The 70,041-nt window shown below is 42.7% G+C and overlaps 8 protein-coding genes and 7 pseudogenes across 11 annotated transcripts in view; 7 read left to right on the top strand and 8 right to left on the bottom strand.

The window, feature by feature from the left end:
• LOC110062801 (uncharacterized) overlaps positions 1 to 9,815 on the top strand; it is a 10,266-nt gene extending 451 nt beyond the window's left edge. Inside the window, exons 2-4 of one of the 2 annotated variants that reach the window (XM_089282634.1) lie at positions 424 to 1,047; positions 1,206 to 1,751; positions 8,221 to 9,815. In XM_089282634.1, the coding sequence (XP_089138760.1) occupies positions 424 to 1,047; positions 1,206 to 1,751; positions 8,221 to 8,837 (1,787 nt within the window). In that variant the 3' untranslated portion in view covers positions 8,838 to 9,815. Of the gene's footprint in view, positions 1 to 423; positions 1,048 to 1,205; positions 1,758 to 8,220 lie in introns of both variants that reach the window. The other variant, XM_020769746.2, reaches the window with a different exon arrangement.
• A 1,027-nt stretch (positions 9,816 to 10,842) lies between these two features.
• Positions 10,843 to 12,603, bottom strand: LOC110066494 (uncharacterized; annotated as a pseudogene).
• Positions 12,604 to 20,839: 8,236 nt separating this feature from the next.
• On the top strand, positions 20,840 to 22,529 carry LOC149116946 (uncharacterized). Its single transcript, XM_089282642.1, has one exon. It carries the CDS (start codon positions 20,878 to 20,880, stop codon positions 22,345 to 22,347), a length of 1,470 nt encoding a protein of 489 aa, XP_089138768.1. The 5' UTR covers positions 20,840 to 20,877; the 3' UTR covers positions 22,348 to 22,529.
• Positions 22,530 to 24,335: 1,806 nt separating this feature from the next.
• LOC149116945 (uncharacterized) lies at positions 24,336 to 24,937 on the bottom strand. Its single transcript, XM_089282649.1, has one exon. It carries the CDS (start codon positions 24,854 to 24,856, stop codon positions 24,374 to 24,376), a length of 483 nt encoding a protein of 160 aa, XP_089138775.1. The 5' UTR covers positions 24,857 to 24,937; the 3' UTR covers positions 24,336 to 24,373.
• On the bottom strand, positions 24,916 to 25,564 carry LOC149116944 (uncharacterized). Its single transcript, XM_089282647.1, has one exon. The coding sequence runs from the start codon at positions 25,534 to 25,536 to the stop codon at positions 24,955 to 24,957; it is 582 nt and encodes a 193-aa protein (XP_089138773.1). The 5' UTR covers positions 25,537 to 25,564; the 3' UTR covers positions 24,916 to 24,954.
• A 609-nt stretch (positions 25,565 to 26,173) lies between these two features.
• LOC149116943 (uncharacterized) lies at positions 26,174 to 27,423 on the bottom strand (annotated as a pseudogene).
• Positions 27,424 to 27,651: 228 nt separating this feature from the next.
• On the top strand, positions 27,652 to 28,877 carry LOC149116942 (uncharacterized; annotated as a pseudogene).
• Positions 28,878 to 28,990: 113 nt separating this feature from the next.
• Positions 28,991 to 30,276, bottom strand: LOC149116941 (uncharacterized; annotated as a pseudogene).
• Positions 30,277 to 35,102: 4,826 nt separating this feature from the next.
• On the bottom strand, positions 35,103 to 36,580 carry LOC149116940 (uncharacterized). Its single transcript, XM_089282652.1, has 2 exons — positions 36,058 to 36,580; positions 35,103 to 35,816 (listed from the first exon to the last, which is right to left on the bottom strand). Exons 1-2 carry the CDS (start codon positions 36,578 to 36,580, stop codon positions 35,560 to 35,562), a joined length of 780 nt encoding a protein of 259 aa, XP_089138778.1. The 3' UTR covers positions 35,103 to 35,559.
• A 13,031-nt stretch (positions 36,581 to 49,611) lies between these two features.
• LOC110059627 (uncharacterized) lies at positions 49,612 to 51,115 on the top strand (annotated as a pseudogene). The gene is made up of 2 exons (XR_016205513.1): positions 49,612 to 49,727; positions 50,412 to 51,115. The product of XR_016205513.1 is annotated as an uncharacterized LOC110059627 (transcript).
• On the top strand, positions 51,090 to 53,809 carry LOC149116939 (fibrinogen-like protein A pseudogene; annotated as a pseudogene). Its single transcript, XR_016204401.1, has 3 exons — positions 51,090 to 51,130; positions 51,178 to 51,760; positions 53,068 to 53,809. The product of XR_016204401.1 is annotated as a fibrinogen-like protein A pseudogene (transcript).
• A 3,013-nt stretch (positions 53,810 to 56,822) lies between these two features.
• Positions 56,823 to 57,566, bottom strand: LOC149116938 (uncharacterized). The gene is made up of 2 exons (XM_089280564.1): positions 57,554 to 57,566; positions 56,823 to 57,241 (listed from the first exon to the last, which is right to left on the bottom strand). The coding sequence occupies exons 1-2, from the start codon at positions 57,564 to 57,566 to the stop codon at positions 56,823 to 56,825; spliced, it is 432 nt and encodes a 143-aa protein (XP_089136690.1).
• Positions 57,567 to 61,707: 4,141 nt separating this feature from the next.
• LOC110059658 (uncharacterized) overlaps positions 61,708 to 70,041 on the top strand; it is a 17,062-nt gene continuing 8,728 nt past the window's right edge. Inside the window, exons 1-2 of the mRNA XM_020766385.2 lie at positions 61,708 to 62,037; positions 62,629 to 63,285. Coding sequence (XP_020622044.2) covers positions 61,722 to 62,037; positions 62,629 to 63,285 — 973 coding nt within the window. The 5' untranslated portion in view covers positions 61,708 to 61,721. The remainder of the gene's footprint in view (positions 62,038 to 62,628; positions 63,286 to 70,041) is intronic.
• LOC149116937 (uncharacterized) lies at positions 63,924 to 66,404 on the top strand. The gene has a single exon (XM_089282644.1). The coding sequence runs from the start codon at positions 63,945 to 63,947 to the stop codon at positions 64,623 to 64,625; it is 681 nt and encodes a 226-aa protein (XP_089138770.1). The 5' UTR covers positions 63,924 to 63,944; the 3' UTR covers positions 64,626 to 66,404.
• Positions 66,903 to 67,679, bottom strand: LOC149116936 (uncharacterized; annotated as a pseudogene).

Here is a 70,041-nt window from a genome sequence, read left to right as displayed (position 1 = left end):
AATCCGGAGGTTAGCAGGTCAAGTTCTCTCAAATCAAATGCAGACAATTTCAGGAGAATAGTAATCATTCGCACAAAATTTGCTTTAGTCATTTCAAATACGACCTTGTTGTGTCGGTTGTGACAGATTTCTGCATTAGGATTCATTGCATTACACTCATGTAAGCTTAATTTGTCTCTAACATCAGTTTTCGCAGTCGTCTGAGTAGTATAAATTAAACAGGATTATTTATCAGCTTTGCCAGAAGTTAACAAAAACGCATCCAAGAGGTTTTTGTTTCACTTCTAACGAAGAGCAAGTGGTTCTTTATTTAATAGCTTTTAATGATCAGTTAAGCTTTTCGAAGGAATAGTTTGCTCCCACGCCTTGGTGACTATAAAATGTAGATTTTAATTCATTTACTGAAGTTGTATTTGTTGGTAGAAATTCAAATCCTCCATAGAGACAGACGTCAAGTTTCATCAAGTAAGAACACCACAGAAGCGAAAGACACTGCAGAAACCACCATCAAAATCAACGAGCGTCTTTTATCAGAATGGAGAGCACATCTGTGTCAATCAAAGAGTGTCACGTGCTCATCATGTCCCCCAGGCCCTCCCGGTCCCCCTGGAACAAAAGGAGCCCGGGGACGAAGAGGACAGAAAGGAAGAAATGGAAAAAAAGGAGATCAAGGCATTATCGGACCTGAAGGATTAAAGGGAGAGCCTGGAACCAAAGGCGACAAAGGAGAAATAGGGTCTGCAGGCATGCCGGGAATGAAAGGCGAGCCCGGCGAATCGGTTTCATCTCCTACTGTTGCTGTTTTTCCTGTGACGTTGACAGTGAACGAAGGTGGAACAGCCTTGTTTCAGTGTACAGCCAGCGGTAATCCTGCGCCTGCACTAGCGTGGAGTAAACTGAAAAGTCAGTCAGAAGTCAGTCAATCAGCGGTTTCAGGAGGAAAGTTGCAGTTAAAGCACGTAACCGGAAGTGAGGCAGGCTTGTATCAGTGTTCAGCTACAAACATCCTCGGGAATTCACAGAAAGTGGTGCGATTGACAGTAAATGGTAAGCTTCTGGTGATGATAATGTCACAAAATGAATTATTTTCTGTCAAAGGGAGTGCCATGCCTTCCACATGAGAGTGGTTGACATTTCGTTTTTAAAAAAGTTCAGTTGGTGTTTAAGTCAAAAAATGAGGCTAAATGTTTTTCATTTGACTGCAGTGCATCCTCGTGTTACTCTACATCCCGGACCTTATCACGTCATTGAAGGAAGTAACGTCACTTTACCCACCTGTCACGTGGCCGGTTACCCGGCTCCTGTGGTCACCTGGAGGAAGTTATCTGGTCAGTTGCCCCAGGGCAGGGTGCAGTATAACAACACCGCTTTACAAATCTCAGATGCCCGTAAAGTTGATTCTGACGCCTACTTCTGCTCAGCAGTCAACTTTTTAGGAAATGTTGAAAGGAAAACTCTACTAGTTGTGGTTTCCCCTCCTGTGTTCACCGTTAAACCGCCTGGAAAGGTCTCTGCTGCAAATGGCACCACTGTAACTTTGAACTGCAGCGCCATCGGTGATCCACGACCAGTAATTAGCTGGAAAAGACAGGGAGCAGCACTTCCCGTGGGGAGGAGTCACAGGGCAAACGATGCCCTTGTCTTGAGAGATTTAAAAAAAGAGGATTCAGGGAACTACATTTGTGTGGCTACAAGCGCAGGAGTGTTTGATATCGAGGCCATATATTATGTTGAAGTTCTTCTAGCAAGAGGTAAAGGTAAGTTATAAATTTTTTGGTTCTCTTTGTCACATTGCGCTAAGTCCTCTCGTCTGCCCGGTGGTTTTGAAGGACCGATTTGATTTGTCGTCTTTTGAAAGTTGCGTATTAATGGATGTCAGGAGGTCGGACTCGAAATACGAAGATATCTAATTGAAATCCCCAGATCAAACCACTGGCAGAGACAACATCTCCAGCATGATGATGTAAGCAGGCAAACGGTCGGCCTTCAACTAGATGAGATTGTTAAGAATGGCTGACTGTTAGGATCGAGAAACGCCGGTCAACGTCCTATTTGACAAATCGCTCATATTTTGCCCAAAGATACCCTTAGGTGACCTAATTCGAAAAATCATATTTAAAGGTTCCAGCGAATTTTTATTTTTCAGAAATTCGCGAAAATTTGAAAGCGCGGTCAAAGTGCGGTTTTTCGTGGAATAAAATGACCGAAATAAGCGAGGACGAAGCGCTGCTTAAGCCTTAAAATAAACTCAATTGACTTCAAACTTCACACAAATGTGGAACAACCACTCTAATTTATTCCTCGCTTTAAACTAATCTCAGATATGTTGATATAGTGGTTTTCCGAACCATTTTAAAAGCAATTATGAAGCGTGTGAAAAATAACGGCAAAATATAGGCCATGTTTAACAGCATAAAAATACATCTGGTACCTCACTTTCCGATTATTTTACTTTACAGCCTTAAAATATCATTACTAAAGATATACCATGCCAAGTTTCATGCTCGAACTCGCAGTATTTCCCTTTGTGAAAAATGAAAATCTATGTCAATGTGTTGGGCGCAAATAACACAATAATTATGCACGAACCAGAGACAAATCAATTTCAATGACGAAAGTAAAAGGCTATCATTAATTAGAATCCCGTCAATTCACTGCTATCAGTAGAAAAATAATGTCCACTGCATAAAAACTGTTGTTAGACGTTTTCGAACCATTGCGCGTTAACTTTGTTTAATTTTGTGTCCGCCGCCATGTCTAGTTTGTCATCGCGTGTATTTCCTTAATGTAAACAACACGTGAATGGTTGTCATAACAAACGCTAGAGATTTCCTGGAATCTTAATGTTTTCGATTCACCAAAACGCTGTAAGTTCGTTAAGACACAATAATGAGTCAACTTGGAATGCTGTTTAGCATCACGGACGTTAAAGGACTGTAAATTAATCGAGTTGAAATATCTTGAAGCAAATCAAAATCGCGCCCTTATTCTAATTTGGTAAACAGCCAATCTCCGTTCAAGTTCAAGAAGTCGAGAGGTTAATCCGGCAATGTATTACCGGTACAACAACAAAATAAAACCGAGATCATCAAAAGTGTCAGTTTAAAAGTGTAGTGGCAAGTTCCAAATAAATTTCGCCTATATAAATTGGAAACAAGATGTGAAACGGTCTGACCCGAAACAAATAAACAAAATATTAATACGACTAATTTAACCCGAAAACGTTACAGAAAACATACCTAAAAGCGGTCGATTCCCCTCAATAACACTCCGCATTGCCTTAAAGAGCCCAAGCTTTCTGCTGTAAGAATCAGGCGCCTCATGAATCTGTATTTAGTATATCGGCAACCATGCTGCGTGGCTGATATTCGAGACTCAGTAAAAGTTGTCACACAACTGTACGAGCAGCCCAGTCACGCTTTCACTGCTCTTGCGCAAATTTCCAACATTTGGCAATTTACATGAACCGACTACAAGTTTAAAGTAGTGACAGTAGATTAAAATGCGCTTTTTAAAGCTGTCCTATCGAGGAACAATTATTTCTTGTTTCTGAATGGCTCCTAGTTATAGCTACAGTTGGGGAGGGGGGCAGAGGGTATTCCCGGAAATTTCGGATATCTGTATGCCGTGGAAGATTAAGTGGTCTCCAGCTCTTAACGCCAACACTGAAACACTAGATGATTCTCGAAGTATCACATGGATCACTAAGCTAAATAATTTTGAGTGTAGCTCCGCTGAGTCAATTACCTGTTGGCGCGCATATTGCATTGACCGTGGACAGGTGGAAAAACAGTTAAACCGGAAAAGCCTATTGCACATTGTAATTTAGCGTTGTCCAACACGCAGTCGGTCTGGTTGTAATGTTAATCGTATTTGAGAGAATCTCAAGTTTTCTTTCGACACATACTGGGGTGACATACTACTAGCTGGGCGTGGCCGGGAGCCACGAGTCAAGTCAGTCAATTTGCCATGCTTAACCGTGAAGAGTGATAGTGAGCCACTAGTGGAAGGACTGCAGATTGTCCCTACGCTTTACCCTAATAGGCCTCTGTGTTATTCTAATGAACTGATGCTGAGCTCGCTCCAGGGGGCGCTGAGATGAGAGACCCTGGGAACAAGGTTGAGACGATTCGGCCGTTAGTTTTCCTCTAAACTGTCTTTCTCCTCTACTCCCTCTCCTTCTCTACAAAAATTTAACGATCCTTCCCCTTCCCCTCCCCCCCCCCTCCCCCGCAGGAGGTGTTTGCTAAATACCGAAGAGGCCAAACACCGACAGTTCCTAAGAATACTTCCGCCAAGTGCAGTTGTTAGTAAAATACTTCAGAAGCGCCGAGTATTGAGCTTTTCCGCGCACGAGTGGGAGAGGTATATCTAGTCCCATGTCTTGGCACCCGCACGGTAGCATAGACAGTTTCAGGTTCTTTAGGTCACCCTCCATCGCCAAGGCACAGGAGTCTTGCTGGTCGTGTACCAAAGGATGCTGGAGCTGGAGTATTTCTACAACTTCCTTTGCCTGACTAAAATTTCTCTCCTCTTCAGATGCCTGAACATGCATCTCATCAGGATCACTTTAGCAGATTGCGGCACTTAGGTAAGAGAAAAACTAGCACCTGAAAAAGCACGAATATTATAAGGATCCCGGGCACTGCGCATTCCCGCGCCACCATTTCGGTGTCAAGCTTTCGGCCTGTTGTTTGACCAATGCGGAATTTTGCCATAAGATACGATTGCTGCTTGTCACTGACTGCCCTGAGAGCCCAAACCTTTTTTAAAGCAACAAGGGCTTCCTGGTGACCTATTGTGGCTTTGAGTTAAGCGCCAACGCCTGCTCCAAGCAGGGTTTGTAGCACATTTTGGCTAAGTCCATAAGGGAATAGCTCTCCAGGGACTGAGTACATTTCTCCAGCGACAAGTGCCTCTCTAAAGTAGACAGCCTATAAAAGACACGAATGCAGCGGCCTTGAAGACACTAACACACCCCTACCGTGCATGGTTACTATCCATGGAAACCTTAGCAGACGCTTCCTCGGTCACACCCGTTGATAATGGCACTGATGTTAAGGTCGCAGTCACTCTTCTCGGTTAAGCATGGCGAGTTCACTGACTTGACTCGTGGCTCCCGGCCACGCCCAGCTAGTAGTATGTCACCCCAGTATGTGTCGAAAGAAAACTTGAGATTCTCTCAAATACGATTAACATTACAACCAGACCGACTGCGTGTTGGACAACGCTAAATTACAATGTGCAATAGGCTTTTCCGGTTTAACTGTTTTTCCACCTGTCCACGGTCAATGCAATATGCGCGCCAACAGGTAATTGACTCAACGGAGCTACACTCAAAATTATTTAGCTTAGTGATCCATGTGATACTTCGAGAATCATCTAGTGTTTCAATGTTGGCATTAAGAGCTGGAGACCACTTAATCTTCCACGGCATACAGATATCCGAAATTTCCGGGAATACCCTCTGCCCCCCTCCCCAACTGTAGCTATAACTAGGAGCCATTCAGAAACAAGAAATAATTGTTCCTCGATAGGACAGCTTTAAAAAGCGCATTTTAATCTACTGTCACTACTTTAAACTTGTAGTCGGTTCATGTAAATTGCCAAATGTTGGAAATTTGCGCAAGAGCAGTGAAAGCGTGACTGGGCTGCTCGTACAGTTGTGTGACAACTTTTACTGAGTCTCGAATATCAGCCACGCAGCATGGTTGCCGATATAATAAATACAGATTCATGAGGCGCCTGATTCTTACAGCAGAAAGCTTGGGCTCTTTAAGGTATTGCGGAGTGGTATTGAGGGGAATCGACGGCTTTTAGGTATGTTTTCTGCAACATTATCGGGTTAAATAAGTCGTATTAATATTTTGTTTATTTGTTTCGGGTCAGACCGTTTCACATCTTGTTTCCAATTTATATAGGCGAAATTTATTTGGAACTTGCCACTACACTTTTAAACTTACAATTTTGATGATCTCGGTTTGATTTTGTCGTTGTACCGGTAATACATTGCCGGATTAACCTCTCGACTTCTTGAACTCGAACGGAGATCGGCTGTTTACCAAATTAGAATAAGGGCGCGATTTTGATTTGCTTCAAGATATTTCAACTCGATTAATTTACAGTCCTTTAACGTCCTTGATGCTAAACAGCATTCCAAGTTGACCCATTATTGTGTCTTAACGAACTTACAGCGTTTTGGTGAATCGAAAACATTAAGATTCCAGGAAATCTCTAGCGTTTGTTATGACAACCATTCACGTGTTGTTTACATTAAGGAAATACACGCGATGACAAACTAGACATGGCGGCGGACACAAAATTAAACAAAGTTAACGCGCAATGGTTCGAAAACGTTTCACAACAGTTTTTATGCAGTGGACATTATTTTTCTACTGATAGCAGTGAATTGACGGGATTCTAATTAATGATAGCCTTTTACTTTCGTCATTGAAATTGATTTGTCTCTGGTTCGTGTATAATTATTGTGTTATTTGCGCCCAACGCATTGACATAGATTTTCATTTTTCACAAAGGGAAATACTGCGAGTTCGAGCATGAAACTTGGCATGGTATATCTTTAGTAATGATATTTTAAGGCTGTAAAGTAAAATAATCGGAAAGTGAGGTACCAGATGTATTTTTATGCTGTTAAACATGGCCTATATTTTGCCGTTATTTTTCAAACGCTTCATAGCTGTTTTTAAAATGGTTCGAAAAACCACTATATCAACATATCTGAGATTAGTTTAAAGCGAGGAATAAATTAGAGTGGTTGTTCCACATTTGTGTGAAGTTTAAAGTCAATTGAGTTTATTTTAAGACTTAAGCAGCGCTTCGTCCTCGCACTTTATTTCGGTCATTTTATTCCACGAAAAACCGCACTTTGACCGCGCTTTCAAATTTTCGCGAATTTCTGAAAAATAAAAATTCGTTGGAACCTTTAAATATGATTTTTCGAATTAGGTCACCTAAGGGTATCTTTGGGCAAAATATGAGCGATTTGTCAAATAGGACGTTGACCGGCGTTTCTCGATCGTAACAGTCAGCCAGTCTTAACAAGTTTACTTTATTGCGTTCGCATTCTCGTCCCCAGAGGCCGCGCTCCTTTGGGTCAGCACCAAGAATCGCGACCTCTAGGAAGGTCCAACACCGGAAGTCCGTGATTCACAGACTTCCCGTCACTCTGCGCACGCTCAGAGTCAAGTCTGCAAATCTGATTGGGTGAGAATACAAAACGATTACTCTGCGCATGCTCAGAAAATTGGACCTTCCCAGAGGTCTCGATTCTCGGTAAATAAACAGAATTGAATTGAAATTGAATTGGTGCTGACCAAAAGGAGCGCGGCCTCTGGGGACGAGAATGTTGCGTTCGCAGAACGCAGTTCATAATTTTGGGTGTCCTGTGGTTTCAGGGGTGACTTTTTTGTCAAACATCGGCATTTCGAATGACGTCATATGTCATATGTCATATGTCATACGTCATCTGCGCAAAGACTGTCTACTTTTATTCATCATTCGAATCAGTCGCAGAGAGTTTGTTTACGATAAAGAAGCACGCGATTGCAAATGTTTGCTTATATTTGTGCTTCCAGCTTAGGATAATGTACAAAAACAAATATACTTATACAAATTACCTTTTCGCTTATACATTACCAGTTAATGGGAAAATATTTAGCACGCAATAATGTAAACATTTTCGTGAGTCTACGGGAACTGGCGCCGTCACGCAACGTATCAACCAATCGTGGTTTATATAGGGGACCTTTTCATTGGCATGGACTTTAACACTATGATATATTTGTCTGTAAAACCTCGGTTGTTGATGAAAAATGTTGATTTTAACAATGGACAAAGGTTGAAAGTCAGCTAGTGAAATCATTTAAGGTATATGTTTTAAAATGACGGGGAAGAAAGCAATCATAATCTTTGATTACCACTAGTATTTCCAATGTTAGTACGTTTACACAAGGCAGGGCTTACTCCTGTGGGGGAATTAAATCCCTGTATGGCGCTGCAGAGGAACCTCGTTGTACCTGTTAATGGTTGAAAACACAATTTTAGAGTGGCTTAGGGTTTTTCATTTAAAATTTCACATTTGTTTCAAATTGTAGTACCTATTAGGTTTCGTTTTCATAGTGAGCCACATAAACTAGTTATGTGATTTTAAAAAGAACTAAAAATTAAACTGAAGTCGCTGCGTTTATTGTATTTTGTCAGATTGTTCAGATCTGTTAAAATCAGGCTATACTCAGAGTGGAGTGTACTCTATCAACCCAGACGGTACAGGACACTTCAGTGTCTACTGTGACATGCGCACTGACGGTGGAGGCTGGACCGTGTTTCAACGAAGACAGGATGGCTCGGTAGACTTCTATCGGGGATGGGGCGGCTACAAAGCAGGCTTTGGTCAGCTGACTGCTGAGTTCTGGTTAGGAAACGACAAGATCCACAGGCTGACGGCCACTAGACCCAGTTCTCTACGAGTGGAGCTAGAGGACTGGAACGGAGGTAAAGCGTATGCCAAATATGGCAAGTTCAAGATTGGTGATGAGCAGGCGCAGTATCGACTTGATGTGGGTTCATATTCAGGGACAGCGGGAGATTCGTTAGCATGGCATAATAAAATGGCGTTTAGTACAAAAGATAGAGATAATGACAGAGGTAGCAGGAACTGTGCTATGCAGCGTACAGGCGCCTGGTGGTACAACAATTGCCACATGTCCAATCTAAACGGAAAATACCTGGGCGATAAAAATGATAAGAAAGGTGTCGCATGGTGGGACTTTAGAAGAAAATATGTCTCACTCAAATACACTGAGATGAAACTGAGGTAATATCAATTGCACCTAAGTTTTTAGAATCAATTTTGGTCTGAAATTGTAACTTAATCCAAGGTAAACTCTTTCGGCTCTTTTACCCCAAATCCCTCGGACCCTTCCTACACCCAACACTCACACGATTTTGATCATTCTGGCTACAAGACTAAAGGAAATGAAATTGCAATGAACAGTCGGCACAGCCAAGTAACCACTGGGAATTTTCTGATCTTTCCCTTTCGCAGAACATAGACTTCCGGTATTAGAACTCGTTTACCAACTATACATTGTTTAATACTAGCTGGCTACAGGGAACCTAATGATTGGGGTCACCTAAAGCTATAATGTATTCACATATATGGAATGATAATTTTCCCAGGGAACCAGCGATGAAGACTAAATTCTTGGTCAGAAATAATTTTGCTTTGTCTTTTGTCGTTTCTTTTTCTCGTTTTCAAGCCCGTGAATCGTTTGTATCTACGGTATTTCTTTGTCAAGACAGGACCTAGCGGTGAAGCTAAACTGGAGTGACACGTCACGTCACAAGTGTCTGTAAGTAAGTTTAGATTATGCACTATGGAACATTTCAAACTAAAAGGCTTCCAAAAGCCTATAAAAAAAATTCTTGGAGAAGATCACGAAAATGGACCAAAGACAGCAATAAATTGCGTTACTGTCTCGCAAAAAAATCAACCAAGGAAAACCAGTGGAGATTCAAGTCGGTTTTCTTTTCTTCGATTCTTTTAATAAATTCGTGAGAAAAATAAAATCTAGTTAACATCTTTATGTCTAAAGGTAAACAATACACCATGTGGAAGAATATTATGAATAATCTTGTATTGAAATATGCTTAATTTTGTTTCTTTAGTTGTTTTAAATGGAAGCATATGAATTGCACTAGGCTTGGAACTCTCTACTCCTTGTCTACAAAGTCTATTGTTAGCTAGCGGTTCTACATATTTCCTTTGAATAATTATATTGCGAGCCTTTTTACTAGTAGTTGTGCTAATTACTATGGTTGTATTTTGTTCCATATCTTGATTGTCCATGATAAATCCCGGTCTCAAAGCGCAATTCCATCTGTAAGGTATAGCTGATATTAAACCATATAAGTAAGTAAGTAAGAACTTAATATAACTTAGTAAAAGGAGCCTTGAGACCAGTTTTCAAAAGAAATTTATCAAGTGTAAGAAATCTGTTGTTTTCATCTAGTAAGTCTTTGATTCTTAGTACGCCAGCTTCGTGCCATTCTTTCCAATATATTGATATTTTGTCTCCACTCCACAACAAATAACAATACAGCATCGCTGAACCAAACAAGTTTATTTTGGGAGGGCCTGGCGAGAACAAACCCGAATACGATATAACACAAACAATTTGCAATTTACATGACAAATCCTTGAAAAGCAACCAAGGATAAAGCTATCTCCACACGTACAAGTCATTTGCTAGAGCCAGTAGGGCTGGTGGGATACAGCACTTTAATTAATACACAAAATATATGGCCTACCTCTCCGAGTAAGCAATCAGTCTTGGTACCAGTTAGGCTGGGGGACATCAGCTCCGTCATTACATTTGACTATAAGATAAATAGGCCATCTTGGCCTACTTCCCCAAATAAGCTCTCATTACAAGCTTTGCGCCAGTTAGGCTGCCAGTTAGGCTGGGGAACATCAACTGCGACATTACGTTAAACTATAATATAAACAGGCCATCTTGGCCTACATCCCCTTATAAGCTCTCAAGCTTTGTGCCAGTCAGGCTGCCAGTTAGGCTGGGGATCATCAACTCCGACGTACAATATAAATAAAACACAATATAAACCTAAAGTGCAAAAATACAAGAAGAAAACGAACAAAAGTCTTAAAAAAACTAGTAGAGCTGAGCAACCGCTAACAAAGCAAATGCGGTTTGAACGGAGGCCAGAAAAAACCTGCCAGAAGAAACCCCTGTGGGGAAAAAAATGTGCAGGAAAACTGGGTAGGAGCCAAGGCTCAAACTCCAAGCGATTAGAAGCCCATCCTAGGAAGGCTTTACAAAAATGAAATTAGAACAGCCCAACCTACCAGACTGGATGCATGGTACCTAGAAAAGAAAGAACTAAACAGAAAAAATTAAACGAAACGGACACTTCGTCCTTGGTAACCGACATTACGCACGGCAAAGGGAAAAATTAAACGAAACGAAAGAACGCGGTTGGTTCTGAAGCCTAGATGACAACCACCGTGTTATACCCGGTCTTATATACCCCTACATCCCTACCCATGATGCCCCAGCCTGCAACCCAAGCCCTTGTTGTATCTCGTGCCGACAAAATAGTTATTTCAGCCTTATTCGCTAGCTCACTCGTCCGAAATAACATATTTTGTCTCCACTCCACAACAAATAACAACACAGCATCGCTGAACCAAATAAGTTTATTTTGGGAAGGCCTGGCGAGAACCACCCCTAGAGTGACAAAGAATTGGGCAAAGGCGTGATAAATAGACACTAATAGCTTAAGAAGGTCATTAACAGCTTCAGACACAAAAGCACTGTTGTTACGTGCAGAGGCATTGTTAGCTTTAGAGAAAGGTGTGGATGAAAAAACGGGATCTTGTAACTCTGGATAATGACATTCAGGATGAACTGAGAAACTTCTAACAAACGCCAAAAATCAATGCATTTTCGAAGTCTTCCACGAACTGAGGGGCTGAGCGGGAGTATCAATATTAGCAAAACATTGTTGATCTTTAAACGAGCTTAAAACTAGCGGGAAAACATTGCAAGAAGTCGGGTCAGAACTGGAATCAGGCCGACTATCGCTCAAAGCTTCCAAAATAAAATCATTACGATCAAAACAAGACAGGACTACACCTGATAAATCCTGCTCATCTAGTCACTTTGAAGTTGGAGAGCCGGACTGCTTTGTCATCGCGGGGCAGTAGGCACGCCAATGCCCGGCCTTTCCACAAGCGAACCATGTGCCAATGTTAGGACGACGAGGCAGGAAACCAGAATTGGCAGTGGCTGGCTGGAAGGACCGAATTTGGCATTGGGAACTTGAAGACAAAACCGACACGCGGAGCGGAGAAGATTTTTTGGTCGCAGCCATTGCTGAAGACTACTTCTTCTTTCGAGAAGACATAACTGCACGGGCACGTCTCTCAGCACTGTAGATGCGTTTTTCGTCCTCCGAATCATCTGCTAGATCGTGATGTTTGTATTCTTCGACCGTACTCCAACCGTATTCGGACTTGTCAGCAAGGAGAATGTGCTTTTGCCGTTCCACGAGCAATTTCTCACCTTCTTCGAGGTCGGACTTCACTTTCTCAAGGTTGGACTTCTCGGCGGCGGACTTGGCGCTGTCGAAGGTCTCCGCAAGATTAAGATTGAAGTTGTACTGGTCTTCATTGCCTTTTCTTTTAAACTTGTGCGGTTCTTGAAATTTCAATTTCTTGATCTCTTTCATTTGCTGTTCTGTCGAAGTTTCGTTAGCGCGGTTAATCTGACCTGCAGTGTCCTTGAACAGCTCCTTAAAGGAGGCCACTAACTGATCGTTGTTGGCTTTAATTAGGTCGGACACTTCGTCCTTGGTAACCGACATTACGCACGGCAAAGGGAACAATTAAACGAAACGAAAGAACGCGGTTGGTTCTGAAGCCTAGATGACAACCACGTGTTATACCCGGTCTTATATACCCCTACATCCCTACCCATGATGCCCCGGCCTGGAACCCAGGCCCTTGTTGTATCTCGTGCCGACAAAATAGTTACTTCAGCCTTATTCGCTAGCTCACTCGTCCGAAATAACATTTACCGTCTATTAAAATATGCTTGTTATTCCCTAGGATTACATTTCTAATGCGGATTTCATTGTCCGAAATTTGCTCTCGGACTTCCGCTCAGTCGTTAAGAACATCAGTGTAAAATGCTAGTATGTTGTTTAGACCCGGAAATTTTACATCATAATCAATTATTATATCAAAAATAAATGGCCATCCAACACTTTTCAAATAAAATAAAGGAATTGTCATCCACTGATCTTCTACACCTTTCTTCATTCTTTGAACCAAGCAGTCTGTAGTGACTTAGATATAGTCTCAAATTCTGGTGAATCCAATCTTTCTCTTTCTTTTGAAACAATAAGCGTATCCCTTTTTTGGTTTCTTACCATTCTATAAATCGGTGATTAATTAATTATTTATATCTATATAAAGAGGCCGTGTGTGTATACACGCGCTTACAAAGATGAGTTTCGATAGTCCTAGAGTTTTGGCCATTGTTATCTTACTATACAGTGAGAGGTCTCTTTTGGACCACATATTAAAGAGCTTTTATAATTTTACATATCTCTTGTGAAAAATGTTCCTGTCCACAAAGTTTAAGATTGTAAGAGGATGATACCCCTAAAGCAGACATGGGCCTCTGTGGCTACTGCTCCATATAGTGTATTAGTCTTATTTGCATTTTTTTCCAAGCCACATTGCTTCAAATTTGCTTTTGTTAAGTTTTAATGCGTTGCAGACTTTAAATAAGTCTAATAACTCTAACAGCTTCTCAATCGACTCTTTATCTTTGCAAAAGGAGGTGGTGTCATGAGCATATTGAGATAATTTTATTTCTTTGTTTAAGACTCGAATTCCTTTCACATGATCACTAGCTCGTATTGAGCAAGACAGTAATTCTGCAGCTAAAATGAACAGTAAGCCCGAAAAGGGACAACCTTGTCTTACTCCTCTTTGTAGGGTAAATGGATCAGAAGCGAAGCCGTTATTTATTATACATCTAGAAATATTTGTGTGTAGGGTTTTGATCCAGGTCTTAAAATCGGATCCAAAATGGAAGGTATCTAAAGCTTTAAATAGGTACTCCCATTCTAAACTGTCAATTGCTTTTTTCAAAATCAATAAATAAAGCAATTCCTCTTATATCTTTTTTTCACTTAAATTGCTTTTATTAACGTTTTTTCAGCCAACTAACACTAACACTACCTGCAACACTTACAGTAATAACGATACTAACAAGGCTAACATTACTTACAGACGTGTGCCGAGTGCCAACCATAGTTGTAATGAATACTTTTAAACAATACTCAAGTTTAACAGTAATAGGCGATTTGCATGAATGCGTCATTTGACTAAAACTACCAGAATCCTTCACTTTTTCTGTTTATTATGCTTATCAGCGCAATTGTTATTGCAACCGCACTGGGAATTCAAAATTTAACTAATAAAGAAAAAAAGGAAGGATTTCTGGTAGTTGTTGTCAAATGACGACAACGTGCAAATCTGCTATTACAATACGACTTTTTTCATTAGCATGTCCATACAAAACAGCCTCGCTCCCAGGGTCTCTCATCTTACCGCCCCCTGGAGCGAGCGAGGAGAGACCTTGGTTGGGTCTGGTCACGTGCCACTTTGACAATTGAGAACATCAGGGAGGGGTCCTCTGTAATCAGCAATTTGTCGCGTTGAGCTTTTGTCGAATTCAAAGTATCGCGCTGCGACTGCCATTACCCGCGGTGTTTATCAATACTTAGCTTTCAGGCTGAAATTTCGAATAATACCTATTCCAACGTTTACCTAAAGGTTAAGCAAGTCTTTCTCGAGGCAATTTAGTGGTTGCGATTTTCAGTGTTGCCGTCCTACCCACTGGATTTATGGAAAGTCATAGTCATATTTTAACTGGAAACGTCAAGCAGCGCAATTTCATCCCGTAGTAATTGTCGTTTCTTCTTTGAATGCACTAGATCAAATTGATGCAAAAAAAAAAAAAAAACATAAGAATGTCTCTAGGAAAACGTATAGCTTTCTCAAAGTAAAGCTACGGCAGTCTCTGAAGAAAAGCTGGACGAAGATAAACATGATATTCGTGCAGTACACTGTGCTTGAAAACAGTTCTAATCAAATAGCCGGGCCCGGCGTCACCTGCGGCGTCACAATATAGAATGCAAGTAAGCAAATATGTTCACGGAATATTTCAATCTTTGTCCCTGGAAGGCCAATACTTAGAGCCTTAAAACATAACTTGCAATAGAAACGAACCTAAACAAAGTATAAGCACGGCATGGCAAATTACAGAGGTGTCAAACTCATAGAAGCGACGTGCAGTTAACAGCGGAAACCATGCAGACCTACGACCTCTAAAAATATGCTGTAACACAATCAAACGACTCCGCTCTACTTATAATTTCCATTTCTTCCAATAACACGACATAAAAAGTGCCCCTCAGAAACACGCGTGAAGCAAAGAAAGGTCGAGAGATCAAAAATTAAATGAGAATGTGTACAATTGTCACGAACCGTTGGAGTCACGTACACTTCTTTATTAACGACACAATAAAAATAATATTTTCTTTTTCTAACCCAATTTCGGTCGAAGATAAATCCAGTTTATCGGCAACGACGGCGAAGTGCATACCGCCACGAGTTCGTTGTATTATCCTTCGCGCTCTGCAAAGTTCGGGGCGCCGACGGCGCGGTGACACTTCAATAAATCTTTTCACCCTTTCGCTCCTTTCGAAGTGACTTTGGCTTTCAGTGATCAATTAAAAGGCCCTGAATTCTCTAAAATTGATTTAATCGCCGTTCAAGACCTACACTTCATTCTGAGGTAAAAATGAGTCAAAGATCTTCCATACACAGCCTCGGCCGCGGTGTGCAATTCTCCATTCGCATTCTTGAGGAGATTTTTACAATATGTAACGTCCTTCAATGAACCATACAACCTTCAGCGACTTGAATTTCCGCTATCAGATGATGGGTACGTTTTCCTCGGCGTTTGCAGAATATTACCGCCGGATCGACACTGCCGCAGAACATCATATTGTTCTTGGTTTACTTTGGTGACAACACATACCGCACTCGCATAGGCTAAGTATAGAAAAAATTCCTACTAGGCCGCCCATCCCTTCAATAATATAATTGTCATCTCCCAGATTCTGGGAGACACGTGACCAGACCTAACAAGGGTCTCTCTTCGCTCGCTCCAGGGGGCGGTAAGATGAGAGACCCTGGGAACGAGGTTGCAGACAAAATATCAATTCTGACACTACTTTCAATATTTAACCGCGCGGCCATGGGCCGAGCGCGGTTCATGTTCTACACTTGGTTCATTTTTTTTTATTTTTTATTTTGTCGGAGACCAGACGCAGATCTCCACTCGGCCAACTTTGAATTACGCAATCGGTAATGTTTACTCGCCAAACCTTGTTTCTTCAGGGTCAACAGAAATCTCAGATTACAAAATCACGCCGAACCTACCGTTGCAAAAAAATCTCTTCAAAACCCTGACATCGAAGCGATATATCACTTTAGCGTTAATAGCTACCTCATATCGGCGGTATTAAAATCTATTCGTTAACAATCCAGCTTCATCATATTAAAATTTCAACGAAATCGAACAAAACCAGAACTAAATATTATTAGATTTTTTTTGTAACCTAGCTTCATTGCGTGAGTCGACAAAGGAAGCGACGGTCGCCCATAGCCACCGAAACACGTTAACATAACCGTGAACCTACGTTTCGGTCAAAAAAATCCAGGATTATTGCCTGAAAGCTGAAAATTCAGGAGGAACATCTTTTTCGAACTTTTCTCAAGTTATTTAGACGAAAAAATGACCTCGGCGGACTCCAAAAGAGAACGAAACAAAAAACAGAACGAGACAGTGAGAACAGCCGATAATTTATTCACCGCGTGGCCTTCGTTACGTTCACGTTAAAAAAACCTTACTTCTGGATAATTTCAGCCTTACAAGTCAGCAACTGGTCCCAAATTACTTTCTGTATCCTTGCAAATGTCCTGACTTCCATCTCCGAAAGATTTGGCCGCAATTTTTTAGCAAATAAACATTTCGCCGACAGCAATCACCATTACGGTGGCTTGCAACTAATTCGCTAACTTTACAAAACCCTCCCGAGGGGGGGATATGACGAAAAGAGCTGAAAAATGATGACCGGAAATAGAGTAATTTTCTCAGCTTCCAGTGTGCCAAATTTGCTGGAAATAGGTTCAAAACCGATATTTTTTTTCGTTTTTTTTTCTTCGGGTCACTCATGCTACCAAAACAGTTAACTTTTAAAAGCGCGGTTGTAAGATCTTAAAGATCTTCTTGTTTTTAATTAGCTAACTTTACACAATATATAATACTAAGAGTACCTACAAGATATGATTGACTTTTTTCTTTTTCTTGTTTTTTAATCAGTATTTTACTCTACATACTACTTAATACTTAACAGAACAACAGGCAGCAAAACACATCACAGACACAATGCAAATACTGCAGTTAGATTTTGAAGCTAGAGTTAGTAAATAACAAAAAATAGATCATTCCGAAAAAATTTGAATGAACCAACCACATATTTTCTCCGCACAGTATCACAATAATTATAATAATTATAATAATGGTTCCCATTTTTTCCAAAAAAAAATTGAAGCTTCTTACTTTTTGAGGCAATAAGCTTTTCAGTCTCCTGCTTAGCTTCTACTTTGTTTAGAAACAAATTAAACTTTGGGACTGATTTGTTTCTTCTACAATCCCATATGCGAAGTTTACCAAGAGTTATCAGATAATTTAGTAAATCATTTCTATTTAAAATGCCAACTATAACATTTTTCAAAGCTATGCTCAGATTTTCACTTTCAAGATCAGACCACCAGTTGCAAAATCTGTTCCAAAAGGCGCACCAATAGGAGCAGTCATAAAAGAGATGGTGTAAGTCTCCTTTGTAAATTGTGCAAAAGGAACACATCTCTAGTTCGTATAGTGTGATCGTCCGGGTGAGTGTAGTTCTGAAAAGAACTGTTGTTGGTGACTGACGTTTCGACAACCTGAGTGGAAGTCATCTTCAGAGTCAAGTGAATAGTGCTTGTCAGTCGATGATGTTATAAGTCTGGTCCGTTGAACGTGATTGGTCAGTATAGCCATGATGGTATTGGCTGAAAGACTCGTGTAAAGTTTGTCATCAGTCATTGGTGGGTTTCGATCCGGCTATTGTTAGTCAAATAGGTCGGTTTTTGGTCCGTGTATTGTTAAGTCGGTCTGTTAGAAGTCCGTTTGTCGGTTTCGTTTCCGTCATGGATAAGTCGAGTAGTATATAGGGAGTCACACAAATACCGTTTCGCAGAGGGAAGAGTATTTCCCCGTTTTTCAACCCCCAGCTTTAATACCGAAGCTCGCAAGCTCGCTTTGGTTAAACCAGGGGGCTGTAAAACGGGGAAATGCTGAGTCCCTCTTTGAAACAGTATTTGTGTGACTCCCTATATACTACTTACAACAAAGGGGAGGGGCACAATTGGAAAAAACGAGCCCGCTGTTATACCACCCGAGCCGCGATGCCTCGAGCAACAAACAAGTGTGCGTGGCTGATGCGGGGCCGGAAAGAATGTTGCGGGAAGCGATGTGTTGGCGTATATTGCAGGCAGCACAACTACCAGCTAAAGAAAGGAATGAAGATGCCAAAGCCATGTAGAGGCTGCGGGGTCGGACTTATGTACGTTTACCGTCTATGTGCCCCATGCGGCGGGAACGTGCTAAAACAGCGTCTTTTCCGCAAACGCAAAAAAGCACAGGAAACTTTGCTCGAGCTAAAGGAAACACAACAATTAGAAAAATGAATACTTGTGTTATACAACAAGGAACTATGGCTTCCAACAACCAAAGGTATGAAGAAAGACTGGAAGAAGAACTCGCAAAATCGATCCAGAAACGTTGCAGTATTTGGAACAACTTCTTGCAGAAAACGCGCCAGCGGCAAGAAAGGCTGTCCAGAACGTGCTGGATGAACCGATTTCTCAGGAAACGCAGAAGAGTTTGCAAAACCCCTTACTCCCAAAGCCTTACCAACCAAGACCCCCTCCACGGCAAAGAAAGTCGAGAAAAACGCAAGCCCTTCTGAGGGAGTACGACCCCTTCCCTGCGCGGAAAACCCGAACAGTGACAGACTACCAGAAGGAGATTCTGGATCTGTTCGATGACGCAGAGAAAGAAGGGGAAGAGAGTACAGGCCGGCGTTTCATTCGATGGCGCTTCATCAGAGGTCTGGGGAGAAACCTAACATTTTATGTCGAGGATACGTGAAAGAGTAAGCACGTCATTCTATCTGAGGCACGTTTTCGCGTACCAGTTGCGCAACATTGATGATGGAACGATTATTGTTTACTACTCGAACCCCAAGGGCTCACAGTGGTTTAACAAACTGGAAGACGCGGAAAAATGACTTAACCGCCAGGAAGAACTGCGTCTCGACAATGAAAAAGTCGACAGGCCCAACACGAAGTGGGCGTTTGAAGCCTTTTTCAACGTTGACCTGAAGGTTGTGCTTGACAGGCAGCCGTTGATGGGAACAGGGCCTTTGCCTGACTGGCTGCGCAACCTTGCCCATAGCCGGGCAATGGTATCTTTGGAGGTGTATAACGACAACCTGTGCCTATGGCGGTGCATCGCTGTGCACCGAGGGGCGCGCACAGACCGTTGCACAAAAGAAGCCCGAAGTCTCGCCCAGAGTTTCTACAAACTAGATTCCGTTCCAGAAAACTTCGCAAAAACGTCTCTCGATGAGTTGGAGAAGGTCGAAGCCCATCTGAATGAGGGCTCACCCGTCTCATCTTGGCTTGGAATTCGTGCCTACGAGTCTGAGCGTCTTGAAGACGGCGAAGTGGTTTGGCACCTCAGAATAAACCCGAACCCCAAACTCAAAAACATTTCGACGATAGGTGTCTACGAAGGCCACGTTTTCTTGATAAAAGACATCGCAAAGCTGGCGAAAACCTATGCATGCACTCATTGCGGGCAGAGATTTACAAAAGTTTGCAATCTACAACGGCATCACCAAACCTGCAGCGCGGGAAAAACGGTAATCTTTTGCCAGGGGACAAAAGTGAAAGCCCCGCAGACAGCTTTCGAGAGAGTGATGTACCCGAACACCACAGCATCCAGCCAAGCGCTGCTGTGGCTGGAGCGAGAAGCGAAGCAACGGGGCATCCACATACACCACGCAATGTGCGGGTATGGGGGCGAGAGATGGCTTCCCCGAGAAGGCGGGAAAATGAAGTCTTCTCCTGTTGACAGGTACAACCACGAAACGAGGACGGTGTTCCAATACCACGGCTGACCCTTCCACGGATGTCCAAAATGTTACCCGCGCTATCGAGAACAGATGGCTGTGACTAACGGTAAAACACTCGAACAACTGTATCAAGCCACCATGAACCGTACCGCATTTCTGCGGAAACTCGGCTACGAAGTAATCGAGGCGTGGTCTTGTGAAGTTGGGCTTCTTAAGGGGGAACTCCCGAGGAAGCAAACGAAAACTTACCCGCACGTTATCTTGTATGATTTCGAAGCGTATGGCGACAAAAACTATCGGAAAGAACCGACAGGAGCGTTAACGATAGAAAACGCACACGTGCCAATCTCTGTGAGCGTTGGGGACACTCTTGAAAGAGAGCCCACCCACATCTGCGAAAGAGACCCCGCGAAGCTGGTCCGCAAGTTCATGAAAGAGCTGGAGAGACGCGAGAAAAACATCCAGGACAAGGTGCGAGCGGAGTTTGTGCTAGAAGACATGCACCTGTTGTCAAAAGACCAGCAGCAAAAAATCTATGAATGGTGCAACCAGGTTCCTGTCGTGGGGTTCAACTCAGGATCGTACGACCTGAATCTGATCAAAAACCACTTCGCCAGCACTCTTGCCGAAGTATCAAAAAAAGTCAAAGTGGCCAAGAAGGGGAACAAAACCATGTTCCTGCTCACCTGGGGGGCCCGTTTCCTCGATATCATCAACTACCTTGGCCCGGGGACGAGCTACGACAAATGGGTGAAAGCCTACGGTTGCAAGGCAGTGAAATCCTGGTTCCCCTGCGAATGGTTTGACACCCCCGAAAAGCTTGATTACCCCGGGCTCCCAAAATACGAGGACTGGTATTCGAAGCTAAAGGGCGAATACGTTCTCACACGGGCTGAATGGGAGGGATGCCAGCGAGTGTTCAAAGAAAAGGGCATGCGCACCTTCGCAGACTGGCTGCGTTACTACAACAATCTCGATGTGGCGCCCGGCCTTGAGGCTCTGGAAAAGATGAGAAACTTTTACACCGAAAAGGGAATCGACATTTTGAAAGACGCTGTGAGCATCCCAGGCGTGAGTTTCCACTACTTGCTCCGGGGAGCGGTTGAGCGGGGCGCAGATCTTTACAGCCCGGGCAAAGAAGCGTATGAGATGCTGAAAGAAGCTATTGTCGGGGGGCCGAGCCTGGTTTTCACAAGGTATCACGAAGCTGGTGTCACGAGGATAAGGTCTTATCGAATATCAGAACCGCGTCTTTGCAAAAAAATCGTTGGTTATGACGCCAACGCCCTCTATCTTTCGACCATGCTCAGAGAAATGCCTTGCGGGAAGGAAAGGGTCGTGCACTTCGACGACGACTTCCAAGCGGAGGCGGCTCCTGTACTAACGCACAGGCTCAAAGAAAGGAATTGGTTCGGATTCGCCGAAGTCGACATCGAGATTCCAGAGCGCTTGCGGCCAAAGTTTGAGGAGATGTGTCCTTTCTTCTACAACAAACGGGTTCCTGCCGAAGCTGTGCCGAAACATATGGAGGAGTACTTGGCAAGAACAGGCAGACAGCGCGGAGACGGGAGAAAGCTTGTGGGGGCGCTGTCCGTAGAACGGATGCTGGTGTACGCCCCTCTGCTGTTGTGGTACGTGAACCACGGGGCGGTTGTCACGAAGGTTTACAGAACAATCGACTACCAACCGGCCCAGATCTTCCCCTTGTTCGTGGAGCAGGTGACGGAGGCGCGCCGGACAGGAGACGCGGACAAAAGCAAGGCGCTGCTCGCCGAAGTGTTCAAACTGCTGGGAAACAGCGCGTACGGGAAGCTGATTGAAGCTTTGGAGCGGCAAACAAACGTGATATACACGAAAGACGAAAAGGTTGTCGACAGAGCGCTGCGGAGCGCGTATTTCGAAGACCTCGACGAGATCGGGCAGGCCTACGAGCTGGAAAGCCGTAAGCCTCGGATTACAATCAGACGGCCGTTCCAGATTGGAATTGCTGTCTATCAGCTGGCGAAGCGGCGGATGCTGGAATTCTACTACGACTTTCTCGACAAGTATGTCGACAGAAGAGATTTCGAGCTCATCCAGATGGACACGGACAACAACTACATTGCAATCTCCGGCGAGCGGCTCGAGGACATTGTCCGGCCAGAGTTGAAGGTAGAATTCGAGGCAGAAAAGCATAAGTGGCTGTCATGGGACAAGTGGAGCAGCAGAACCCCGGGCCTATTCAAGCTTGAGTTCGACGCTGGAAAAAGAGAAGTTCAGCACAAAGGGGATGTCGAAAACGCAGAACGAGCTGACATGGCAGCGGTTCGAGGAAGCGCTGAAAACAGCAAAGATATGGCGACCAACAGAGGTTTCAGGATACGGGACGGGCAGATGGTCACTTACGAGCAGCAGAAGCTGGAGCTGAGCGCTTATTACGACAAGCGGTGGGTGCTGCCTGATGGGATACACACCGAACCGATCGAATTTCACATTTAGTTCACGTCAGCCGGAGGAAGAGTAGTGTTTGGAGGGACAACGAGCAGTTCTTCACGAACGAAGCCGCGCTTGGGCCCGTCGCGCAAATAGTAGAGAACGGGTTGATCCGGTTTGGTGAAAGATCTTTCAATGTTATAAACTTTTAAAGAGCAGATTGGGTCTGTGGCTCTTTTTACCCCACCTTCAAGCTCGCCGGGCTGGTAGAGATAACGAACTTGGGCAAGAGAGGGGAGTATTTTTTCGTTTTTCCCAACAGGCCTTGAATAAGGTGTCGACGGCCTTGCATAAACAGATTTTTCTTTGATGGCAACGGCGGGTTTCTTGCCGATAAGGCTTGTGACCTCGTTGTTCAAAGCCGAAACAACTTTTCACCCAGGCAGTGGACCGCTGGCCCTCAGGGAGTCGCATTTCTACGGCGTACTGGTGGCCGAACAAGCGCTCAGCCAGGGTGCGGTTGAAACGTTCGACAATGGCCTGGTCGCGGTGAATGTCAACGCACCCGCGCCGGATATGTGTTTTGTGCTTGTCCATCTCTTTTGTGACAGCGCCCATGAATTCGCGCCCGGGGTCAACCCGCAGCATTTCAGGCCATTTCAGGCGAGCGCTTGTAAATCTTCTGAAAAGCCTGGGCGACCTCATCAGAATTTTTCGAAGTCAGGGGTTCGGCCTCTTTGTAGCGGCTGGCCACGTCGACAACGGTCAGCGCGTATTTGAAAACTTTGCGGCCACGAGGGAGCTTGTCGTGCGGCAGAAAAAGAAGGTCCGCCTGATGGACCTTATTGGGTGTGGGAACGTCGAATTTCGGCCGAGGAATTTGCTTCGGCGCGGGAAGGAATATCTGCCAGAGTGCTTGCCTGATCAGCCACTTTTTTGCTGTTTCTTCAGGTACCTTGGCGGCCTCGGCTAATTTTTTTATCGCGGTGATACCTTTCCAGTAGCCCCTGGGGCCGTAGTATATCTTTGCGAGTTTGGCGTCCATATAAGTAAGGCGTAAAAAAGTTTAAAGGAACCGGAAGGCGGCGTAGCCCAGAGCGAGAGCGCCGGCGCCTACGAACATGAGTTCACCCTTTTTCTGCTGCTCGCTTGGCTGATAGAAATCTGAGAACTTGGGCTCCTTGGGGGGTATCATTCGTTCGTCAGGATGCGCCTGGTTGTAGAGTTTGAAGGCATAGTCGGTGTTGGTGAAGTTCTGCTTGGCCTGCTCCTTTACTTGCGCGTTGGTCGCAATCCAGTCGAGAAGTTTGGTGCGGTCGCGCGTGTATTTGGCGTAAGCCGCTCGGTACGCCTCGAGAGCTTTGTCATGGCGCTTTTTTTTTTCAAGTGCGGCTTTGTCGCCCCCGGCAAGCGCCCTCGCCAGATAATTGCCTCCGATAAAAGCCGTGGCGTTCAACACAGCCCCACCAACCATAATCGCGATGTTCGCCATGGTTATATATTATCGGAAGCTTTTTGCAAATCATTGATTTCAGACGCTGGTGGGAAGGATTTTTTGGTCCTCGAGGTACTGTTTGAGCGCAATGCTACCCGCCATGGCGGCGGTGAACCTCACGTAATTCATCGCGCTGCTGCTGGGATCAGAAGTGAACTTCTCTTTCACAACCTTTTTTGCGGCCCAGCCGATGCCCGCGGCTAATCCCGTGAGAGTTGCGGCCTCAATGACAGTCTTGACAAGCTTGTTGTCGGACATGGCGCGTTTGATATAAGTAAAGAACGAAAGTTTAAAATAAATTAATCTGTCTTTTTTTCCGCTTCCTCTTCTTCTTCTTCTACTTCTTCTCTTCTTCTTAGTATTTCTCCTATTCTTCTTCTTACTTCTTTTTCTATTTTTCTTTGTCTTTTTTCTTCTTCTCCGTCCTTATTGTCAAAAGCTGCATTCAAAAATTTGAATGTTGCACGAAGAACATTTCTGTTTAAGTCGAGCAACACATACGTGACACCAAAAGTGGTGGCGAAAGTGAATATCTTCTGTTGAACGTTAAGTCCTGACATCGTGATATACTTTACACTCAAAAGTTTAAATCATTTTTTAAAATCCTTTTGGCTGTGTCGCGCGAGCGGGTTCTGGCTCAACGCGCGCGGGCTCAGGTGTGGGCTCAGGCGTTTTTTTGTCGAATGCGGCCTTGGCCATAACCTTGAGCTCTTCCCGTTTGTAATAAATCCCGACCAGTGAAACGACTATGCTGGCAACAGCAAGGCCTTGGGTGGTGCTGAGGCCGCTATTTTTTTCTCCGCTGCTCTTTGAGCTTTCGCCTTCTGTAGTCGGGGCTGGCTCAGGAGCAGCTATGGCGGCTTTGGCCTTGTTTTCCGCGAGATAAGCCTCGGCCGCTTTCTTCTGTTGTTCCCGTGCCAGCCGCGTTCTTTCAGCAACCATTTTTCCAGCAGCCACACGCTTTGGATTTTTTACGCGCTGCGTGGTTGCAGTCGGAGTTGTCGCTTGCTGTGTGATATCGCCGGCAGGTGATGTCTGGGTCTCGACCTGAGGTGCGCTCTCGGATTGGTCGGTAGACATTCTGAAACAAAGGTGTATTCTAAGCAAATGAAAAAAGTTTAATTAATAAAATGTTTTTGTCAGCAAGCCCTCAGCAGTTGTTGATGATTGGTGACCAGTCATTTTGCAGTTGCTGAGCCGGGTACTTCATCAACGCCCTCAAGCGGATAGCCGTATTCATCACGAGAAGGGTGGCTCTGCTCCGACAACTGTGGACTAAAATCAACATGTTTAGTGGTGATGAACACCGCGTTGGCCGCAGCAAGAAACCGGCCGCACTTCAAAGCAAGGTTGCCGGCCAGATTGGAGAGTTCTTTGTTTAAGATGTAGTCGTTTCTCAGTTCTTTTTGGTAAGCGTCGATGTCTTTGATGTTAACAGCCATTCCGACCGCTTTGGTTACAAGAAAAATAAAGCTGTCGATCAGGCTTTCTGTTGTCTTTGAGCCCACGTACGTCTCGTAGCGTTTGGTGAATTTCTCGACCTCTTTGTCGCTCAGGCGCTTCACCTGCTCGTGGGTCAGCTGCACTCCGATGGCCTCTTTGGCTTTGCCTGTGGACACCAGTACGGCCAGCTGCTCGCGAAGAGTAGGAATGTCAGGTCCGGGGGCGGTTGGAACAAGGCCATCTGCTGGACCACTCGACGGCTCGGGCTCGGTTTGAAGAAGGTTCATAACTTCTACTAACGCGGCCTCTTCACCCATTGTGCAAGGCTATATACAAATTATTTTTTTTATTCAAAACAACTCTACCCCGTAGGGGTGGCGAAGCGAGAACACAAGATAAGAGAACTTTCGCTCTTTCAGCTTTGAAACCAGACCTTTGTACTCATCCGGAGAGAGTTCTCCAGCGTAATCATCAAAGATGGCTTTCGTTGTCCTGGCCGAGGGGGTGTAAAAGAGGACGATCGCCGCCACGTTCTCCCGGAAGGAAGGTGTTATGCCGGTCATCTTCTGAGTCAGCACCCAAACGCTGATGCCCATATGTCGAGCAGAAAAGGCAAGATTCACCAGCTCGCCAGTGCGCCCTTTCACATCTTTGGAGGCTGCGCAGTCATCTAGAATTATGAGCGTGTTGGCGCCCACGAAAAGCCATCTCACGATCTTCAACCACTTTTCCACGTCGTGCTGCTCGCATACTATCACATCCATTCTTGGATCATTTTCGCCAAGCCGGTGGTAGGTCTTGTTGTGCGCGAATGTCGGGCAGATGAGCACGATGTAGTCGAACTTGAAGCGGAAAGGGCCGTAGATCTGGTCAACAACAAACCTTGATTTGCCTGAATTCGTCGGCCCCACAATGAGAGCGTTGAAGGTTATCTTGCTTGGGTCCATGTTCATATTAAAACTGTACAGATTCTAGCTGTCTGTCCATAACGTTGAACTGGGAGTCGGAGATTACGAATACATGGCATTTCACGTCGCCTGAGCCTTCGGCTTTCCGCTCAATTTCCAGCTGGACCCCGTCTGTACTGTTCACAATGCGGGTGCCGCTGCCGTGCATCGACTGGTCCGCCATGGAGCGCATGTCAATCATAAGCCCGAAATTATCACCGTTGTAAAACTTTGTCCCATTCATGTGCTCGGTTTTATTTTTTCTTTCACAAAGAAGCGGTGTGCCTCTTCCCACATGTCCTGGCCTTCGATGCCGTCGTTGAAAAGCATGTTGGGCGAGCCGTTGACCGTGACGCTGACTTTCGTCAGATTCGGGAAGATGAATTTTTCTGAATCTCTGTCGCCCGCAGTATACGGCTCTACAAACAGGAGGAGGAGGGCTTTTAGTGACCTTCTTTGGGCGTTGACTTTGACGTTGATCCTCGTGTCAGTGCTCTTTCTCAAAGACACCTCTTTGTCATGCATCACGTGGTCGTAAGCGAACTCTTTGGCGCTGGTGTAAACGCTTTGTGCCTCGTTCGCCAGAGTCTTGCTGCGGATCATTTCGTACTCGAGCTGGATGTTGGTCAGCTTGTATTTCAGCTGGGTTGTGTCGGAGCCCCTGACCACATGTTTAGCTTCAGCAAGTTTGACTTCGAACGTGAGGTCGTTGTAAAGGGCCTGGGGGTAGAAAACACCGTGGTTGGTTAAAATCTGGTGGTCAAGCCTGATCCGGTACTTGCTTCCGTATACCTCGTTGAGCTTGTTTTCAGCGTCGACGCCCGAGGTTTTCTTGTCTCCCGCGCCTCAGCGGATCTTGCATTGATCCTCGCTCTGAATCCCTTCGAGAATCATGCCGTCTCGCTTTTCCTGCGAAAGGAAAAGGTCTTCGAAAGTTTTGTAGATGTCATAGCCAACCGTGTCTTGCAGGATAGTGTCTGCAAACTTCACGACCAGCCTGTCAACGAGCGCCCGCGTGACGTTCTGAACAAGGAAGTTGTTGGCGTGCCCTCCAGAAATGTCGATGTCAAAGCGAAGCGCTAGCGAGCCCGGCACCAGAACCTCGTTCTCGTTAAGCTTGGGCACGGAAACATACAGCTTATCCCCGGGGTTGGCTTCGGAGCGGATAAAGGTGATTCGCTTGACCGCGCGCTCGGCCTTCATGGCGTTTAATGTCTTTTCGTTGTGCGTTGGGCGAAGGTTCTCTGGCGCTGACATTGTATATTATATCCCGGCGATTATTTTCTAATTTAAAAAATAACACGCTTGAAATATATCACTATGGCGGAAGACAAAGGTACAACCTTTGAAAACCCTACTTATGACCCACACGGTTTGGATGATGATGAAGAACAAGAGGTTTACACAACCCAACCTTTTGACCCCGTCGGTGCATCCACTCCCTACCAACCTGGCACCCCCTACCGTGTGGGTGAACAAACGGAAATGCATACTATGCAGCCGAGCAGTCCGGCCTGCCTGACACTTCGTATGCCGAGACATCATTTATTATTGGAGAAGATATCCCTTTGCTTTAACCAGATTTGGAACGGCAAGGTGTCATAGACCGGTTAAAAAGAGTGTTTACCCGGTTTACAGAAAATAGTTTTGCAATTATGAAAGGCACCAGAGGAAAAAACAAGGGTAAAATTGTTGCAATAGGTAGGGATGGAGGTGAGTACAAGATTATGAAAGAAGACGGGACAGACTTCATGAAAAGTTTTACAGACGCGTTTAGACAAACTTGGGCCTAGAGCTGGAGATGTCATTGTAGAAGACCGGGATACTATCAGAGAAATGAAACAAAGGGGAAAAGAGGCAGAGATCCAACTACAACAGGCGGAAACACTCGCTTCGCAAAGAGAAGAAGAAAAGAAAGAAGTGGAAGTTCTGAGACGTAAAATCGAGCAAACTAATGCTCAGATTGATGCCATTCAGGATGAACAAGTTTCGAATCTTGAAAGTGAAGCAGAGCTTCGTAGGCTGAAAGAACTGAAAAAGAACTATCAAAGCGATCTTGAAAACAAGAAAAAAGAATTGGACTTGCTTACAAAAAAAGCAAGAAACATAGAAAAAGAACAAGAAAAGGTTGACAGACTCAGGGCCAGCATCGCAGCAAAAGAAAGTGAAACAAACGCCATGGAAGAAAGGCTCAACCAAACAAAACCTTTAGACGACCTGAAAGAGCAGGAAAGCGAGCTGCAGCGCCAAAACCAGGAAGACCAGGCGATCATCCAAGATGAGAATGCCTCGCCCTCCGAAAAAGAAGCCGCAGAAGGCAGAGTGGCAGAAAGAAATGAGGAGATCGCGCGTTTGCAAACTCAGATTGCGGAAAGGGAAAGGGGCGGCCTCTCTTGGAAAGGATCAAAGCGATCTTCAAAAAAAATGGCCTGACATTGACCGCTATTCTTATCGTCGCGGGGGTTACAATAGGGTGTGTCATCGGAGCCCTCACCAGAGGTTTGAAAGCCACCGGCAAAGCTTTGGGAAATAGCCTCAAAGATATTGCCGCGAAACTTGGTTCTCTGCTGCCCGGGCTGATTGGCTCGATTGTGAGCTTCCTTTTCAAAGCTGCGGGCCAAGCCATCGGGTTTCTGGCCGAGCACACCTGGCTGCTTATTCTTGCCGTGGTGGCATCTTTGTTCGAACAATATTTTAAGAAGCAGCGTTAACTTTACCGCCAAGCCATGAACAGCAAGGCCGATAATCCAACTACACCGATAATTACCGCTGTTTTGTTTATTTCGTGTTGCGGTGTTTTATCTGGAGCCGTGGGCTCTATTTTTTATGCCGTTGGCTGCGCTTGCTGAGTTTCGGTCGAAGCTGATTTCCTTGATTCGGCTGTTGCGACTTTGTGTATCGGGTTGGACGGATGGCTGTTGGGAGGGTTAATTTTTGACGGGCCGCCTGCCATTAGTTTGAGCGCAGCTTTTTTTGTCCCCGGGTTTACCTCGTTGTTCACCCCAAGTTTATCCCGGAGACCGCCTGTTTCAGCTTGTTGTTGTAACCGATTGTGCTTTTGGTGTTGATTATCATTTGCGCGGGCATAAGCCAGGCCATTGGGGCTACAGTAAGATTGAGCCTGACCTTCGCTTGATCCACCGCGAGCTGGTACCTTTGCACGCTCGCGGCCAAGTCGGGCTGTCTGATCGCGTCTTCCATCAGCACCAGGAACTCGCTTTGCGCTTCTTTCGCCCTGCCACCAGAACCGAGAATGCTGCTGCGGACGTTGACTTGTGCACCCAGAACGCAGTAAACGAAAGCTTCAATTGACTGGTTTATTCTTGCCAGGCCTGCCTAGGTCAAGCCATTCGCGGTGTTGGGTGCAAACCAGTCGAACTGCCGATCTCCAAAAAGATCAGGCCGTATAAACTCAATAAGGTTCCCCTTAATCAGTTTTCCACCATCGTCGCTAAACTTGTTCCACCCAGGATACTTATAATCTGTTTTTGTTGGCGATTCCCCCCAAGGCTTAACATACAACACCCCCAAACCACTATTTGCACCCGAAGTAAACTTAAAGTCGCTTGAGGGGTCTATGCCGAACTCGCCGCATATCCTTTTGGACGAAGCAACGTCATGATGATTATTCATTTGGTTGAAAGTCGGCTCTTCGGGCAAAGCGCTTATGCTCTGAATTCCTCCTAGCTGGTACAAAATGCGCCTGACCGTGAAATACACGTGGAAGATATAAAAAGCTATTATCAGCGGGGGGAGATTCATCGCGCTGTCAAAGATTTCGCGAGAAACTCCACATCCCTGTGTCGCGCAGAAAACCGCGAAGTTGAGCTGTTGCGGCCAATATTTCATGTCAGGCCCTCCTAACCAGTGCTTTGATTCGGTTCCAAAAGTGTGCCTGAGTTTGGTTTTTTGGAATATTTCTCTGAATTTTGTCGTGAAATATTGGTCAGGCGTGACGTAGATTTTGATTTCGGCGTTGAATATTTTCTTCAAGCTTGACGCTTTGCCGTCGAAAGGTACCGCAGGGATTGGCAAGGAAACTTTTGAACCAAGTGGCGACAATTGATAAGGAAAACCCCCGCTGTCTCCCAAACCAAGCGTTTCTTTCATTTCGGCGCTCCAATATTTTCTGTCTGAACCGAAGACGCTTTGAAACGAGCCTTCGCTTTCTTTGAAAAACACCTCCGCGGTTACGTTTTTTTTTACGGTCGATCATTTCTTATGAAATGAACCTGCTTTTGTCCGCTTTTGGAAAGCGGTTTAAAAAGTTTGTCCACGCCTTTTTCTTCGCGGCATCTTCTTTTTTCAAAAACTTGGGATCATCAAACCCGGGATCTTGCTCGATATCGTTCCACCGATTCGGCATTGTATTTGAACATAATTATTGTTTGTTAAATATAAAAATGGTTGTTCTCACTATTGTCGCACAACAGAACGGCGAGACTATCTATTTTGAAGAGCCGATACCGAGAGTTCATTTCATGAAACTTATTTCTTGTAGTTTGTACAACAGCTGGGACACTTTGAAAAGAGAAGGTTCGGCCACCTTGGGGGCTAAAGACAAAGATAAAGCTGTATCAGTCGGTAAACTAAAGCCTGGGCATTATAGTTTAGAAAGATTGGAAAAAGAAATAAACGATCTGTTCGAAAAATATCAATATAAAGAGTTGAAAACAGCAATAAACCAACCTCTTGGCCAGCTTGTAATCAGAAATTTTGGGTCTGGGGCAAAACCTATTGAATTTGATCGCGATTTAGCCAATATACTTGGTATTGGGCGAAAGTTTTTGCCTTATAGCTTTGCATTCGTAAAAAGGCCTGGATCTCCAACGACATATTTCATTCATTGCGATTTGATCGACACAGAACGGAATCTGTTCAATGGCAAAAGGTCAGATGTCTTAGCCCTGTTTGATGTGAAAGGGAAGCCTTATGAAAAGGTGAGCTACTATGGTTCTCCGCAACGGGTTTTGCGAGACTGCTCTACAGACGAGTTAATAAATAGCATCACCTTTAGCGTCAAAGATGAAATGGCGAACTCTTTGATTTCAAGGGCCTGCCGCTTCTTTTTGAATTAGAGTTAAATTAAATTTCTATATATACGCAATGTCTTCAGCAAATCTGTTACCTCCAAGCGCGCCGCCTGCCGAGAATGAAAGAAGAATCTATCCAAGCCTTCCAGAAACGACAAATGCCGAGAATTTCCGGCTAACTGGGATAAGTAAAATTGAAAAAGAAATATCTGCTGAGGTTGAGCATTACAGGCTTGTGTTGAAAAAATATAAAAAAGCCCGGAAAGCGCTTCACTACTCCGTGGTTGGCCTTGGCGCCGTCACGGCAGCTCTGTCTTCTGGGGCTGTTGCAACATCACTCACTGGCGTTGGAATTGTTATCGGCGCGCCTGTTGCCGGGATAGCAGCTTTATCTGGCGCAGTTTCCACTGGCCTGTCCGCTGTCAACAAGAAGCTTGAACGCAAAGTTAATAAGCACTCGAGAATCCATTCTCTGGCTATTGCAAAACGTGACTCGATAAACTGCTCTGTCTCACAAGCTCTGAATGACAATCGGGTTTCTGACACAGAGTTTCAACTGATCACACGTGAAATGCAGAAATATCGCCAACTTAAAGAGACTTCACGCTCAAACTTTGCGCAAATACAAACAAATCCAATCCAGCCAGATATTGAACAGCCACAAATTTGAACTAAATTTTGAGCGAAAAAACACAAAACTATCTTTTATACCCCATTCACACCAACTAAACCAGGTTTAATTAAACGAAGTTTCATAAAACTCGGTTTTACAAAACATGTTTAATTGAAGAACTGTTCAAACCAAAGACGCGTTTACGTTCTGCGTAGCCTCATTTTGATGGTAAATGTTGCCAATTAAAATTTGTAAACAAAATGGCGGTCAATGGGTTTGATCGCAGTGTTCTCTCTTCGTTATGGCAGTCACGGCTAAAGGAAACCCGCAAAATTACTCAAAACCAAGAACGGATTGCACAGAGACGACTTCGTCGTTATCTTCGTCGCAGACGTCTCGTTTCCTCCTTGTTTTTTCTGTTTCTCATTCGATATGTTTTCACGCATTTACCTGTTCGTCGTGTCTGGACCAAACCAAGGTCGAAATTGTTTTGGGAAGAGACGTGCCAGGGTTGGAATGAACGAGACTGGGTGGAGAACTTCCGAATGTCCAAAGAAGCATTCAATCGTCTGTGTGTGGAACTTTCCCCACATATTTTGAAAAGGGACACAAACTTTAGAAAAGCCATTGCAGTGCGTCATCGAGTGGCGATAACATTATATTGGCTTGCGGACACTGCACAGTATAGAACGATCGCAAACCTATTTGGTGTTGGGAAATCCACTGATTGTGGTATTGTAAAGCAGGTATGTGAGGTGATTGTGAGAATTCTTCTCCCCAGATATATTTACTTTCCCCGAAGTCGACAGGAGGTACCAGAAAAGATCGATGGCTTTGAAAGTTTCCGCAGGTAGTTGGCGCAGTCGATGGTTGCCATGTCCCCATAATTGGTCCTGAGCAAAGTCCGGATGACTACATTAATCGGAAAGGATTCCGTTCGTTAATCCTTCAAGGCCTAGTGGATTTTGATTATCGTTTTCTAGATATTTGTGGTGGATGGCCGGGTAAAGTGCACGATGCACGCGTTTTTAAAAACTCTCCACTGTTTGCTCTGTGTTGCGCTCGAACTTTCCTCCCGCCCGACATGTCGGTGATGATATCTGGTGTACGAGTTCCTCCTCTGATATTAGGTGACTCAGCTTACGCCCTCAGCGAATGGCTGATGAAACCATACACAGATCGTGGAAATTTGACCCCGGATGAAAGCACTTTCAATATCAAACATAGCACCACGAGAGTGGTGGTTGAAAATGCCTTTGGTCGATTGAAGGGGAGGTTCAGGAGTATCAGTAAGAGACTAGACTTAAATGTTGAAAACTCCTGCAATGTTATTGCCGCTTGCTGTGTCTTACACAATTACTGTGAGAACCTGCATGAGTTCTTCGATGACCAGTGGCTCAATGGTATCAATATTCATGTTGGAGTTTTCCCAGGTGATCCAGACCAAAGGCAGAACATTAATGCCATAGCAATAAGAGATGCTATTAAGAGCTTTTTTTAATACAAGCTGAAAAACTTTATGAAAAATTTCACGCCTATTTTGTGCCAGGTATAATGCACCCCTCAAAAGCAAATAATCTATCACAAAGCTTGCATCTCAAACACACACACAAGTGATGTACATGCTTACTTTTCCCCTTATGTATATAGTGTAAATAGTTATGTGAATATTGTAAGTAAAGATTTTTGTCTGGGCAATCCTCCACCAGGGTCATGTACTGTCCCATTTGTAATTAGGTTTGTTTCATAAAAATCAGGTGTCTGTTCCCAAAATTTGGTACCTTAAAAATATCAACATACATTATACACCTTCAAGGATGTCACAATGCACATATAATAATAACAAGATTTAGCCTTTTTTGGACTGCATCAGCCAGATGGGCTGCTAAGTTCAAACAGGAACTGTAGCTTTTTTAAGTCTGTACGTTATAAATTATCTCAGAAATACCTTTGAAGCCAATGTATAATTATTTGCTTAAGAAGCAGCAGAAAATGAAATTTATACACCCTTTATTGTCACTGATTGTAAAGCTGAAAGCCATTTGATAAATATTAAAATACTTTGTACTTTTCAAGGTGAAATTTGTTTCACTTTTTGTAATCTATTACTGTTATACCATAGGTGACAAATTACTCCTTAATTTTGATGCAAAATATCAGCAGAATTTATAATTTTACATCTAAGATTACACTCTTGATCATATAAAGAAGTGAAAAACACTATGATTGTAATTTGTCATCCCTGATATTAGAAGGTAATCAAATGGTTAATGCACATGAATTTAGTAAATAATTTCACCTGAACTAATAAAATGCCTGTAGATTTAGTTAATTTTACTTGTTATTATTTGATTACACATGTCAATTTGGCCATACCTACTACGTGTTCCCATAGGATAAATTTAAGAACTTTTTAACTTAGGGGTTCAGTTTGGATTACCAAGAGGATCTAATCACTTACCAACATCATTGGCTTCCACTGGCATTAATGTCATTACTTTCATTCAACTTGTTCACCTGATCACTGACAAGTGAAAACTAAGAAAGTTCATATGCCAAAGTTTGTTTAGAACTTTTAAAATAAACCCCAAAGTTCACTATTATACATGTAGTGGTATCACTGAGGCTACGAAATTATTCACACATTGTTCGTACCTCTTTTCAGAAACCAATTTGCAGGACTTTTCCAGGACTCAGATTGATTTTTCCAGAACTCCAAAATTCACATTAACCCAAGATCTCAACACTGCAGACAACTATTTTCTGTTTTGCATTTTTACTTGTTGAGTTTAATAAATTATCAGACCTTTCCAGGACCAGTAGTCTTTTTCCAAGACTTTCCAGTCCTGAAAAATGCCACAGCAAGTATTAATTTCTACATAACAATTATTAATTATCAGAGAAAAAAACAACAAGGAGTCTTGGTTAATCTAGAAAGAGACAATACCAATAACCACTGTTGAGTTTAGGGTACTGTATGTGCACAAGAAATTTATACTTACTGCTACAGCATACATGTATTGTTAAATATGATTTTCACCCCAGCTTGAAGCAAAACAGAAATGTAAGTTCATTCCATAATCATTTTGGATATATTTATTTCGCTCTGTGTTTCCTCAATTTTCCCTTGCATGTTTGATTTCATTATGCCTCATATTCTCAAGCCCAGACACAAGGTAAACATGTCAGATTGAGACCATGCCAGCTATTAATTGAACTTCACGTGACCTCAGAACAATTATAGCTTTATATAACATTTCTCAAGCAATTTAAACACAAAGAGAAAATCATTGCTTGATTAACAAACTTTTATTTATTCAGCTGTCAATTCTTTAATACACACTGGAATAATTTATTTTAAAAAAAGGACCTCAGATTATGTGTCATCAAATCAATTTACTTCGAATTTCCTGATAGCAAAAATATGCTAATATCTCTGAAGAAAATAAATTCATAAAGTTAAAAACTACGAAATACTCATTATAGATAAATTCATCAAAATTGGTCAACAAATGATTTAGGAAATAGACAAGAATAAACAAGTAAAAATGTACAGCATAAAAGCTTACATAAGAAATTTAACCGGCTAACCATCAGAATTAGTACATGTTGCCTGATGATGATCTGATGTTGATATGAAGTTCGACTCCTTAGGCTTTAACACAAATGACGCCGAAAAAATAACTGATAACGGATAGAAGATCTAGCTGAAAGTGACGCAGGCACGAGTACAAAAACGTATTGAATCTACTTTTGAAGTACCTGCGCCAGTTTTAACAGAAACTCCTGATCTTCTTTCCTTCTCTTCTCCTCCCTTTCTTCATCTCTTCTTTCACGTGCCTTCTCTGCCTCCATAAATCTCCTATCAGCTGCTTGCTGATAGGACACAAACGCCTCTAAAGCTTTGTCGACTTTGGCAAATGCGTCACTTGTTGACAACTTTCGTTTTTTTGTGCCACTTTTACATACAGGTACTGGCTTCTCATCCTCCGTTGTTGTTGTTTCTGAAAAGGAACACAACAAATCTTACGCTTAAATGTGGAGATCCAAGTCGGAAATTAGTAATGTTAGCAGCTGCTTTATGTTTTACTTATCTCTTGCAATACATGATTCCATTTGTCTTGGAAGTATATTTGCAAAAATAAACCCATCAACTTTATCGACAGTGCAAGGCGCCCACGTTCCGTTACGTGTGACAATTGTCTAGCCCTCCAATAGGCGATAGTTTTTTTTTTGAAAGCTCACCTGTACATGTCACACGAGCATCTTTTTTTGGTTCCGGGCATTTGCTGGCTTTGTTGTTGTTGTCGCTGCTGCTGTTGCTGCTGCTGGAAGTTAAATTTGGCGCAACATTTTCGACATTTCCTTTGCTTTCTTCTTCACAGACCTGTGTACCATCCCCAATGACAATTTGGGAAGAAGTAACGACACTCTTTGGCTTCGTGCAGGGCTTTCCTGATAAGAATTCATCGACTTCATCGAAGAACGCCGGCTTCTTCTTCGGAGTTCCGTTTCCTGTCTTCCTGCATTCATCTTTGTAGGAACGATACGCGCTTACCAAAGTGTGTATTCCTGTTTTACAGGCGTCTTCGTCCCTGTCCTCGTAGCCCGCCGCCCGTAGAAATGCGCTGATTTCTTGCCATATAGGCTTCTTTCTGGTACAGAACAATAGTTTTGTTTGTATATTTTCGTCCCCCCACCTCTGAAGTAACAACATGGTCTCTCTGTTCTCCCAAACTCTTCCGCGACGTTTTTTAACGGCCGCCATTTTGGATAAAACACGGTTCTAGACATGTTTTGTTAAACGCGCCCGCGATGTGAACGGGCAGTTTAGTAAAACAAGTTTATTAAAACACGATTTAAACATGTTTAAACTTTGGTGTGAACGGGGTATTAGTCTTATAAAAAACAGATGATTGCGTTACACCGCGTTACCTTCACGCGTGACGTTGCGTGACTGGGTTGCGTTACTGTCACGCGCGACGTTGCCTGACAGGTCACACAAAAGGGCAAAAGCCCTGTCGGGGGGTGCTCGTTGGCTGTTCTTGCCTAGCCCCGGCTGGGACTTTTCCCGCCGCTGACAAGGCGGCTGTCGCCCCTTTTACCTCGGGATGAGGTTTGAGGTCCCGAGGGACCTATGAACACCCTCCAGTCTCCACTGGGCCGGGGCGGGTTCATCCGGGGTTGTCACCGTGGACAGTCTCACCCCATACCCCTGACAAGCGCCTGTACGTGCCGTATTAGGAATCAGAGGTGGCCACCCTCACATCCAAAAGCACCTTCATTTGCTCGCTGATAAATAGTATAATTCTTCAAGCTATATACATTGATCCAGTCGCCTCTCCTATCACTTGTGGTGTTGCTTCTCTGTCCTTTGCCTAAATTTCGCAGGTTGTCACACATACGCATGCGCTTTTGGGAGGCGAGATGATGTCATGCTTGAGCTATATTTAGAGGTTGGCTGAATTAATTATATCCCAACAGCACTTCTGAAGGCCAAAATGCTTGTGCTTTTCCACGCTATTTGCTTTATTTTCACGGAACTTTCTACACCCGTTTGGCAGAAAGAGGTCAGACAGATAACATATCAAGTCGTTGAAGCCATGCGAGAAGCAGAGGAAACTTAAACGGGCTCGATTGAGTCCCTTGTTCAAGGAATATCACATGTTACGCGATCGAACGCTGTGATCAAATCTTGCTATTTTCTCGTTTCCTCCTGCTCGCTTCACTTCGGCAGCTTCTGTGGTGAAAAAATAACTTACAGCGCGTTGACTGAGCGTATTTTTTTTTTGTAAATTCTCTTCTGGTTCGTTTTTTCGGCCCAAACAAAAAAATCTTGAGTTGTCCTCCATGTTTTTCAGTACCGCTCGTCCAAGGGCCTGGGGAATATTTGGTTCCAGTCTTCTGAGAAAAATGTCACGCAACTCGCAGATTTCAAAACAAAACTTTTGCTTCCAACGAAGGTTAGTCGCCGCCTTTTTTCGATAACGCTCCCTGCCAAAAAGGAACCACTCGTGCCAATTATAACCATCCTAGGAGCATACTTTTAAAAAATTCTTGTACTCAGGGCTGGCTTCTGTGAGAGGTATTAACTCCATCGGTGGACTTAACGATACTTTATGAAGAGTTCCATCAATTTCGAAACAGGGGAAACAATGTCCCTCGAAAGGGCAGACCATATAATCGAAGCATATTATCATTGGTACAATCTGCTGCCTGTATTGGCAGAAAGGCAGTTTTGAAATATGCTCGTGGACCTTTTCCCAACCCAAATCCGCTCGCTGGCAAAGCTTTATGGTGACATAATCTTTGTAAATTTTCTCGCGAAGCTCTGTAGGGAGGTTTTGAATGGCCTCGGAGAGTTCGCAGCTTTCTTTCCGGCCCCGCATCAGCCACGCACACTTGTTTGTTGCTCGAGGCATCGCGGCTCGGGCGGTATAACAGCGGGCTCGTTTTTTCCAATTGTGCCCCTCCCCTTTGTTGTAAGTAGTATATGGGGAGTCACACAAATACTGTTTCAAAGAGGGACTCAGCATTTCCCCGTTTTACAGCCCCCTGGTTTAACCGAAGCGAGCTTGCGAGCTTCGGTATTAAAGCTGGGGGTTGAAAAACGGGGAAATACTCTTCCCTCTGCGAAACGGTATTTGTGTGACTCCCTATATACTACTAAGTCGTTTGTAAGGCGCCGGTAGTTGTTGACATCTGTTAAGAGGCGTTTGTTCTAGGTCAGTGTACCGGCTTTCCAGAGTCAGTCGTTGAAAATAGTTTGTACTGTAGGTTAAGCACTGAGCAGAGTGCTTAACCTACAGTGTACCGAGACCGCTATACAACGATCTACTGTTAAACTACCGTTACCGACAGAAGACATCATGGACTTACTGAACCTTTGCCTTACATCGACTTACTTTCAGTACAACTGTAAACACTACAAACAGTTGCATGGAACAGCCATGGGGTGGCCTGTTTCTGTCGTTGTCGCAGAAATTGTGATGCAACACGTGGAGGAACGCGCCCTTGCAACTTGCCGACAAACGATACCGCTTTGGTTACGCTACGTTGACGACACCTTTACCGCCGTTCACAAAGACGAAATTGACGATTTTCACGACCATCTAAACGAACAGAACGCCGACATCCAGTTTACTAAAGAGATCGAAGAAAATGGAAAACTTCCTTTTCTAGACTGTTTGGTAAGCCGCGACAACAACGAACTACGAACGACAGTGTACAGAAAACCGACGCATACCGACACTGAATGTGTTCCACCTGCGCTGCTTGCGGCGCATCCTCTCCATCTCCTGGCAGGACCGCATTACGAACAGTGCTGTCTTAGAGAGAGCAGGCATCCCCTCCGTATACACCCTTCTTCGCCAGAGACGTCTGCGGTGGATTGGCCATTGTACATCGAATGGATGAGGACCGCATTCCCAAGCAACTCTTGTACGGTGAACTAGTGCAAGGAAAAAGGCTGGTAGGACGACCGAAGCCCCGTTTCAAGGACGTGGCGAAGAGGGACATGCAGGCCATTGGTCTTCCAATCGATTCGTGGGACAAATTGCACTGAAGCCCTAGGAGAGGGAGAAAAGCTTCTGCACATCACAGTGGATACCAGGAGAGAACGTCAGAAGGCCACGGCCCTTGCTGCACCCACCGATTCCACTTATGTCTGTGGTTCTTGTCACCGCATCTGCCGATCACGAATCGGACTCCAAAGGCATCTCAGAAAATGTTGAATAAAATGTACAATTACTAACACACGCTAAAATTATGGACTAGATTGTCCGATAATGCCAATACAATATACTTGACGAATCATCCTACAACCCGACTTCACACAAAGCTACGACTATAAAGACTTTGACGAGACGAGCGCAACTAGTTTGTGACACACCGGACAGCTTATTTGACGAAAACAGATACCTTGAACGTGTTTTTCACAAAAACAACTACAACGCTGACTTTATTAGACGAAACATTTACCGACCTACTGAAGCTGACGCTACGAACAGGAACCCTACACCTGTTACTACAGTGACCATACCTTACATTAAGGGCACTTCTGAGACCATCTCACGGATCCTGCAGCCCTACAACATCCGTGTAGCCCACAAACCTACAACTTCATTACGACACTTACTGACCAACGTGAGAGACAGAGACGAACCTAACAACAGACAGGGAGCAGTTTACAAGATCAAACGCTCCGACTGCCAGGCTTCCTACATTGGTGAGACTGGCAGAAACCTTAACACGAGACTGACTGAACATAAACGAGCCACGAGAAATGCCGATGCCAACAATCACATTGCTGTACATCATCAACTGACAAACCACAACATTGTTAAGGTTTTTTCGTGTTAAGGTTTTTTGACACTTTAATAAAGTTCTCACTCACTCACTCACACTGACTGGGACTCTGCTCAGTGCTTAACCTACAGTACAAACTATTTTCAACGACTGACTCTGGAAAGCTGGTACACTAACCTAGAACAAACGCCTCTTAACAGATGTCAACAACTACCGGCGCTTTACAAACGACTTATCCATGACGGAAACGAAACCGACAAACGGACTTCTAACAAACCGACTTAACAATACACGGACCAAAAACCGACCTATTTGACTAACAATAGACGGATCGAAACCCACCAATTGTAGTGTTTGTAAGGTACATTTCGGTGCATCATACATAATATACTTAAGTGCGCAATGTAAGTTGGGGAGTTGATTATTAAAGGAGCATGGCGGACTTCTGGATTTGATTCGTGTGTCGTATCCGTTCATTGCAATAATCCAGTTCCATCGGTTGTGGAACGTGACATCTGGCGACGAGGATTGAAGTTGCAACTGCCCAGACCATGGTGTCAATAAAGATAGACGATTTGACGAGTGTAAAACCCTTCGACCCACATGGTGAACCTTCAGGCGTGGGAAGGCGATGGCAGCGTTGGTTGAAAAGTTTCTCGATGTATGCCGACAGCAAAGGCCTGCTCATCGAAGCGGATAAAGCGGATAATAAAATCCAGAGGAGAGCTTTACTCCTTCATTCTGCTGGTGAAGCTGTTCAAGAAATTTTCGAAACGTTGGCTGACACAGGCGAGGCGAAAGATTACGAAAAAGCGGTGAAGGCTTTGAACGATTATTTCATTCCAAAGGTAAATTCGACTTACCAAAATCACCTGTTCCGCAGCATGGAACAACAGGAAGGCGAAACTGTGACTCAGTTCGTGACGCGATTGAGGCAAGTGGTTAAGGACTGTGACTACGGCGAACAAGCCGAAAACCAGATTCGTGATCAAGTCGTGCAGAGATGTAAATCACATGAATTAAGGAAGAAACTACTGGAAAAAGGTGAGAAATTAACCTTAGAGCTGTTACTTTCGACGGCAGCAAATCACGAGCGAGTTCAATCACAGCTGGAGAATATGGAAGGCGGAAAGGATGTGAATTTGGTCCGCGACAAGCAGGAAGATAGAGAAGGAGTCTGTAAAGCGAGCATGCTACAGATGTGGAAAAGTAGGACATTTTGGACGAGACTCTGAATGCCCTGCGAAAGGAAAAACTTGCCATAAGTGTGGAGGAGCTGACCATTTTGGCTCGCAGTGTAGAACCTCCCAAACCTAGACGAGAAGAGAAGACAAAAGGAAAGAAAAAGAAGTCAGTAAGGTATGTGGGAAGTGAAAGAGATGAAGATGAGTATGCATTTACTGTGAATTCCGCTACATCTCCTGAGAAAATAGACGTGACTGTGGGCGGAGTTGTAGTTGCAATGCTGATTGATTCGGGTGCGACCACCAATGTGATTGACAAAAATCTGTGGTCAAAGTTAAAGCAAGACAAGATTAAGTGTGTGTCGAGAAAGAGTGATAAGAAGCTTTATGCGTATGGCAGTGAACAGCCGCTGAACGTTCTAGGAACATTCTCAGCACTGGCAAGAGTAGAAGGGAAAGAAACCGAAACCAAATTTGTTGTTATTAATGGTGAAAGGGCGGCACCGCTTGGAAGAGAAACTGCCATACAGCTAGGCGTGTTGAAATTAGGAACCCGTATCTACACTGTGACATCTAATGAGACGATTATGTCCGATTACAAAGAAATCTTTGAAGGTGTGGGAAAGTTAAAGAATTACCAAGTTAAGTTGCATGTGAATCTGGACGTACCTCCTGTGGCGCAACCAGTCAGGCGCACCCCATTTAGTCTTCGAGACAAGGTTAAAGAAAAGATTGAAGAACTGGTAGCCATGGACATAATTGAACCGGTAGAGGGTCCGACCCCGTGGGTTAGTCTAGTTGTAGTAGTCCCAAAACAGAATGACGAAATACGCCTTTGTGTAGACATGCGAAGGGCTAATGAAGCCATTATCAGAGAACGTTATCCCATACCCACGGTGGACGAAGTGCTCCAAAACCTCAACCAAAGCACAGTGTTCAGTAAACTGGATTTAAAATGGGGTTATCACCAATTAGAACTCCATCCAGATTCCAGAAGTATCACAACGTTCACTACACATTGTGGTCTATACCAGTACAAGCGCCTTATGTTTGGGATAATTTCAGCTCCAGAAGTGTACCAGCATGTTATTCGGCAATCATTACAAGGCTGTGAAGGTGTTGCCAACATCTCAGATGATATCATTATTCATGGGAAGAACACTGAAGAACATGACAGAAGATTGCAGCGAGTTTTGGAGAGGCTGAAAGAGAAGAATCTCACGCTGAATGCAGAGAAGTGCAGGTTCCACATGACCCAGATGGTGTTCATGGGACTGGTGTTAAGCGACAATGGTATTGGCCCTGCCGAAGACAAGGTAAAGGCGATCGTTGATGCAAGAGAACCGCAGAGTGCATCAGAAGTCAGAAGCTTTCTGGGACTGGCAAACTACAATGCCCGTTTCATCTCGGACTTTGCTACGGTCGCAGAGCCATTGCGCAGATTAACCAAAAAGGGTGTCCGTTTCGAGTTTGGAGAAGAGCAGAAGAACGCATTCAGTAAGCTTAAGAGGAGGCTATCAAGTGCAGAAACTCTTGGTCACTTTGATAAAAATGCCAAGACACTAATCATAGCAGACGCAAGCCCGGTAGGCCTCGGTGCGATCCTCATCCAGGAGCAGCAAGGCAGGAAAAGGGTCATTAGTTACGCAAGCAAGAGTCTAAGCGATGTGGAAAAGCGTTATTCGCAAACGGAAAAAGAAGCCTTGGCTGTTGTATGGGCATGTGAACGATTCCATGTGTACCTTAACGGCATAGAATTTGAACTGTACACTGATCACAAACCGTTGGAAACAATCTACTCAAGCAGATCGAGGCCGTGTGCACGAATCGAAAGATGGATCTTGCGATTACAGCCATACAAGTTCCAAGTCAAATACCTACCTGGAGAGCAGAATATTGCCGATCCGTTGTCACGCCTACTGCATGCGAACGAGCAAGCAGAATCTTCATCAGCGCACAAGGTGTCAGATGAATTTGTCCGGTTTGTCGCAGTAACTGCCACTCCTCAAGCAATGACAACACGTGAAATTGAAGAAGCCTCATCACAGGACAGAGAGTTCATGGAATTGCGTCAGCACGTTAAAGACGGAAACTGGAAAGGTGATCAGCACAAGCAGCACATACCAGTATGCGGCGAACTGTGTGTTATTGGCAAGTTAATTCTTCGAGGTACCAGGATTGTCATTCCGAGCAAGTTGAGACCTCGAGTACTGAGCCTTGCCCATGAAGGACATCCAGGAATTGTCAGTATGAAGCAGAGATTGCGATCAAAGGTATGGTGGCCTGGGATTGACAAGGAAGCCGAGAAGTTTTGCAGAACCTGTCATGACTGTCAGCTTGTAAGCAGTCCAGCAAACCCAGAGCCAATCAAGTCAACCCCATTACCAAGTAGCCCATGGCAAGATTTGGCCATAGACCTGTTAGGCCCATTACCATCAGGAGAATCTGTCTTAGTCATCGTTGATTACATCAGCAGGTACTATGAAGTGGAAGTCATGCGTTCGACAACATCAGAGAAAGTCATAGAGTGTTTGGAGAAAATCTTCACCACACATGGACTACCTCAATCACTTCGAAGCGACAACGGTCTACAGTTCAGATCAGAAGTCTTTGAGCGGTATTTGGAGGATAACGGCATAGAACACAAGAAGACCACACCATTGTGGCCATAAGCGAACGGCGAAGTGGAAAGACAAAACAAGTCCCTCCTCAAGAGAATGAAAATAGCTCAAGCTGAGGGAAAAGAATGGAAGAAGGAAGTTCGCAAGTATTTGGTAGCATATAGGTCAACCCCTCATACTACCACAGGTGTGAGTCCAGCAGAACTCTTGTTTGGCAGAAAGATGCGTACTAAACTACCTGAATTGAGAGAGGAGAGCATAGAGAGTGAGATGCGAAACCGAGATGGCGAAATGAAAGCCAAAGCTAAACACTATGCAGACAAGAAGAGGAGTGCCCAGGAGTCAGACCTAGCTCCAGGTGACAAAGTCTTATTAAAACAAGAGCGCAAAAACAAGTTGTCAACACCATTTGCTTCTGAGCCTTATGGTGTTGTAACCAAAACTGGGAACAGTGTTGTCGTTGAATCACCAGAAGGCGTTCAACTTATGCGAAACACAACCCATGTAAAGAAGTACGAGGAAGCATCACAGAATCCGGAGGAAACAACTCCATCGCTTGATGTTGCTGATCCTGTAGAACCGGAAGCAGAACAAGAAAAACTGAGCAGCCCGGTTATGACGAGACCAACAAGGGCCAGGAAACTGCCGGAAAGATTTAAAGACTTTGTTATGACCTGAGCGTCATTGTTAAGGACTCTGTTTTGACTTGAATGCTATTGTTAGAAACTTTGTTATGACTTGATGTCATTATTGACTATTACGGTTCAAAAGAGGAGAATTAATAATTTTTATGGCCAGCCGTTTTGTGAGTTTAAGTCGTACTAGGTTTTTAGTTAACTTTCAATTGTGTTGACATTTCCCTAAGATCATAGTGGTTATACTGAAAAAGGAAGGGATGTAGTGTTTGTAAGGTACATTTCGGTGCATCATACGTAATATACTTAAGCGCGCAATGTAAGTTGGGAAGTTGATTATTAAAGGAGCATGGCGGACTTCTGGATTTGATTCGTGTGTCGTATCCGTTCATTGCAATAATCCAGTTCCATCGGTTGTGGAACGTGACACCAATGACTGATGACAAACTTTACACGAGTCTTTCAGCCAATACCATCTTGGCTATACTGACCAATCACGTTCAACGGACCAGACTTATAACATCATCGACTGACAAACACTATTCACTTGACTCTGAAGATGACTTCCGCTCAGCTTGTCGAAACGTCAGTCACCAACAACAGTTCTTTTCAGAACTACACTCACCCGGACGATCACACTATACGAACTACTGATACTCCTGGGTTCAAACCATTTACTATGAACACAGCTCTGACTCAATTAACTCAATTTTGAATAATTTGGAATCGGTGAACAGGATGTTATTTAATAACTTATACTGAAAAGACCAGACATTAGTTTCACCTGCAACGTTATAGGGGATCGAGAACGCATTTAGAAGTGAAATAGGTCTCCAATTTTTAAGAGACAATAATAAAAGCTTGTTCTTTTTTGGAATAAGACGTATGATGCTTTGTCTTTGTGAAATTGATAGCTATCCTTTAAAGAATCCATAATTGAAACTGTTTACCATTGTCTCACCTAATTAGTTCCAAAACAAGCTGTAAAATTCGGCAGTAAAACCGTCACTGCCAGGAGATTTATTTTTCGAAAAAATTTTAAGGCATTCAAGCACTCATTCTCCGTCAGCAATCCCTTCGCAGTTCTTTCTTTGTTCATCGTTCAACTTCTAAATCTTGTCATGGTCGAAGAACACATCGAATTTAGGATCGTTTACTTGAGGATTTTGTGACGAGTATAAAAATTGATAGTATCTGTTTTTGTTCATTAAATTTTCCTTTCGGTCCTTGATACTGCTTCTGTTTTCTTTTAAAAGGCTGGTAATGCATTTGTTTCGTAATTTCGTCTCTCAAGGTTAAGGAAATATGGCGGACTTCTTTCGCCAAACTCATGCCAACGGACTTTGGAACGCGCACGTGCGCCCCTTGTCTGATCGTAGGAAATCTTTTCCAATTCGTTCATAACTTTGGTGTATTTCTTGACAGCTTCTGGTGATAGCAGTTTTCAATCAGATCAGTTTACAGTCTTGAGGCTTCTTGTATTAGATATTCTTTAGATTTTAGCTTTTTGTTTTGAATAACTAATTCGTGGGACGCCCTTATTTCCATTTTAATCAACCCCCATAGGAGTCCGTTATCTTCGAGATCCTGATACTTGTTGACAAAATGCGGAATTTTAAACATTAATATTTCTGTATATTCATCATCCTTCTAGGAGGCAGGAATTGAATTTCCAGAATCCTGGTCCTCTTGGGTATTTCACGTTAATTTGCAATTCCATTGTCACAAAAGAGTGATCGCAATGTGCAGCGTGTTTGATTTCACATTTTTTCACGGGGGTTTTTTTTGTTAAAGATGACTGCTATTAGCCAATAATTTAATTGAATTTGTAAAAGACAAGTTATTTGTGCAAAGATCGATTTTATATTCTAAAGGCCAAAAGGCAAAATTTCTTTCACTATGGAAGCCTCTCCCCTCCTTATTGTAAATGGTTATAATTTAATATAAAGTATGCGTCAAGAGAAAACGTGGATGTATTAAGTGTTAGTTCTCTAGTAATTTTAATTTCAGAAAGGAGTAGCAACACGCCTCGTCCCTTCATAATTCAAATATTTCAGTTGAGCGCCGGCACGGATGAGTCATGTAGCTTCATTACAACCCTCTTGATCTTTAATGATGTTTTGCAACTAATCCCGAAAAATCCAAATGGCAAAGACCTGGCGGCAATGTTGGATGACACAAATAAAAGAAGTTAGTTAGAAATCTTTTGTTAATGTCATCCAATATGGCGCCGATGACATCACGTGAAAAATTCAACCGAGTCGTTGTCATCTCATGGTTTTAACAGATTTGTTAGAATATCACGGGGGGGGGGGGAGGTTACTTCCAGAAAAGTTGGATGGGGGTGTGCGGCCCACTTCCCAAAAACCTTACTGTAACCCTATTTCTGACCAAACTCTGCGGTTTTTGCTACCCTATTTATGACCTGGCCAAAAATTCGATACCTTATTTATGACTTGAACGGTTGAAAACCCCTACCCCTTAGGACCGCATATACCTATATAGCCCGTATAAGGGGGTACCGCCGCCCCCCCCCCTGGGCAGAATATCCAGTCGATAAATGTCGGGTAAGTATAATTTAGAAAACAGCCGTAAGATAATTTTTGCTATAAATGCTTTTCAGTGGTATGGTGTGACGCATTCGTCGGCTTTGTTGATGTTTTTGCCTTGTGAATTTGCTTGCTTATAATGCATTGCGGTCGTAGTCCTCAAGCACCCGAGACTTCCCAGTAGCATCCTTTAGCAGGTTGTCTGATCTGCCTCGGAAGTTTCGGAGATTTGCGGAACTTTTCGGCAATTTTCGGAAATGCCACGAAGTTGATTGCAACCGATTGGATGACTTCCGTGAAATTTTCGGGAAATATGCTGTCCATATTCCTAAGAATATCCAGTCACTTAGTTTGAGAGTGAAACTTCAGATGTATGCAGAAACTACAGAAATTTATGTCATGTCAAATTGATCCACGAGTATGAATCTCGGTTTGTTTGGTGTGTGAGTGCTGTATGTTTATACTTGATTAATTTCAGCTTGAGATTCAAGAGGCAATGAGAAGTCGCAATCCGGACCTGTGTCGAAGATTAAGCAAGGTTACTGGTTTTTGTTTGGGTTTCCCTTGTTCTTGCGATTCTCCTGTGACAATTTTTACTTGTAACGCCCCTAAAGTAGGGAAACAAATTCATGCATGTAGCATGTTCGAGGATTCTTTTCTTGAAGGAGGAAAGCACATGACACAGTCACTAAAATATAAATGCTCTTCAAGAATGAAATCAGCAAGTCAAAATTAAAACAGCGATATAAAAACAAGATTTTAATGGTTAACAACACTGAGCATTCAATGTAAAAAAAACCTTACACAGGACTGGTAACGTACAATTACCTACGGATGGTCATTTTCTTATTCCGATATTGTTTTGAGGCTGAATAGTTGGGAGAAGAGGATTTTGCTAATGTAGCTCTCAACCTAATTTGGTCTGTTAACAGAATACGGAACAATTTGAGAGAAACCTTGCTTCGACCTCTGGGTTGATGGTTTTACAGTTCTCTCCCGACACGCCAAGACCACGTGTTCTTCGCCTAACTCAGCCAACGTCCAGGGACGTTTCCGAAATGATTCGTCGCGTCAGTGCATGGTTTTAGTGACAACATGGAGTTTAATTCGACAATCGTACAGGGGGAACGAATGTGTAGTGTATAATAGTGCTATAAACTTGTTAAAACACAGAATGAGAGTCAACTTGCTTTTGTTTGTTGCTGTTTAGTCCACACCTAAGCACGTGTTACCCCGCCAGGCCCAAAACATGTGTTACCTGGTCACATACCTGTCTGGACACACCCAAATTCAATTACGTATACGTGTTACCTGGACAACGCGCAGATCAATTCAAAACACAAAACCATCTTATATTTTTTTGAGGAAAAACTGACCCCTTTGCTGTTAGGAAGAGAAACACTTCAAATTGAAAAAATCGTGGAGAGATTGTGTATTTTGTCTCTTGTTGAAGCGATCGGTTTTCTGAAATCTGTGCTGCGCTAGACTTGAAGCAACCCCTCTTTTAATAGTCCGTCGAAGACTACGAGTAGTCCCTCTTTCGCTTAGTCCGTCGAGCGTGAAAGAAAACCGCGAGAAAAAATGGCCTCGCGAGATCCTGGAGGCAAGAAGCTTCTCTCCTCTAGGATCTTGGGCGGCCATTTTTTGCTTGCGGCTTTCCTTCGCGTCTCGCTCAACGGACTAAGCGAAAGAGGGACTACTCGTAGTCTAAGTCCGTCGAGTATGTCTTTATTTTTCCCGTGCTCGAGTACGCCTCCGAGGCTGACCGCTCTGCGTGACGCGTGACTCTGGTTAAAATAAGCGTATCTGAAACATGCGTGATAAGTAATGTGCCAAAACTCAGCGCGTGTGGGAGCCACCCAGTTCCCTCATGTTTCATCACTCCCGACCAACAAATATCAATAATAAGAGTAAGAAGATAAAGTGGACTGTTTTAACACGGTGTTTCGGAAAGTCGCAACCCTGGAAACGAAATCAAAATAATGACTTCTTACATGTTTAGCATGTTCCAATTTCAAAAGCATCTAATCTTAGAATGCGCAAGGACGGATTTGAACTTTGTTCTCCTGGTGAGTGAGTTTAGAATTGACGCTTTGCGCGAAGAAACTCATTCTACATGGAATTTATACTGGTTCACAATCGCCATTAAAAAACGATCCAAAATTCCTGTTGACTTGCTGCTCTGACTCGGGTAATGTGAACTTTTAGTCTGCAAATGTACTTCCTATGTGATGGTTTACTTCGAAAATGCCAACAGCTTTTAATCTAGAAAATTTTGAGTCTTTCAACACATACTAAAACCAATAACATTTCAAATCGTAAACGAATTTGAGCTTATGGTATGTAAACAGCAGAAATCTTGGCACATTACAGTGTATACTCGTGATCTTAGTATCATGTAACGAGCTAAAGCAGAATTATAGATTGTTGAAATCACCGACCGAAATGGCTGCCGTTCTTGCATTATTTCTGTTTTGTAAATTGTGTTTTACTGCGTTGGGTTTATAAAAGTAGAACTAGAGATGAACGAGCAGAAGAACAGAATAAACGCTCTTGAAAACGTTGCAGAGGCCAAGCCGAAGTCAAACGACGCAGACATGAAAATCGAGAATGCTCCTGGTAAGTTGGTCTTAATTAAGTACGAACTAGGAGTTACCATTGTGTTTTTGCAATCACAACTTGGTCCTGATGGAAATTTATGAGCAACTACAGTGGCGGTTCGCCTTCCCTCCCTCCCCCCTCATTTTTTGAGTTAAAACAAAGAAAAAAATCGTCCCCGCCCCCACCCTCCCTTAGCTCAAGGTCTGGATCCGTCACTGAACTAAATGTTATTCAGTGAGTGCCGAACAAATATAGCTTGATTGCGTGTTCTCGCACTTCTCACTGCTTCCTTTGCTATGCAAACAAACCCCGGAGGTTAGCAGGTCGAGTTCCCTCAAATCAAGTGGAGACAATTTAAGAAGAAAAGCAATCATTCGTACAAAATTGCCTTTAAACGTATCAAATACGACTTAATGTTGTGTCGGTTGGGACAGATTTTCTGCATCAGGGTTCGTTACATGCATGTAAAGTTAATTAGTCTCTAACATCAGTTTTCGCAGTCGCCTCAGTAGTTTAAAACAAACAGGATTCTTTACCGGCTTTGCAGGTGGCGGTTGTAAAAAACGCATTCAAGAGGTTTTTGTTTCACTTCTATCGTTGAATAGAGAATGGTTCTTTATGGTTTGGAATAGTTTGCTCCCACGCTTTGGCAACTGTAGGGTTTATTTTATACACTGAAGTACTATTTTTATTTGTTGCTAGAAATTCAAAACCTCCATAGAAACAGACGTCAAGCTGTATCAACTAAGAACACGACAGAAGCGAAAGAAACCGCGGAAACCACCATCAAAATCAGCAAGCATCTCTTATCACAATGGAGAGCACATCTGTGTCAATCTAACAGTTTCACGTGCTCATCAGGTCCGCCAGGCCCTCCCGGTCCACCTGGGACAAAAGGAGCCCGGAGACGAAGAGGACAAAAAGGAAGAATTGGAAACAAGGGAGATCAATGCATCGCCAGGAAAGAGCGGTAAGCAAGGCATCATGGGACGTGCAGGGTTAAAGGGAGAGCCTGGAACCAAAGACGAGAAAGGAGACACGGGACCCACAGGCATGCCGGGAACTAGAGGCGAGCCCGGTGAATCGATATCATCTCCTTCTGTTGTTGTTTCTCCTGTAACGTTGACAGTGAACGAAGGTGGATCAGCCTCGTTTCAGTGCTCAGAAAGCGGTAATCCTGAGCCCGCAGTAGTTTGGACTAAACTGAACAATCAGTCAGAAATCATTCAGTCAGCGGTTTCAGGAGGAAAGTTGCAGTTGAAGTGACCGGAAGTGACACAGGCTTGTATCAGTGTTTAGCAACAAACATCCTGGGGGATTCATGGAAAGTGGCGGGATTGACAGTAAATGGTAAGCTTCTGATAATGCAAATGTTATAAAATGAATTATTTCCTGTCAAAGGGGTGCCAGCCCTTTCAGCTGTGAGTGGTTTATATTTCGTTTTTTGGAAAATCAGCTGATGTTTAAGTCGAAAACTGAGGCTTCATTTTTGTCACGTGATTCCAGTATATCCTCGTGTTTCTCTACACCCGGGACCTTATGACGTCATTGGAAGAAGCAACGTCACTTTACCTACCTGTCACATGACCGGATACCCAGCTCCTGTGGTCACCTGGAGGAAGTCATCTGGTCAGTTACCCCAGGGGAGGGCGTAGTATAACAAAACTGCTTTACAAATCTCACATGTCCGTAAAGTTGATTCTGATGCCTACTTCTTTTCAGCGGTTAACCTTTTAGGAAACGTTGAAAGAAAGACTCTACTAGTTGTGATTTCACTTCCTCGGGTCACCGTTAAACCGCCTGGAAAGGTTTTTGCTATTACTGGCGACACTTTAACCTTGGACTGTAGAGCCATCGGTGATCCACCACCAGTCATTGCTTGGAAAGACAAGGAGCAGTCCTGCTTGTGAGGAGGAGTCACAAGACAGCTGATGCGTTTGTCTTGAGAGATCTGAAAGAAGAAGATGCTGGAAACTACATTTGTGTGGCTACAAGTGCAGGAGTGTTCCATATCGAGACAATAAGTGATGTTGAAGTTAGAAAACCGCGAGGTAAGTTATAACTAGAGTGTCCCATTTGTCACAAAGAGAGAGCAAGGCTGCACTCAAATTCCTGCTGCGTGAGTGTGGCTACAACTGCAGGAATGTTTGATAGCGAGACAATGAAGTTAGAAAAGTGAGAGGTAGGTTTTGAATAGAGTGACACCCTTTGTCACAAAGAGAGAATAAGTCTGCGCTTAAATTCCTGCGGTCGGACATGTGTTTTCTTTTTCCCTATGCACAAGCGATGTCGTATTTTGGAGACGAGAGAAGTGTAGTGAGAAATACGAGTCGATAGGCCGATAGGATAGTGCTCTCGTCACTTCCTCTAAAGCTTTATAACAGAAGAAAGAATTCCTAGAATAGAAACACACACCACTTGAGGTCTTCTTGCTAATTTTGTGTCAGAGCTGTACGTTTTAATCGACAAAATTGATCTTTTGTTGAGCTTAAAAAGCAAGATCTGTAACAATTTAAAGCTGTACGCGGAAAAGAAACGCTGGATGATAAAGTAAGCATTCGTCGTGACTTGTAAGTTACGTACTTTGTATCCTCATAAGTTTGATCGACCATAGTCCATATTTAGGCGAGACGCAGTTGAGCCAGAATACTCAAGGCGAGATCAAATGAGCCTGGCATTTATACCTACCTATTTATAGGTATTTATGGGTATTTCGGGTGTTTTGGCTGGACTACATCTCGCCGAAATAAGAACCATGGCTCCAATAAACTCGCCTGATATGCCGCCGAGGCGTACCAAAAAGGTACGGTTAGGTATTTACCATACCCAAATTCAGCCAAAAATCCGACCATACCAGATGAGTGACTTGATGTGGCAGGATATTAGGATAGAAGACACGGCTTCTGATTGGCTAATTGCGAATTTGGGTATGTTAATTAGATTATTAAATAATTAGTAATATAATACTACGTTTTTGAAGGTGTCAAGCAAAACGGCAGTTTCCCGTTGAATAAGGACACTTAAGAAAACAATCATCTAAAATTATAAATCTAAATTTACCTCTCCCGTTTCTGAGGGCTAAAAATCAATGTAGATATGACATTTCTCTAGTGCCAATGACACATTTTTGATTCTGTTTATTTCCAAACCAGCCTCACGAACTTTAATCCACAATAGAAAGCTAACAGCAAGAACTTATGGTTATTATGAGACCTTAATTTCGTAACAATTTTGTTTGTCACAATTTTTTTGAAACAAGATTGGTTCAACTAATCATTAGGGAACTCGCCACATAACTTATAATTTGCAAGATAACTGGAAAAGTTTAACAGAGACTTACTACATTCTATTTTGTCAGATTGTTCAGATCTGCTAAAATCAGGCTATACTCAGAGTGGAGTGTACTCTATCAACCCAGACGGTACAGGACACTTCAGTGTCTACTGTGACATGCGCACTGACGGTGGAGGCTGGACCGTGTTTCAACGAAGACAGGATGGCTCGGTAGAGTTCTATCGGGGATGGGACGACTACAATGCAGGCTTTGGTCAGCCGACTGCTGAGTTCTGGTTAGGAACCGACAAGATCCACAGGCTGACGGCCTTTAGACCCAGCTCGCTACGAGTGGAGCTAGAGGACTGGAACGGAGGTAAAGCGTATGCCAAATATAGCAAGTTCAACATTGACGATGAGCAGGCGCAGTATCGACTTGATGTGGTTTCATATTCAGGGACAGCGGGAGATTCGTTAGCATGGCATAATAACAAGGCGTTTAGTGTAAAGGACAGAGATAATGACAGATGGAGCGGTGGGAATTGTGCCGTAAAATACACTAGTGCCTGGTGGCACAACGATTGCCACTACTCCAATCTAAGCGGAAAATACCTGGGAGAAACAACTAGCGTCAATTGGCACTACTGGAAGAATGCGTATGTCTCACTCAAATTCACTAAATTGAAACTGAGGCCGTCATCGTAAAAATAATACCAGTTAATTACAACTGAGCTTTTACAATTAATTTTGTTATGTTATGCAATTGTACTTTAGTCCAAAGTAAGTTTTTTCTGTTTTTCATCAACCCTCGGTCTCTCCCCTGCCCTCCCCCCTCACCTTCCTCCAACTTTACGCTTACTTTGTTTCTAAAGTTTTTGTGTCGGGCCACAAGAAAATGAAAACAGTCCCCTCAGCCAAGTAACCACTGAGAATTTTTCGATGTCCTTTAGATGATGGACTTCCGGTATTCGAAATTGTTAACAACTATACTCCGTTAAATATTAAAGCTAGTTTGGCTTCAAGTCGGTAAATGAAAATTTCCCGCGAAACAAGAGTTGAAAACTTAATTCTTCGTGATATATGATTTTGCTTTCTTTTATCATTTTTCAAAAGACCGACTCTGCGAGCCATTTTTGTCCCCCAAACCGCTGAATCCTTTGATCTACCGTATTTCTTTGTCAGGATGCAGGATTTAGCGTTAAAGGTAGAATGGAGTGACATGTCACGTCACAGGTGACTTTTAGTAAGTTTAGTTTATATTGTATGGAACATTTCAAACAAAAAGGCTTCCAAAAGCCCGTAAGAAACCTGGAGAAGATCAAGAAAATGGACCAAAAACAGCAATAATTTCGTTATTGTCCGGCAGAGAGATTTTTATCTACCTAGTTTTAACACAGTGTCAGAGATAACCGTACCAAAAACACTCAGCCAGATATTTAGACCCAAGACTCTAGAGTAAGATATCAAGTCAAAAAAGATCGGCAGTCAAGACCCGAATACGCAGACTTGATTTTAGTAACATCCTTGCAGGCTGTAGTGGCTGCCATCTGTGTAATTCTTGATTTTAATTTCTTTTATTCATGATTTTAGACAGTGTTATAAGTAGTATGCAATTCTTATTTTAGCTTCATTTAATCTATTTTAAATTCACCTATTTGTATTTTAGCTAGTATTTTAGATTTCTTAAGGGTCCCCTATTAGCAGCGGGATACTCTTCTGCTATTTTTCTTGACGCGCTAATAAAGTTACTATTTTTATTATTATCTTCATCATCGTCATCGTCATCATCATTATTATTTTTTACCAAAAGAAAGCCAGTGGAAGATATGGGTATTACCTTCAACGACAAACGGAAAAAGTCCGCTTGCTGTTGACTGAGACTGTTTTCCTTTCCTCGAATCCTTCAAAAAATTCACAAGAAAACGTAAAACAAAACCACTTTCACGAAGAAGCTGTACACGAAGAAGTATATCGTTGCATTTTTCTTTCACTATAAAATAAAGCGAGTACCCAGCTAATGGATTTGATATCGTCCACTGTTGTTGACTCCTGACTAGCAAATCAAAAAGAAATTAATAAATTATCCAACAAGAAACGGAAGAACGTTACAGAAAGTTGTATCAGTCTCATTAGTCATTTACTGTTCGCGTTTGAACAAGGAGTGGGTGGGTGAGATAAGTCAATGTAGGTTAAAGTGTTTTGGAATTGTAAAAGGATTTTGTATCAATACAATTCTACTCGGCTCTTCTTTTGTTTTCGTGAAACGCGAAATGATCATCTTATTTCTGTGAAGTGTAAATTTTCCATTTATTTATTTACATATTTTTTGAAAGGTGATTTTGATTTTCAATTTACCACCCTCTTTCCAAAAATTTCAAAACTTCAGTTAAACTTCGAACCAATAAAATTCGAAGCATTCTACTTGTGAGTAAATCAATGCCGTCGTTAGCTTTTTTAATGTTTGGTGGAGGTTTGATGTTCTAAAGGCAAGCGTGTTGGCCGGGCGATTGCAAGTTATCTGGTCAGGGTCTTTGTGTTGTGTTGTGTTCTTGGGTAAGACATTTGACTCTTACAGAACCTTAAAATGTTGCCGCTTGTTGTGTTACCTGACATAGTATTAAGCGCCTGCCTGAAATGTACTGGGCATCTTCTTCAAGGAGGAGTAGCAATATTCCCGTCGTGGCGCGCTTAACTGAAATACAGTCGAACCTTCGGTTACGACATCCTTTCCTCGGTGACAGTTTTTCAAAATACCAAAAGTTTCCAAGTCAAATCACTATATCTAAAACCTCTTTTAAGCGACCACCTCTTTGTAAGCGACTGCGACCACTTTCAGGGCTAAAAAAACAAAACTTTTTTTTTGTTTTTAACCTCTCGTAAGCGACCACTTGACAGACAATAGAGCGGAAATTGGATAATAAGGTGTTGTAACATTATCGCAATCTTACCAGACGTTTTCTCGAAAATGACTTTTCACGTAAATAAAATATTAAAAATTGAAAGAAAAATGCGCATACACTGTACTCTAACAGTCTCAAAGGAGACGTCAACTCTGAATAAATACTTTGGAAAGGTAAATATTCTTGCTGTAATAGCGTTATGGTTGGGTTAAGATTAAGGAAGACACGCATTCAGTGCTGCGAGTAACTCATTGTAATATCATTCTTAGATCATGTTACATTTAAGTACATTAATGGATCACGTGTACGATGATGTAATCACTACACCCCTCCTTCAGATAAGTTCCTAAGAGTTCATGTCTCAATGTATTATTTAATCACTAGTACAAATTTGAGCGCAGCACTCTGACCTAATTGCAATCAGCTGATAATTAAATCCGACATTGATAAGAATCATAACGAATGTTCAATGTTCCTAATTTCTGGTCGTGGCATAATGATCAATGTTCATGCTTGATTAAAATGCTTATATTTGGTGTAATCCTTTAAGTGTCCGTCAAGTGTAGACCTTATCTGTCGTGACCTGCGCAGTGGTGATGTTGCTACTTCTGGTGCATGTTGGGCGGCGCCATCTTAGATAGCTGCTTGTGCTGCTACTGGTGTCACCACAGGGTTTGTCTGAGCGGCGGTCAGTGCTACCTGGTGTGTGACTGAGGGTGGTACTGCCGGTCTTGTGGTAGGTGGTTGCCTTTGCTTGTCTCTTGCTGGGAAGTATGTTGTCCTGAAGAGCTTGAATTTGGATGCATCTCTGCATACGGCTTTCACATCACTTACTACAAGTCTGGCATGGATGGTGGAGCCGATGATCTTCGAGGCTATGTAGATGTGTGGCTCGAATGGGGTATCCCTTTCGTTTCTTCTTGCGTTTCAGGAGTACAGCCTATCCAATGTTGACTTTGTGTTTCTTGGCTCTGTGTCTGTTTTCATAGCAAATCTTCAATTTGTGCTTGTATGTACTGTTCCTGACGTCTTCGTCCCTACTTGCTGTATCTGTTGGGTAGTGGTCGAGCTTGGTACGAACTGTTCGGTTCATTAATAGCTCGTATGGTGTCACTCCTGTTGCCGGGCGGGGTGTCTCCTTGTATGCTTGGAGCATGTCGTAGGTGACCTCGTGGAGATCGACTTTTTCCACGCGTGCAATGCCCGCGGTCTTGTTGAAGCCTTCAACTTGTCCCTGGGCTTTCGGGTGACGTGGCGTAACTTTCTGGTGTGTAAACCCTATTTCTGCAGCGATCTCTTTAAATTCTATGGAGTGAAATGGTGGTGCATTGTCAGATTGGACTATCACTACACTTGTGGCTACAAAAAGTAATCACATGGGCATAGACGGGATTGTATCTGAAATAGCTTCTCTGATCACCATGTAGAAATTTATTCGTTCTCATGATGTAAAATTCAACTGAGTCATTGTCATCTCTAGGTTTTAACAGAGTTGTTGGAATATCCAGTCGATAAATACCGCGTAGGTATAATTTAGAAAACAGTGCTGCGATGAATGCTTTTCATTGCTATGCTGTGACGCATTCGTCGGCTTTGTTGATGTTTACGCCTTGTGACTGTGTATGCTTACAATGCATTACGTTCGTAGTACTCAGAACACCCGAGACTTGCCAGTAGCATCCATCAGCGGGTTGTCTGATCTGCCTCGAAAGTTTCGGAGACTTGCGGAACTTTTCGGCAATGCCAGAAATGCCACGAATTTGATCGAAACCGTTTGAATGACTTTCGTAAAATTTCCGGAAAATATGGAGTCGATCTTCCTAAAAATTGCCAGTAACTTGGTTGGAACGTGTTATTTCAGATCTAAGTAAAAACTGCCGAAATCTATATTATTTCAAAGTGATCCGACTCTAGGTTTGTTTGGTAAAATGTGAGTACTGTATTGATTAATTTTAACTTGAGATTCAAGAGGCAATGAGAAGTCGCTTAAAAACACTCGTTAAAAACACCCGATGCCTGGCAAGCTTTTCGCGACGTCCGTAATCGTCTGAAAACAACGATCAAAGAGGCGAAACGATCGTTCATCAATACGGCATTATCATCAACGAAACCGAAAGAGGTCTGGCGTATTATACACCGTATTTTGAACCCATGTCCACAGCCTTTACGTCTGGATGTCAATGAGCTTAACAAGCATTTTGCAGAAGTTGCCCAACGCACCACCGGAAATGCAGGTGTTGACGCAAAAGAAGACCTACTGAACTTTGTTGATAGCTTGCAGCCATGCCTGATGGGGGAAAGATCATTCACTTTGCGCCACGTTAAATATGAAGAGGTCCTCAAGGAAATCAAATTAATTCGTTCCGATACATCGACAGGACCTGACCAAATACCAGCTAAGTTCCTAAAGCCTGTAGCCGACCTGATTGCAGGACCTTTGACAGACGTGATAAATTCCTGTATTGCCACATCAACATTTCCCGACGCTTGGAAAGTTGCGAGGATAACCCCAATCCCTAAGACCAGTGGCTCTACCTTCAGTGTATCAGACATGAGACCGATATCAATACTTCCGGTCCTTTCAAAAGTTTTTGAAAGACTCGTACACCACCAAGTCATCGATTACATTGATTCTCAATGCCTGTTAAAAGAGAATATCTCAGGCTTCAGGAAAGGACACTCAACGACTACTGTTCTATTAGGGATCAGAGATGACATTATTCGCGCCATGAAGCGAGGAGAAGTTACCCTCATGGTACTAGCCGATTTCTCTAAGGCGTTTGATACCATCAAGTACAAGACTGTTCTTGAAAAGCTCAGCCTGTTGGGCTTTTCCAAGGAATATCTTAAATGGACGATCCAATATCTTACAGGAAGGAAACACTTTGTGCAAGTCGACGACAAAACGTCAGAGCTTTGTAGGGTGAGTTTCGGCGTACCTCAAGGTTCTATCATGGGGCCACTCATTTTCAATCTCTACGTGGCTGACCTTCAGTCATATGTACGCGGAGTTAAATGTCATCAATATGCTGATGATACCACATTGTACACACAGTGCAAACCAGCAGATCTTCACTCAACTCTAACTGAACTTTCTGCAAGTATAGGCAAATTGGAAGCGTGGTCACGTGAAGCAAACTTAGTCATTAATCCTTCCAAGACTAAGCTGATGTTATTATCTACTCCGCAGTTATCAAAGGTCCATCATTTAAACACTGAAAAGTTCGACATCACAATCAACAGCATCCCCTTGGAACGAGTGACCACCACTAAATTATTGGGGTCTCACATCCATGAGCATCTGAACTGGGAAGGAAATGTCAGACAAGTAGCAGCGTCCTGCTATGCTACTCTAACAACCCTAAGGAAGTTAAAGAACATCCTGCCTTTCCATATCAAAAAGAATTTGGCACAGGCACTGGTTCTAAGCAAGCTATATTATAATGACATAGTATACCACTCACTCCCAGATTATTTATGAAACGTCTCCAGAGAGTACAAAAGGCTACAGCTAGTTTTGTGCTTGGTAGATTTGTGTCATCCGAAGACATCCTTACGAAACTCAAATGGCTTCCCGTAAAGGAACAACGCGAATGGAACCTACTTAAGGCAACTCACAAAGCCCTTCACAACCCATATTGGCCAAGTTATCTGAAACTTAATGTATTTCAACACGAAAGATGCTTAAGATCTAGTAACAGCATTCAGTTAGAGAGATCTTTAATTAATAATACTCTACAGGACCAGACTGCAAGTTTATTTAACACGTTGCCCAGCAACGTGAGGTGCTGCCAAGACTATATTAAATTTTGTAAAGACACCAAAAATATTATTTTTAAGAGAGCTTTAGAACACCTGGCATAATTTTAATTATTTATTTATTCATTTATATATTTTAGCATATCTCAAAGCACAATTTTATCTCGTTTACATATAGATATAAATTCTTAGATATCTTTTAATCTTTTTACAATTGTAAATTTAGTTAGCATCGGGCAGGCGAAGAGCCACCCTGTGGATATACTGCCCGAAATGCCATTATTATTATTATTATTATTATTATTATTATTATTATTATTATTATTATTATTATTATTATTATTATTATTATAGTCGCAATCCAGATCTGTGTCGAAGATTACGCAAGCAGTTATTGGTTTTCGTTTGAGTTTCCCTTGTTCTTGTGATTCTCCTGTAACATTTTTTCTTTGTAACGCTCCTAAATTGGAGAAACAAATTCATGCCTGTAGCATGTTCGAGGATTCTATTCTTGAAGGAGGAAAGCACATGACACAGTCACTAAAACATGAAACTCTTCATGGATGATATCAGCAAGTCAAAATTAAAACAACGATATAAACACGAGCTTATCTCAGGTCTTGCAGTACAAAAATTAGTTGTGGGTTTTTAATGGTTAACAACACTGAACATTCAAAGTAAAAAAAAAACATTACCCTGGACTGGTAACTTGCAATTATCTCCAGATAGTCATTTTATTATTCCGATATTGTTTTGAGGCTAAATAGTTGGGGAAAAGAGGATTTTGCTAATGTAGCTCTCATCTTAATTTGGCCTGTTTACAGAAAGCGGAGCAATTTCAAAGAAACCTTGCTTTGACCTCTGGGTTAATGGATTTACAGTTCTCACCCGACACGCCAAGACCACGTGTTCTTCGCCTGACTCAGCCAACTTCCAGGGACGTTTCCGAAATGATTCGTCGCGTCAATGCGTGGTTTAAGTAACAAAAAAGGGTTTTATCCGACAAACGTACATGGAGAAAGAATATATAGTCTATAACACTACTATTAAGGTGTAAAACACAAAATGAGAGTCAACTGCTGTGGTTTCTCGTTATTTACCACACTTAAGCACGTGTTACCTCGCTAGGCCCAAAACATGTGTTACCTGGTCACATACCTCTCTGGACACACCCAATCCAATGACGTCTGTGTGTTACCTGGACAACGCCCACATCAATTCAAAACAAAACTATCTCATTATTTTTTTTAAGGAAAACTGTCCATTTCGCCCTTACGAAGAGAAACACTTGTATTTCTGTCTACTTCAAAACAGTTGAAAAAAATCTTGGAAAGAATGTGTATTTAGCCTCTTATAGAGGCGATTAGTTTCTGAAATCTGTGCTGCATCAACTCGACTTGGAGCAACCCCTCTCTTGGCAGTCGGTCGAGTATGACTTTATTTTTCCCGCGCTCGCTCAAGCCCCCGACATTGTAGGCAGGGCTACGGCGGACCGCTCTGTGTGACGCGCGATTCTGGTTAAAATAAGCGTATTTGAAACATGCGTGATAAGTTAATGTGCCAAAAATCAGCACCTGTGGGAGCCGCCCAGTGCCCTCAAATTTTATCACTCCCGACCAACAATTTTCAACAATAAGAGCAAGAAGATAAAGTGGAATGTTTTAACTCTGTGTTTCGGAAAGTCGCAACCATGGAAACGAAATCAAAATAATGACTTCTTACATGTTTAGCATGTCAAATTCCAAAAAGCAACTAATTTTAGAATGCGCCAGGACGGATATGAACTTTGTTCTCCTTGTGAGTGAGTTTAGAATTGACGCTTTGCGCGAAGAAACTCATTCTACGTGGAATTTGGACTGGTTCACAATCGCCATTAAAAACGATCCAAAATTCCTGTTGACTTTCTGCTTAAACTCGGGTAATGTGAAGTTTTTGTCTGTAGATGTACTTCTTATGTGATGGTGTACTCCGGAAATGCTGACAGCTCAGTTTAATCTAGAAAATTCTGACTCTTTCAACACATACTAAAATACCACACTGAAAATCAATAGCATTTCAAATCGTAAACGAATTTGAGCTTATGGTATGTAAACAGCAGAAATCTTGGCACTTTACAGTGTATACTCGTGATCTCGTGATCTCAGTATTACGTAACGAGCTAAAGCAGAATTCCAGATTGTTCAAATCACCGACCAAAATGGCTGCCGTTCAAAAGCAGACATTGCCTTCGTTTTCTTCCATCATTTCTGTTTTGTCTATTGTGTTTTGCTGCGTTGGGTTTAGAAGAGTAGAACTTGAGATGAACGAGCAGAGGAACAGAATAAACGCTCTTGAAAACGTTGCAGAGGCCAAGCCGAAGTCAAACGACGCAGACATGAAAATCAAGAATGCTCCTGGTAAGTTGGTCTTAATAAAGTACGATCTAGGAGTTACCATTATGTTTCTGCAACCACAACTTGGTCGTGATGGAATTTTAAAAGCGACTAAATATTATTCAAAAAGTGCCGAACAAATATAGCCTGATTGCGTGTTGTCGCACTTCTCACTGCCTCCTGTGTGCTGTGGCAAACAAACCCAGAGGTTGACAGGTCAAGTTCTTTCAAGTCAAATGCAGACATTTTCAGAAGAAAACAAAAATTCGCACAATAATGCCTTTAATCATATCAAATATGAACAAACGATCAGGAACAAACTTTAGCCCAACAAAACTGGCAAAAGTTCGTGACTGATTTTTGTCAACAGGTTCATTACATACGCGTAGCTTGTATCGAAATGAAAAGTGTTTTAAAAATGTGTAATGTAATATTACACCAATTTTGAAATCTCCCGGTCGTGTCAGTAGTTTAAAACAAACAGGAGAAAGTGCCTGCTTTGGAGGATTGAAAGCCATTAACCTGAAAAAGAAATAGTTTTCTCTCTCCTCTTGGTGACTTTAAAATGTAGGATTTATTTCATTCACTGAAGTACTATTTCCGTTTTGTTGGTAGAAACTCGAGCACTCCATAAAAGCGGACGTCAAGTTGTATCAACTAAGAACGCGTCAGCAACTGACAGCACAGCGGAAACGATGCTCAAAATCAACAAAATCTTATCATCCGGGAGATTGTACCTCTGTCAGTCCAAAGGTGTCACGTGCTCATCAGGTCCTCCAGGCCCTCCCGGTCCACCTGGGACAAAAGGAGCCCGGGGAGAAAGGGGACACAGAGGAAGAACTGGAAACAAGGGAGATCAAGGCATTATGGGATCGCCAGGAAAGAGAGGCAAGCGAGGCATTATGGGACCTGCGGGGATAAAGGGAGAGCCTGGAATCAAAGGTGAGAAAGGAGAGATAGGACCCGCAGGCATGCCGGGAAGCAAAGGCGAGCCCGGCGAATCGGTTTCAGCACCTGCTGCTGTTGTTTCTCCTGTGACGTTAACAGTGAACGAAGGTGGATCAGCCTCGTTTCAGTGTTCAGCCAGCGGTAATCCTGAGCCTGCATTAGTGTGGAGTCAACTGAACAGTCAGTCAGAAATCACTCAATCAGCGGTTTCTGGAGGAAAGTTGCAGTTAAAACACGTGACCGTAAGTGACGCAGGCTTGTATCAGTGTTCAGCAACAAACATCCTGGGATATTCACGGAAAGTGGTCAGATTAACAGTAAATGGTGAGCTTCTGGTGATGAAAATGATACGAAATGAATTGTTGTAGCTAGAGTTTAAATAAGTCTAACGCGCGATCTTATTGGTTGATTTATGGCTGGTTACTTTGTGAGTTGAAATATACCTGTTGGTGGTGAATAATACAATAGGAAAGATCATATATTTGAATGGCGGAGAAAGATATGGAGACATGATTGATCATCCCAGTTATATATACAGGCTTTAATTTCACAACTGCTTAAGTTGGTATATAACTGGGATGATCAATCATGTCTTCACATCTTTCTCCGCAGTTCAAATATATGATATTTCATATATTCACTTGTATCTTCACCATTTACGGGTATATTACGAACTCACAAAGTGACCAGCTCCTAGTTGCCATGGCTTGATAGCTCAGTTGGTAGGGCACTGCACTGGTATCGCAGAGGTCATGGGTTCGAATCTCGTTCAAGCCTAAATTATTTTCAGGCTTTAATTTCACAACTGCTTAAGTTGTGTGTATAACTGCGCTGATCAATCATGTCTCAGTTCAGTGACTGTTTATATTGCACATCGACATGACTTTGATAATGTAATAATAACCCGGTGTTTGTTGGCTTTTTATACACCTTTGTCTCCACGGGGGACATGTGTTTGACAATTTCCACCCCCAGGAATACATATGTTTATATGTACATATGTTTATATGTACATATGTTTGTATGTCTACAAACATCATCGATTAGCGAAGGCATTAAAAAGCCTAAATTTAAGCCAACTCGTGCACAAAGTTACACGTCCCGTGAGCTCAACTTGTCTCGACCATGTCTACACAACGCATCCTGGTTTTGTTACTGAAATCTCTGTACCAGATATTGGTCTTTCAGACCACTTGCCAGTTTTTATTAGACGTAAATACTCCAAAAAGCAAAGAGATCAAACCCACAGTACCATAGAATATCGTGACTTCAAAAATCTGAATACAAATGAACTATTACATGATCTACAATGTGCCCCATGGGACATTGCCTTTGTTTTTGATGATTTAAACGATGTTTTGATTACAATGGAAACAATGCTAAATGACGTTTTGGACAGGCACATTCCACTAAAATCTAAACGCGTCAAGAAACCGAACCAGCCTGCTTGGATGACTAAAGAGATCTTGTCGTCTATGAAAACAAGAGACAAGCTGTTGAAAACGGCGCGAATTTCAAATCTGCCTGCAGACTGGGAACGCTATACGCATGCAAAGGGTAAAACTACAAGTCTCATCAAAAAAACAAAGAGAAGTTTCTTCCGCAAGAAATCGACGAAAACAAAGGAAATCCAAAAGGAGTTTGGCAAGCACTCAAAACATTAAGTGGGACTAGTAAACCTCGAGTTCGCATCGATGAATTAAACACAGGAAACAACATCATTAGTGACGAAGCTTCCATTGCAAATGAGCTTAATCAGTACTTCGTAAACATCCTAGATCAAATTGGCAAGGAAAACGACGCTGGCGTAGAGTTTGATGACACCAAGCTGAAAAATTTTGTCTCTTCGCGATTGAATGATAATGTGGCTTTCAACATCCCTCCAATAACGCCTAAGCAGATCATTGACACCATAGGGAAAATCGCTTGTAACAAGGCCTCTGGGCACGATGGCATAAGTATTCGTGTACTCAAAATTATTGCACCAGCGTTTGCAAGTCCATTATGCAAATTGCTAAACCTTTCAATATCGACAAACAGTTTTCCAGACCGTTGGAAAGTAGCAAAAGTTACACCATTGCACAAGGGTGGCGCACGAAACGATATCAACAATTACCGCCCGATATCAGTTTTACCTGTCTTTTCGAAGATTATCGAAAAACACGTAGCCAGCTGTCTTCTTAAGTTTTTACATGACAACAACATGTTATATGAGTATCAATCAGCCTTCAGGTCAGGTCACTCTACAGAAACAGCTCTAATCAGACTTACAGATCACATCCTGAAAAACATGGACAATGACGAAGTGACCGGTCTGGTATTTATAGATTTTCGTAAAGCTTTTGATGTTATAAATCACGAACTTCTTCTAAAAAAGTTGTCTATTTACAGTGCAAGCCCTCCGTCTGTTGCCTGGTTTCAATCGTACCTGTCTCAGAGAAAGCAATTTATTACATTAGGGAAAACCACATCTGAACAGCTGACTATCAGACAGGGCGTTCCCCAAGGATCAATATTGGGACCGGTGCTTTTCCTCCTGTTTGTCAATGACATGCCTCTAAACGTTCACAAGTCAACTATGGATATCTATGCAGACGATACCACCTTGTCTTTAAGCTCAGACTGGAAAGCTATTCCTGCACTAAACAAATCATTAACAAAGGACTTGACAGAAGTTGAGAAATGGGCTAGTGAAAACAAAATGTTTATAAATACCAAGAAAACCAAAGCGTTGTTGGCTACGGGAAAGCGTCTGCGCAGACGTATAACCCATGACGCAGGAAAATTTGAAGCTAGGATGCAAAATGCAGAAATTGAACAAGTTGGTAGCCATAAACTTCTTGGAGTGATAATCGACGAGAACCTAACTTACGAAGCACATGTTGACGAACTATGTAACAAACTTTCAAAACGAATTGGTCTTCTACGCCATATAAGCTGCTACTTGAAAAAGAATCAAAAATTGATCTACTATAACGCGGTAATCAAACCACTCTTCATGTATGCAAGCACAGTATGGACATCGTGTAACAAAGAGGCACTCGAGAGAGTTCTCCGTATGCAAAAACGGGCTGCGCGTATTATTCTTGCAGCACAACGTACTAGTCGAACTGTCACTTTATTTAATAAGCTAAACTGGATCCCCTTTTACAAAGAAGCTTATATAAATCGATGTGCACTGGCCTACAAAAGGATAAACAGAACTTTACCTGAATACATGAACACATCTTTAAGGAAGAACTCTGACGTCCATTCGAGAAGTACTAGAAATTGTAATTTAAATTTATTATGCCCCTCTCACAGAAACGCCTCTGAGGGAGGACGCACTTTCGCCGTCAGAACTATTAAAGATTGGAACAGTTTACCCCGGTCTTTAAAAACAGAGAAGTCCGTTAAATCGTTTAAGGCTAAATTATGTAATACTATTCTTAACTCTCAGAAAACCAATGGAATTTTTTAACTCTTATTATTCGTAGTATGTTTGAAATTGTAAGTCCAGTTTATTATTTGTAATCATTTTTAATAGTAACTTAATTAAGTATTTTATTGTAAATAATATCGTATTTTAGCATTTTATTGTAAATAATATATTTTTAGCATTCTAATTATTTTAAGCTGAGGGCCCCAAGTTTATCAGTAACTTAAGTTACTGTCACGGGTCACCCTCATTAAATAAAGTCTTTCACTTCACTTCACTTCAGGAAAGGAAGTTGGCCGTTTTGGGCTATTTCCATGATGAAGTTAACTTAAGCATGGCTGTCTTTTAGTGTGGATAGAAATACTTCAGCTGTTTCCAATTTGGGCATTATGCTCAACGGTCCGCCCACACAGCGTTTGTAGAAATCCGGCATTTTCCCTTGGTCTTGAAGTCGTTCTTCGATACCGTACATGAATGCGTTGGCCATTAGGGGTCCCAGAGGCGAACCCATCGCGACGCCATCTACTTGTTCATACAGATTTCCCTCAAATTATAACAACTGGTTCTTCGTGGCAATATTCAACAGCTCTACTAGATCTGCTTTTGTGATGTGGAGACTATGTCCTTTGTTAAACCAATCATCCTGAAATGCTTTTCGGCCAGAACTTCGATTGTCTCATCAGCAGGTACCTTAATAAAAAGCGAAGAGACATCGTATGAAACAAGGATGCTGTGGTCATCAACTTGAATGTTTTGCAGATCATCCACGAAGCCAAAAATATCACTGACGGTGTGCTCGTTGACCGATAGAGGTTTGAGCTTTTCGTTCAACCCTTTTGCCAGCTTGTAGTTATATGTCCCTGTTGCGGATAGTACGGGGCGCATCGCCAGTTGTTTGTTGTGAGTCGTCGGTAGACCATACAGAGTCTTGAAGCTTTTAAACAGCAGAATCAGCAACATCTTGGGGAAAAATTCTTTTTACGGTGGCGGGTAATTCCATCTCTTTCTCAAGTAGAGGATGAAAATGCGTTGGTAGACTCCCTCTCATTTTAGGTTTTTCAGCGCTGACAGGTTTGAACTTGATTTCGTCATTTATGGATGACTCTTTCAGGAGGCGCACGCAATCTGACTTGTCCATCACAACCACTCTATATCCTTTATCAAGCTTAGTGAGATAATAATGACGTTCCTCTTCTTTAATTAGCCAATTGCTCTTAGCATTGCTCTTGGTGGTGCTGGAGTGTAGTTTAGAGCAATAGATCGAAATGTCGCAGCCGCTAATTCTTCGTTGTCTTCGCATAATTCCGGTTTTAATTTCCAGGAGGCCTTTTCAAAGGCCGCTTGGATATCTTTAGATGATACTCGCTGTGGAAGAGCAAAGTCAAGACCACGACATAATGCCAATTTTTGGAAGAAAGAAAGTCCACGAGAGGAATATTTTTTATGTGTTCGTCGATGTCAGTAAAATCTTTGTAGAGAAGTCTTGAGATCTTTATGAGACCTTTCATTAATTGCTGGTACTGTTCGTTGCGCAGGGTAACAATCGTTTTCAATATGCAGAGAAAACGTAGCGGTGAACAGCTCGTTTTGATTTCGTTGTAAATGCTTGAGGAGAAAACAGTTAACAGTGCTGAGATCCGAAACTTAAGAATGGCTGACTGTTAGGATCGAGAACCGCCGGTCAACGACCCATTTGGTAAACCGCTCATATTTTGCCCAAAGATACCCTTAGGTGACCTAATTCTAAAAATCATATTTCAAGGTTCCAGCGAATTTTTATTTTTCAGAAATTCGCGAAAATTTGAAAGCGCGGTCAAAGTGCGGTTTTTCGTGTAATAAAATGACCGAAATAACGTGCGAGGACGAAGCGCTGGTAAAGTCTTAAAATAAATTGAATTGACTTCAAACTTCACACAAATGTGGAACAACCACTCTAATTTATTCCTCGCTTTAAACTAATCTCAGAGATGTTGATATAGTGGTTTTCCGAACCATTTTAAAAATACCTATGAAGCGTGTGAAAAATAACGGCAAAATATAGGTCATGTTTAACAGCATAAAAATGCATCTGGTACCTCACTTTCCGACTATTTTACTTTACAGCCTAGAAATATCATTATTAAACATATATCATGCCAAGTTTCATGCTTGAACTCGCAGTATTTCCCTTTGAGAAAAACGAAAATCTATGTCAATGTGTTGGGCGCAAATAACACAATAATTATACACGAACAAGAGACAAATCAGTTTCAACGGCGAAAGTAATAGGCCATCATTCATTAAAATCCCGTCAATTCACTGCTATCAGTAGAAACATAATGTCCACTACATAGAAACTGTTTTTAGACGTTTTCGAAACATTGCGCGTTAACTTTGTTTAATTTCCTGTTCGCCGTCATGTCTAGTCTGTCATCGCGTGTATTTCATTAATGTAAACAACACTGTGAATGGTTTTCACGACAAACGCAAGAGATTTCCTGTAACCTTAATGTTTTCGGTTCACCAAAACGCTTTAAGTTCGTTAAGACACAATAATGGGTCAACTTGGAATGCTGTTTAGCATTAAGGACGTTAAAGGACTGTAAATTAATCGAGTTGAAATATCTTGAAGCAAATCAAAATCGCGCCCTTATTCTAATTTGGCAAACAGCCGACCTCCGTTCAAGTTCAAGAAGTCGAGAGGTTAATTCGGCAATGTATTACCCGTACAACAACAAAATCAAACCGAGGTCACAAAAGTGTAAGTTTAAAAGTGTAGTGGCAAGTCCCAAATAAATTTCGCCTATGTAAAATGGAAACAAGAAGTGAAACGTTCTGCCCCGAAACAAATAAACAAAATATTAATACGACTAATTTAATCCGAAAATGTTACAGAAAACATACCTAAAAGCCGTCGATTCCCCTCAATACCACTCCACATTGCCTTAAAGAGCCCAAGCTTTCTGCTGTAAGAATCAGGGGCCTCAGGAATCTGTTTTTATCATATTGGCAACTATGCTGCGTGGCTGATATTCGAGACTCAGTAAAAGTTGTCACACAACCGTACGAGCAGCCCAGTCACGCTTTCACTGCCCTTGCGCAAATGTTCAACATTTCGCAATTTACCTAAACCGATTACAGGTTTAAAGTAGTGACAGTAGATTGAAATGCGCTTCTTAAAGCTGACCTATCCAGGAGCAATTATTTCTTGTTCTTGAATGGCTCTTAGTTGTAGCTACAGTCGGGAAGAGGGAGGGGGTACTCCTGGAAATTTCGGATATCTGTATGCAGTGGAAGATTAAGTGGTCTCCAGCTCTTAACGCCAACACTGACACACCAGATGATTCTCGAAGTATCACAGGGATCACTAAGCTAAATAATTTTGAGTTTAGCTCCGCTGAGTCAATTACCTGTTGGCGCGCATATTGCATTGACCGTGGACAGGCGGAAAAACAGTTAAACGGGAAAAGCCTGGTGCACATTGTAATTTAGCGTTGTTCAACACGCAATCGGTCAGGTTGTAATGCTAATCGTATTTGACAGAATCTCAAGTTTTCTTTGGACACATACTGGGGTGACATACTCCTAGATGGACGTGGCCGGGAGCCATGAGTCAAGTCAGTCAACTCGCAAAGCTTAACAGAAGAGTGATAGTGAACCACTGGTGGAAGGACTGCAGATTG

Source organism: Orbicella faveolata, unplaced genomic scaffold (genome assembly GCF_042242905.1).
Source record: "Orbicella faveolata isolate gen_17 unplaced genomic scaffold, um_ofav_v1 contig_12, whole genome shotgun sequence".
Taxonomy (NCBI): Eukaryota; Metazoa; Cnidaria; class Anthozoa; order Scleractinia; family Merulinidae; genus Orbicella; species Orbicella faveolata.
Note: the sequence above shows the minus strand (reverse complement) of the source record. Positions and strands in the feature narration are given on the sequence as shown.

Coding starts and splice junctions, on each gene's coding strand:
- LOC149116937 (XM_089282644.1), top strand. CDS start 63,945: ATGTTTATATGTACATATGTTTATATGTACATATGTTTGTATGTCTAC.
- LOC149116940 (XM_089282652.1), bottom strand. CDS start 36,580: ATGGCGGCCGTTAAAAAACGTCGCGGAAGAGTTTGGGAGAACAGAGAG. Junction 35,817..36,057: donor TGCTCGTGTGACATGTACAG/GTGAGCTTTCAA, acceptor GTTCCTTTTCAG/AAACAACAACAACGGAGGAT.
- LOC149116945 (XM_089282649.1), bottom strand. CDS start 24,856: ATGTCTACCGACCAATCCGAGAGCGCACCTCAGGTCGAGACCCAGACA.
- LOC149116944 (XM_089282647.1), bottom strand. CDS start 25,536: ATGGGTGAAGAGGCCGCGTTAGTAGAAGTTATGAACCTTCTTCAAACC.
- LOC149116946 (XM_089282642.1), top strand. CDS start 20,878: ATGAGAAACTTTTACACCGAAAAGGGAATCGACATTTTGAAAGACGCT.